Genomic DNA, 65,547 nt, shown 5'->3' with positions numbered 1-65,547 from the left:
AAGAGGTCAATTTAGAAGCAAACACTTTATTTTGGATGGCGATTTTCGGTGTTGTTCTATAAATTCTAGTACTAAGTTCTTGAAGAGATCAGCTAGTTGTGGTGGAGAGAAGAGAAGAAAAGTGATTCTTAAGTGTTCTAAGATAATAAAATCTGTGTTTAACAAGCTTGTTACCATTAGCCATAACCAAAAAAAGAACTTGGCAAGTGAACAACACAACAATGCTACAACCAAGAATACTAATATTGCAGATGATGATAAATTTTCTTCAGCAAGTAGCACTACTGTGTTCAATTCTTGTTCAGATATTAGTGATGCAGAAGAAGCAGATAATTCATCATCATCACAAGCTGCAGATGGAAACTGTCTACACGAAAAACAGGTAAAACAGCTTGGTTTTTCAGCCACTAAACATGCATATGACACTTCATAGGTGATATTCTTCAATAAAAAATTAACTTAACTGTTATAGTAGATAATGTTCAGTGACCATATGTAAAATTGAGTAGTTAATGTGACAAAAATTAGTTTTGTGACTTCACTGTTATGAATTCAGATTGGTTGTTGATAAGATTACAGGTTACTGAAGACAGAAGAAAGCTAAGATTGGATTTTCTTGAAGAAAGTAAGCAACTCAGCCCTGTGTCAGTTCTAGAAGAAACTGAATCTTCTGATGATGACTCTCCAAATGTTAAAAGTAAGTACCTTTTGTAGAATTTAGTGTACATTTACATTTTACAACTTCAACTTGAACTAATTTTTTATGAAGAAAAAAAACAGAACAAGAATGTCACAAGGCAAAGAAACAAGAGGAATTTTCAACCCCATCAGTTTCTAATTCATGGGAAAAAAGCCCTGAGTCTCAGTATATTAAAAACAAGAAAGCAATGCAACAATCAAGACAGCTACTTTTTGACTGTGTTAAGGAAGTTGTGGAGAATCAGAAAAGGAAAGAAGAATTTCAGAGAATTTTAGGAGCTGAGCAACTATGGGGGCTTCTATTACAGAATATTATGTTATGGAGTCAAGATTCTATAAATGAAACTAGTATTAACCACTTAATGCATTTTGATCTGTTGAATTCTTTTGAAGAGTCAAGTGGAATTGAGGAGAAAAGGGAAATTGGTAAGGTGGTTGGTGATTTAATTTTTGTTGATATTAGCAATGAGATTGTACTAGACATGTTGAATTATTCTTCTTCAAGATGAACTTGAAGAGTTTAGATAAAAAAAATTACAATCACACGTTGGTTTTAGTAAGAGTTTTTTTCTTGCTTTCATTAGATCTTACAATCTTAGTCATGAATGGTCTGTATATGATACTTGTTAGTAGTTTCTTTTGGTTTTCCATTGGGTGTCTGGTACATGGAAGTCTCAGTACTTAACCAAGTACCCACAAGCTTGAAGCCCAGATACAAAGCTAGATTGGTTGTTAAGGGATTTGGTCAAAGGAAAGGTATTGACTTTGACGAAATATTTTCTCCTGTCGTGAAAATGTCCTCCATTCGGACAGTTCTTGGTTTGACTGCTAGTCTTGATTTGGAGATTGAGCAGATGGATGTGAAGACTGCTTTTCTTCATGGTGACTTAGAAGAGGAGATTTATATGGAACAACCTGAAGGCTTCAAGGCAAAAGGTAAAGAAAATCTTGTATGCAAACTCAAGAAGAGTCTCTATGGATTGAAGCAAGCTCCCAGACAGTGGTACAAGAAGTTTGAGTCTGTTATGGGGGAGCAAGGCTACAAGAAGACTTCTTCAGATCACTGTGTGTTTGTACAAAGATTTTCTGATGGTGACTTTATCATCCTTCTGCTATATGTGGATGATATGTTGATTGTAGGCAAAAATGCTTCCAGGATTGACGAGTTGAAGAAACAGTTGAGTAAGTCTTTTGCAATGAAAGACTTGGGTCATGCTAAGCAGATTTTGGGCATGAGAATTACTCGTTCGAGAGATGAAAAGAAGCTTTATTTGTCGCAGAAAAAGTACATAGAACGTGTACTAGAGCGCTTCAATATGAAGAGTGCTAAGTGGGTTAGCACACCTCTTCCTGGTCATCTGAAATTGAGCAAAACGATGTGTCCTACAACAACAGAGGAAAAACAGAGAATGGCCAAGATTCCTTATTCCTCTGCCGTCGGAAGTTTAATGTATGCAATGGTATGCACTCGACCAGATATTGCTCATGCAGTCGGTGTTGTTAGCAGATTTCTCGAAAATCCAGGGAAAGAGCATTGGGAAGCTGTGAAGTGGATACTCAGGTATCTAAGAGGAAGATCAGATGAATGCTTGTGTTTTGGAGGATCAAATCCAATTTTGAAGGGCTATACAGATTCTGATATGGCAGGTGACCTTGATAACAGAAAATCCACTACTGGATATTTGTTTACTTTTTCAGGGGGAGCTATATCATGGCAGTCAAAGTTGCAGAAGTGTGTTGCACTATCTACAACGGAAGCGGAGTATATTGCGGCTACTGAAGCTGGCAAAGAGATGATATGGCTCAAGAGATTCCTTCAAGAACTTGGATTGCAGCAAATGGAGTATGTTGTCTATTGTGACAGTCAGAGTGCAATAGACTTGAGCAAGAACTCCATGTACCATGCGAGAACAAAACACATCGATGTCAGATATCATTGGATTCGTGAGCAATTGGAAAGCGAATTGTTCCAAGTCAAGAAGATTCACACGAGTGAAAATCCTGCAGATATGCTGACCAAGGTGGTATCGAGAGACAAGTTCGAACTGTGCAAAGAACTTGTCGGCATGCACTCAAACTAAAAGCCAGTGTACCCTCTTTCAAGTGAATGGGACTGGAGGGGGAGATTTGTGGGGTCCAGTCCCCTATTTTAAGGAAGAAAGTTTTTTCTTCCTTTTGACAAAATATACAATTGGCAGCTATTGTTGAAATGAGAAAATCGGCTACTGAATGTGTTCATAGTGAACATCTTGACTTTCTACATTCAAGTGATGTCACTGATGACATCAATAGCTCCATTTCATCCCTATAAATAGGGAAACTTTCTATCATTTGTTAGATCACCAAGATCATTTGCTATACACACCAAAATCTCAGACAATACATCTGAGTGAGAGCAAAGTGAGGTATTCCATAGATTGTAAGAAAATAGTCTGTGAAGAAAAATAGAGTGTGAGTGATATTGTAGTGAGGTGGGAAAAATCAAAAGAGTGTTTTTCTTTTTGAGTGTGTAGTGGTCTTTGGAGTATTTATACTCGTGACTACACAGTGTAAAATTCCTTACTATAGTGATATCAGCTGCTCCTCTTGGCCGTGGTTTTTCCCTTATTCAGAAGGGTTTCCACGTAAAATCTTGGTGTCATTATTGCTGCATTTTATTCTTGCTGATTTAACCATAACTTAGTGTTCCGCGTTTATCACTAATACCGTGAATATTATTTTTGCGGGTCTATTTTATTCCCAACAGTTAGTAGTTGCTATTCCGCAAGCTGTTAAGAAGGTTTAACAACTCTAGCATCTCTCGTTCCTAATCAACAGAATCCAATGACTTTACCATTTCCAATTATTAAGTGCTTCTTCAGCACAAATTATGATTCCCAGCTAATTAATTTAAAATCAATTCATTCTTTGAATAAACAATGAGGACTGGTGTCTGACACAATTTAGCAATCTGAATTATGAGCAATCTATATGGTAGTCATGTCAACTGAAATTTGAAATCAATTAAAAACGTCTTGGTAGGGAATATTTCACCTTTTTTAGTGGATTTATTTTACGCGAATACCAATTAGTTTGGCCGATGAATTTTTCTTATACTAGAGAAAGCAAAAAAGAAAACGAACTCAATAAAATATACAATGTTGTCTTGATGGATTACCAAGCACTTAATGTAATATAGATATGTTTAATATGAATATGAGTTTTAATTGTTATATGTTATGTCGACAATCTAAAACTCTTTTTACAGATCAATCAGGTCAAGAAAGAAATAATTACATGTAATTACTTATGATAAGTGCGGATTAGTTACCTAAAAGATAAGGTAATTAACCTGCTACAATAGATATAATATGCACTTATAGTGTTAAAAATAATTGCATTGCCAATATAAATAAACTAAATCCTAGATATGAATGAATGTGAAATAAACTGAATTTGAGCAATTCTTTGAAAGTCATCCTTTAAGAATAGGTTTTTGGAAGAAATGAAATTGGAAATAATGTTGATCTTGATGTTTGAACTGCCAAATTAAAGGATGGGGGTGCAATTGTAGGAAATATAACTAAGCTAACCTGCCTCCTAGAGCTTCTGACACACATAAAACACATTTATCTATTCAAAAAATATACTCTGGCTTGTGATTTTTTTCATACCAAATTACAAAAAGCAATCAATTTAAATATAAGCCAAACATCACTAATTGACCTCTCATGTCAAAAGACAAAAGAACCCTATTGGGGATAAATAGAGTGTGACAACTGACAAATAGATTCTGTGACTTATCAATGTTACAATGGTTACTCTGCAAGTCTGTATATCAAAATAGCACACTATCTTGTCTTGGATTCATTAACCATTCCAGACAATTTTCAATCCGTGACATATCAAGTTTTCTTATACTAATATACATGACTTTTTTTCTGGAATATTTTGTTTGGAATCCTCTTCAGGTAATAAGCTTTAATTTATTTTATTGGCATAATACATACGCAACCCGTTAAACTTGTTCAATTTTTATTTATTTTTTCATTTTGAATTGTGTATGATGATGTTAGCGGTTCACCCAGTAATGATCTACTAAGTGACCTGATTATGTATTTTTGGTTTTTACCACTATCAATACTACAATTTAAATTCTTCTCTTTAAATATTGCATATATTAGTGAGTAATAAGCTTATTGGTTAGTCGTCAATGGTAAATACAAAAGGAAAATAGAGACACATTAATCTAGCATACATATGACATCTGTATAGTCCTTTTTTTGGTTTCGGTATAACCATTTAATATCTTTTTAGTTTTCAAGTATTTTTAGAACAAAGTTCATATGCGGATCGTAGAACAGGAAATTAATAAAAATCTTGCCTCGCTGGAAGGGCAAAGATTTTATACCACGAAATCTACAACATAAGAGAAATTTTAAAAAAGTGGTCTGACAAATTGAATTGTGCTACAATATAATCAAAAGATCATAATCCCCAATGGTACCTTAAAAGAGAGCCAAACTCTAAAAGGAAAATAATGGAAAAAACAAATCATGCCCCTTTTTCTGATCTTAACGATCTTGAAATAGGAAGCTCATTGTGACACTTTAACAATACTATTTTCCATCACACTGCATGACTTCTTACATGAGAAACTTGACATGTTTTTCTTCTTCTTATTCGTCATCCTAAATTTAGAATCATCCTTACTAATTAAATCACCTAAAGGCTTATTACATTTTCTTGGGCTCTTTGTGCACTCTTTATGGGCCATGTAGAATGGATCATACTCATCTTGCTTCTTGAAAAAACTTTTAGATGGTGGCAGAGGAAATGGTAGGTGGTGAGGAGGTGCAACCGTTGATTTTTCGGTCACCGGGCATGGTGGTGGTGGTGGAAGTTTTGGTGAAAAATCACTGGTGGCACAATTTTTTGTTGTTGGAATTTTGCTAACTCCTGGCTTGTTCTCCCAAGAAAAGGGGACATTCCCTTTGGAATTAACCGTCTTGTTAGTACTCATGATCCTGTAATAAACAAAAAATAATTAATGAAGACTTTTGATAAAAATGAAGTGTAAATACAGAGAGACAATCAAAATCAGTTATGGATTTATAAAGGGGCTTTTCATATACTCGGTTGGATGATGAAGCAAATAAAACGTGAAGGATTAAAGTGACAGAATACGTAAATATTTGGCACTGGAAAATCTTTGATAACAAAAAAGAGATGATGAAGAACGGCAAAAGGCTAAGAACACGACTTGGTTATATATCTTGAATTATTTGTTCATGTCTCTTTGAAGATTAATTGAGAGTTCGAGTAGGAAATCTGAAAGGTTAGGCTTTGATATTTGATAGTTTATTTAACTAATATCTAAATAGGACTCGTGGTTAATTTGATAGTTTATTTATTTAATTTATGTCTAAATAGGACTCGTAGTAAATTTGAAAGTTTATTTAATTAATGTCTAAATAGGCTTGTAGTTAAAATTATATAGGAATAAATTTAATTTATGTCTAAATAGGACTAGTAGTTAATTTGAAAGTTTATTTAATTAATGTCTAAAAAGGTTTGTAGTTAAAATTATATAGGAATAAGTTTTCTAGTTTCTAGTCAAAGCGGTCACATACTATTATGAACAGGAATGTTGCCAATAGTCTTTGACCAAATTATTCTTTGGTATATTATTTTTAGATATTCATATCTACATCATGATAAAAAAAAAAAATAGAAAAGTATGACCAAAGAAGAACTTAGGAAAAACATGACAAATACTTGAAAAAACTTCTCAATAGGGAACGCTTTACCTTCGTTAGTGGAGCTACTTGATGCGAATCCTAACTAGTCTGGTCGATGAGTTTTTCTTTTACTAGAGAAAGCAAAAAAGAAAATATAATATACGATGTTGTCCTGATGGATTGTCAAGCACTTCCTGTAATATATATGTTTAAATGAATATGAGTTTAATTGTTATATATTGACAATCTAAATATCTTTCTATCAATCAAGTCAAAAAAGAAATAACTACACATAACTACCTATGATAACTGCAGATTAGTTACCTAAAAGATAATGTGAGTAACCTGCTAAAATAGATATAACATGAACGGATACTGTTAAAAATAATTACATTGTCAATATACATTTAAACTAATCCTGTGAATAAATGTGAAATTAAACTTTATTTGAGCAATTCCTTAAAAGTCATCCTTAGAGAGTAGGTTTTTAGAAGAGCAGAATTGGAAATAATGTTTGATCTTGATGTTTGAACTGCCAAATTGTAGGGCGTATAACTCTCTAAAACTACTAACTTGCATCCTAGAGCAGTAGAGCTTATGACACATATAAAACATATTTATATATAAAAAAATTACACTACAGTACTCTAAGTTGTTGATTTTTTTCATACCAAATTGCAAAATGCAACCAATATAAATTTCAGTCAAATATCACTAATTGCCCTATGATATCAGAGAAGAACCCCATTTGGGATAAATGGAGTGTGACAAATAGATTCTTTTGACTTGTCAATGTTGTTATCATTGGTTGCTCTGTAAGTCTGTGTATCAAAATATATTTACATTCAACCAATTATCATTTATTGCTCAATCTAAGTTTCTAAGATAGCACACTGTATATCTTGCTTGTCTTGGATTCATTAACTACTAGTAAAAAGGTCCACGCTTCGCGCGGTTGTGAAATATAGTTTCTCTTAGAATTGTAAAAAGTTGAATATAAAAATTTTATCATAAATAAGTAATTAAAGATATATACATTATGTCTGCATTTAGTTTAAAACATTTGTTTCAACCAAGAAAAATAAAAACTACAAAATAAATGGATAAAAATAAAACTAACATGCTAACAAATATAAAAGTGATAAAAAAGAACTCTATTTCTCTCTCTGAGTACAGTACTGCATTTGCCTGCTACCAATTGTCTCTCGGAGAAAATTAGTATGAACAAAAGGGATATGAATAATCCCTTGACCTCTCACGATTTATGGCTGAAGCAAATTAAATATATTAATTGCAAAATAATTGTAGAAGCCTAGACAGTTGCACTTGAATAATCCATTAGCCTTTTACATTCTATATTCATATTGTAGAATTTATAGAGATTATTTATTAATTTTTAATTGCACCGTTATGATTGTTGCGAAAGGAAGAAATGATTAACATATATTTAACAGAAAAAATGAAAAGAGATGCTAAAAGAAAAAAGACAAACCACTTTCTTGAGTCAAAGAGAGGTGTTACTTCACTTTTTCTGCACCTCTCTTTGACTCAAGAGTGATTTATCTTTCTTCTCTTTTTTTTGCCTTTTCTTTTAATTAATAGAGAATTATTGAAAGCATATATATTTATTCGAAAAATAAAAGTACAACTAAATATTTTTTGTCGTGTAAAAGAAAATAATTTGATCAAATATTTCTTCATGATTTACTATAAAACTATTACAATAGTTATAACAGGTAAAGTGGAAAATGTTTTTGCACATCAAATTTCATATACATTCTCTCTATATGCTTTTGATCATTTTCTTTAACTGATTTCAGTTCAACTCCCAACTAAACCAACACAATAATTTTTAATAGCTCAAAATCCAACCCAACAAAGACCAAAAAGTAGTAATACACTGAGAAACGTTCAAGTGCCTTTGTTTTGTTGTAAATGCATATTCGGAGCATTTGAAATTAAATTGCTTCAACCTAATTTGATGGTTCCCATCTAATCCTGAAATGAGAAAAACAACATCCTAAACTTTAAAGAAAATAACTGGTATATTGATCAATTAAGAAAACTCATACTAAATGAGTTAAGAGAACAAAGTAAGGGAAAAACCACAAAAATGAGAATAAAATCATGTACAAAGCGAAGTTCAAGGAGAAAAATAAATAAAAATATGGGTCATTTCATGATGGTGAGATGACTAAACAATTTGCTGAAAATAGATTTTGCTATGAAAAATTTGCAGAAAAATATAATTGGCTTTGTTTCTATACCTCCATCGTCTCACTGTTAACCAATTCCATTATCATTTCTCTTCAAGAGATGATCAAGAAAATTTTTTGTTAGAGTTTTCATGTTTCATACTCTGCCAAATTCCATGTAAAAAAGAAAAAGAGAAGATTTAATACATAATTACATGAAATAAAAAACCAATCAAAAGATGAAGAATCAGCACCTTAGAGCATTTCTCAAGGACACTAAACTTCTTTTCTAATATTGTTCAAAAAGTCAGCCAATGAAAGTTCGAATGCTCAACTTTCCCTATGAACGTTTTTAACGAAACCCAAATAAGGCATTAAGAATTTTCCAATCATATATGGAGAAACTATTCGATATATAATTATTGAAAATCGAAATTTCTAATGTTCGAATATAAATGATTAAAAAAATAACAACCACACATGCCATACATCTTTACACTGTATACGACACCTCCATTTTGGATTTGAGATCCAGTGTTCGCTCACGGCATTCCCTAGAAACACAGCCTGTCAACAATGAGCACTATCAACAGCCATTTACAAAGACCAAAATAAAGATATGATTTTTGAGTTCAAAAACTTCAAATTAATATATATACAACCCACTTATACGTTATAGCCTTTTAGGTAAAAGAATAATGAGAGGAATTAATGATATTAATTTGAAAGGAAATGCTGGCTGTTTTAGTTTGCTACATCACGTTCTTTCCTTCTTCATTTAGTATAGGTGAAAATGAAAAGTGAGAAGTTAAGGAAAAGAACAATGGTCTTGGTAACTTATTTTATTAAATGTCTTCCACATTAATTGAGCAATGTATTTCGAAAAAAAAATAGAGAAAAGGCCAAAAAAAAAAGAGAAAAAGGATAAATGTCAATGGAGGCCATAGAGAGGTGCCACATAGAATTGTCTATGCCTAGCTTTATATTATATATAGATTCCAGACAATATTCAATCCAGGACATCTCAAATTTTCTTATAACGTATATGATTTTTTTTGCCGGAATATTTTGTTCGAAATATTCTTCAGGTAATAAGCTTCAAAATTTAATTAGCAAAATACATATATAGTCCCTTAAACTTGTCCAATTTTTATTTTTATTTTTACACCTAAATTAGGATTAGTAAACACTTATACTGCTCAAAATGTTCGTCTATTGAACGCATTTTGGACACTAAACAAGCTAGAGTGCGTGGACATCACTCATACGCTGTGATGTGGCAAAGAAAACTAATGTTAAAATAAGGCGTTACCAAAAGAAGGGGAAGTCAAAATTGAATCTGGTACAATTCCAACGTTGTTATCACTTCTCGGATGCTCCGATATTGGATATGGTGGAGTGGTGGCGGCAGATAGGAGGTGAAAGAAAATATAAAAAGAAAACTTGGATTTTCACTTTCTTAAAAGTGGTGTAGTACACGCTTCAGGCCATGTTAGCCATTTGTGTCTAATTTGATAGTACAATTTTAGCTAACATCAGATGTTCAATATGTTAAAAGCAGAAAGAAAAACTTTGTAAAGTCATTAACTAAGATCGATGATCCTTTTGACTTGTAATTTGCAAGTGCAGGTGATCAGTTAATTGCAACTTGAGGCCGTTTAATTTTGTGTCAACTCTTGGGTTGAGCTCCTACAACTTTTCTACTTTTTCATGTGTGTTAGTATTTAACGTAATGATGGGCAGTGTCATTGATCACATCATCTTTAAAACAAACTGGATCCTACTTTAGACATCTGTACGTAGCTGTTGACAAACAATTTTTGTAATCTATTGTAGGAAGTAGAATGTAAACAATCATAGGGGACGTCACTTTTTATATTGTAACTGACGAAATTGACCAGAAATATGTAAGAGTGCCAGTCACTTTAGTTATAACAAATCGCTAACAATGATACACAACTCATGAACTGAAAATCTAAAAGTTCCACAAACTTTCTTCCTTTAGAATTTAAGTTATACAAACCGAGAATATAAAAAAAAATTACATCATTTTTCACATGTTAGTTACCATTTTCACTAGATTTCTCAGTAAAAAGATTTCTTATAATGACTTAATAAGTGACCTGATGTGTAAATTTTCTTATAATGTTAGTACATACCTTATGTTATAAAATAATAAAGCAAGAACAAGAATATTTGTAGAGAAGGAGAGAAGAGAGCAATTCTTTATTTCTCTTATTACGGATTCTATACAATGAAGAGAACATCTTTATTTATAGGAGAAAGTTAACTTGGTGCCAAAGTCACAAACCCTAAAGTCTCTCCTAAAGATAGACATCCATAATTAAATAATATTTATAACACTCCCCCTTGAATGTCTATTTGGTAGATAATGTGTCTCGTTAAAGCCTTACTAGAAAAAACCCAATGGGAAAAAATCTAGTGAAGGAAAAAGAGTACACATTTCTAGTAATACGCTATTTGGTTGCCTCATTAAAAACCTCATAAGGAAAAACCCAGTGGGACAAAAACCTTGAAAGAGAAAAAGAGTACAACGCGTATTAACTCCCCCTGATGAGAACTTCAATCCAAAAACTTGAATCTTCACATCTTCACTCGAGAGTTGCAGTTGGTATAGACTTGGTGAATAAATCAGTCATATTAACGCTTGAACAAATCTCTTGCACGTTGATATCACCATTCTTTTGGAGCTCGTGTGTGAAGAACACTTTGATGAAGCATGACTTGTGCTTTTATGAACCCTCTTTTTAGTTGGGCTATGTATATTGCTGCTTCTTCAGTCTTTGAATAGAGTTGTATTGTTGAAATCACTCCAAGTGCATTCCTGACTTGCTTTATAAACAGATGTTATCTTTATATGACTTGACTGTCACGTAGAACAACATCGTATGACTATAATCCCCCATAGTCATAGCAAAATATATAAATGCATTAATTGCATAAAGATATCGCACTTCAGGACCAAAAAATTCTGCAAGTTTCTCATTTCAACTTCTTTCAGCAGATAATCTATTTCTTTTGAAAACTCTTCAAGAGTTTCAATAATTCTCAAGTCATCAACTTGCACTAACCAATATGACAGATTTTGATTTTCACAAAGACATAAGGATAAATAGAGTCATTTGTGCCATTAGTCAGTAAATATTCATTAAGGTGATAAAATCGTGTTCACCTTGCTTAATTCATATAAGAATTATCAACAAATTTCTACAACTTGTATATGCTTCAGGAATTTAAAATGCTTCAAGAATTTTCATATAATTTTGTCAAGTAATTCATATAGGTTGTGACAACATCTATTTCTATCTAAATATGTGACATCTTCTGGTGTCCGGACAGCAGGTCCAATAAGCTTTACGCTTACCAAGATGCGTCATTTCACTTGATAATAATTTCTACGTTAGCATACTTTAATAGACGTAAAATTTAGATCCTCACAACCTTTTACAATATTGCGCTATATTGTACCAAAGATATCGTCGACGATATATTATCTTATATCGGTTTGCAATAGGACATAACTTATTGAGATCTCATCACTTCCATTATTTTTAGGTACCTAACCTCTCATAAGGTTTCATAAAGTGTTATGTCGTAGACTCTTCAAGAGCACATTGCCTCCTTATAATGATCATTGATCATTTGCTCCTCTTTCTTTTCAATGATTATTGCATTTGGAACTGATTAGTCTACCACGCTTCATGCATGCTATAGACTCTGTCCTTCAGGGACATGAATTTAATAGGAGCATTTTGCAGCTGAAATTAGAAATTAATTTTGGGTCAGCAAATGCTTCTAGCATTTGAGTTGAATTATCTTCTGAGTGAGAATCATACTAATGATAATTCATAACATATTCCTCAGCTGCTTATTCTTTCCCCCTTATGTTAGAAAAACTAACATATATTCCATCTTCTTTGGGGGAATCCATCTTTGCGCATCATGGTAGATTCATTAATCATATACCACACATAAAAAACTATTAGATGGAAACATTTGGTTCCTAACCCTGAACCAATTGTGAGGAGAGAATTTATCATAATTTATTGGTCTAAAGCATACAAGTGATGTTGTATACAATATATCATATTTCAGATCACCACATGAAGTTTTGTTCTCATAAGTAATGGTTTAACTATTTAGTAGAGGCATTTAACGCCAAACCAGCTTGGATATAACCCAGCATTAACAAGATGAATTCTCTTGATTACATAATCTGAAAATTGTGCTCTCAACTCAATTATTTTGAGCAAGTAACTTTGCATATGTCAAACTGCGGGTTGACAATAAAAGCACATGTGACCGTCTTATCGATGCATCTATTTAAGACATCACATAACAGGTGAACGGGCCCATATTCACCTTTTATATTTTTTCAGAATTTAGGGAACTCAATCCCAACTTTAGCCAGTATAATCAACTTATCATGAGAACAAGCAACAACAATAAATTATTAAAGAATCTTCTAGTTCTTCAATATATGTCAAATACTCAATCTGCACATCATATTTGAATTGGGATGATCAAATCACTCATGCCGACTAATAAAATTATTTATACTAGTAAACTTCAAGTTTACCATGTCATGTGCTATTTGTTTTAGTAAACTTCTGGTTTACTATGACATGAATTTTATATCAATATAAACTTCTGGTTTATTGTTCATGTGATTCATCATGCTTATATTTGTAGTACAAATCGGGCAACCTTTCATAAATATATTTCTTACCCGTAGTAACTTGAAGATATTCAATCTTCCAATCCTTTGTAGTATTGATCATTTTTATCAGTAAACTTCGGGTTTACTACAACTTGTATTTCGATCATAACAACTTTTTTATATTGCGATACAATAAGAATGACATAATAATAGATAAACTCTTCAGGAGCTTTCAATATGCTTTCCATAATCATATATTGTTTGGACACTAATGGGTCATGATTCTTGTGCACAAATAATTAAGCTCTTCTGGAGACCTTGGTCACTAATTTTGCACTACCAAATATTGCTTAGACACTGCTGGTGTCACGAAAGAGAATTTGATGATCTTTCTGATGTCATGTAAGAATACAATAAACAAATTTACTTTTAACGATAATAAATTCATAAATAACTAACAATAAACATTATGCTCAAAACTTCAGTATTTCAAACATCTCCTTCAGGGAGATTCGCTATCAACATCTAAATATTTTGTATCTTAGCGGTGACCACATAAAATTACATCCTTGATCAAGAAAAATATATGAATTTGTTATTTCCTTCAGGAAAATCAATAACAACTAACCAATGCTATATCAATGTGGTTATAATAGAAAATATTCTACAAAATCCCTTGGAATGATACGTTATAAAGGTATCCAAGATAATTTGACGTACGACACGTACGTGCAGCAATGACCTTCATACCACAAAATAACATCTATATCCTTTGTTATTTTATCTCTTCAGGAGGTGTGTTGTGGTATTTCTTCATTCACTTCGGGAAATGAAACTTGGTCATTTAGATGAGCTTTATACATAATTTTTAGCGGCTCATTATTTTACTCAAGCACAATAAACATATGAAAATATTACGAGCATATAATTAACACCATCGTCTATAAGCAAATTCATAATAACAATTGTGGATAAGCAAATTATAATAAACTTCAAGCATATCCATAGTAATAAAATTTCACAAGCATATTTTGATCTCATCAATAAACTTATATATATATGCTATTGTTTGTTGAAAATAAGAATTTCCGTATGTAATATCCAAATTTTTTTCAATTCTTAAAAGTCTGTTATCCATAGTAGCTGTTATCCATAGTAGCTTTAACCTATACAGTTAGTGCCACAAAACAGTAGCCTTAAGTTAATCATATGCCTCATATCAACTCAAAATTAACTAGAAATAGGCAGAAAATACGTCGCAAAAGAATTGCATCAAATTGAAACTGGTCTAACAACTTTAAAATTAGACTTTCCGTTAGTATATGAATGGCCATGTGAAGTGTTATACTTGCTATAAGAAAAAGCACATGTCATATTTATACAAGTCCAGAAACTAACAAAACGTGTTAACTAGGATTAAAATAATATGAAATTACAGAAGGCTTCGGATGGTAAGCACGTATAGGCAAACAAGAAGTCAGTAGTTAATCATACCTTGCGGATAGAAGGGATTGAAAAGTAACTTTGGCGGAGATAATATACTACTTCTGGAGTAAATTTTAGAGTTTTGCTACTTCGAGTAAATTTCAGATTTACTATGTCAAGCAAAGTTTAATGTTTTACTGCTTCAGGGGTAAAGTCCAAAATTTGCTACTTCCGGAGAAGATTTTAGAGTTTGCTATTTCGGGAGCAGATTTGTTTACTTCAGGAATAAAATATAGAATATTTAGAATATCTTTTCTAATTATTCCACCTCTTTTGGAGGTGAGGCGTGATATATTCACAGCCAAGAGCACGTCTGTATTTATAATCTTTACTAGACATCATCACATTCACTTCAGGGAATGGATCTGTATTTAAAACATTTATCAAAAGTTCTCATTCTTCAGGAATAGAACAAAATCATCTCTACGTGTTCTGAGCATATCAAATTATGATAGCTTAATACCTCTTTTAAGATGTTGCTACTTCAGGAGCAAATCAAGGTATCCACATAACGTAGAGTATTTTTCTCTAACATATCTTCAATTGTAATCACAATATGCTTATGATAATATTATCACTTCATGTGACATAGGCATAAATTAAAAATTATCATAAAAAACATGATTAAGATGATTTAAATATTACATATCTGGATCATTACAAACTAAACTTTCGTGTTGTCCAGTAGTTAAAATTCCATGATTAACAAGAATAGATACAGATAGTAGCTATATTCAAAAAGCATTTGTGCAACTTATTGTAATAAGAAATTATTGAAGTCCTTGACATATATAATAACATAATCAATAAATCTACCAGACTTATTTGAGGTATATATAGCCATAAATTTACGTGACAGAAAAATACTTACATCTCAATTACTTACCTTTGAGGTTGAGTAATAAAGCTACGAATTCAAAGTGCAAACCTTCCTCATCAAAGGTTTTCGTAGACAGAGTGTTCGGATCAGTAGCATACCCCAATCAAAAGAGCAACTAGTCAATCTATTGGAATCCAATTAATAGTGGTAGAGTCTCGTGCTGATAACGTGTTATAAAATAATAAAGCAATAACAAGAATATTTGTAGAGAAGGAGAGAAGAGAGCAATTCTTTATTTCTCTTATTAGGGATTCTATACAATGAAGAGAACATCTCTATTTATAGGAGAAAGTTAATTTGGTGCCAAAGTCACAATCCCTAAAGTCCCTTCTAAAGATAGACATCCATAATTAAATAATATTTATAACACGTTAAACTTTTTCTAAATGTCATATTAATGAGTAATAAGCTTATTGGTTAGTCGTCAATTTTAAAAGTATGAAAGGAAAACAGAGACTCATTAATCAAGCATACATACAATATCTATGTAGTCCCTGTCCTATCTTTTTCTTTTTTTTTGTATGATTCGATATCTGAAAGTCACTGACACTACTAATTTAATTATCTTTGGTTTCAAGAACATAGTTCATATTTTGATCGTAGAACAGGAAATTAATGAAAATCTTGATCGCCTCACTAGAAGGACTAAGATTTCATTCCATGAAGTCAACAACATAAGAAGAAACTGAAAAAAGTGGTGCAACTGGTACAATAAAAAGATCATGATCCTAAATATAGTACCTAAAGAAGAGCCAAACACTGGAAAAAAAATGGAAAAGGCTATAGAGCAATATATTATTATAGGGATAATAATGGACACAAAAAAAAAAAAAAAAAAAAATCATGCCTCAAAACTTGTATATTGGACTCCCTTTCTCTGATCTTAACGATCTTGAAATAGGAAGCTGATCATGTGACACTTTAATAATACTATTCTTTTCCATCACACTGCATGACTTCTTACATGAGAAAATTGACATAGTACTATTTTTCTTCTTCTTATTCTTCTTCATCCCAAATCCAAAATCATCCTTACTAATTAAACCACCTAAAAAGTTGTTACCTTTTCTTGAGCTCTTTGTGCACTCTTTACTTGCTCTCCAGAATGGATCATCATCTTGCTTCTTGAAAAACCTTTTAGATGAACTTCTCAATAGCGGCGTCGGTTGGAAAGTACACGGTGGAAGAGGAATTTGTAGGTGGTGGAGAGGTGCAACCGTTGATTTTTCCGGCACGGGGCACGGTGGTGGTGGAAGTTTTGGTGAAAAATCACCGGTGGCACAATTTTTTGTTGGTGTTATTTTGCTAACTCCTGGCTTGTTCTCCCAAGAAAAGGGCACATTCCCTTTGGAATGAACCTTGTTGTTAGTACTCATGATCTTGTAGTAAATGAAGACTTTTGATATAATTGAAGTGTATATATAGAGAGACTGAGAGAGATCCAAATTAAAATCAGTTATGGATTTATAAAGGGACTTTTCATGTACTCGGTGTTCTCTAACCGCTAAGCTTTCGTGTATGTGGATGATGAAGCAAATAAAACGTGAAGGAAAAAAGTGACAAAATACATAAATATTTGGTACTGAAAAATCTTTGATAAGAAAAGGAGATGATGAAGAATGGCAAAAGGATGTTTGGAGTAGGAAATTTAAACAGTTTAGACTTTGATATCTGATAGTTCTATTTAGTTAGTATTTAAATGGGATTTGTGGTCAAAGTTACGTAGGTTTAGATTTTCTAGTTTTTGGTCAAAGTGGATTTTGTATTATTATTATTAGTAGTTATTTTCTGCCCGGACAATTGTGGTGATCATTTAGAGGTGTTTTGAGTTTATTGAGTCTTCTAGTAAATTAATTATTGTTTGGTATTTTATTTTTACCTTTTTGTTTTTCACCCGGTAACAGCATCGGGTCCGATTAATTTGAATTTACGTTGCGTAAAGTCCATTTAAGAGGAAAGTGCTTCCTAAAGAATTTTTCATATCCAGAGCCCGAACTCGAAACCTCTAATTAAAGACGTAAAGATCATATCCATTCTACCACAATACTTATTGGTTGATATTTTATTTTTAGATCATTCATGTCTACGTCATGATTAAAAGAAACGGGTAGAAAAGTATGCCAAAGAAGTAGTTAGGAGAAACATGACAAATACTTGGAAATTCTAGCTTGACTTGGTACGTGCATTTGTTCCTAATTAATTTATGTATCATAAAGTCTTTTTGAGACTGATTTGATTAATGAGGATATAATACAATTTACGAAGATGACAATTAACTACAGAATTTTTTTGGTAGGGTTATTTTTCCACGTTTGTGCATTGGTGTTAGGCAGCTGAGCCTGTTTAAAAATATCTTTTGTTGATTAGCTTGGAATTAATTTACTAAAATTAATTGAGATTGATATAAAAGTTGTTTCATTATGAGCTTTTGCAATTGTTAAGTTAGTCATACTTTTGGGTGTGATATATAGTGGTGGAATCTTTTAATTAATATCTATATATAATGGTAACTAAGAAGTATTGGGGAGAGATGATTAGACAGGACATGACGAAGGTCCGACTTATCGAGGATATGACCTTAGATAGGAGGTTATGGTGAACACGAATTAGAGTAGAAGGTTGAGCGTTACCTTAGTTGAACATCGTCATACTAATAGTCATAGTATTATTCCTGTAGTTTCGTACCATTTATTTTCTGATACTTTTGTTGTTTCTTGTACTTTGATAATTGTATTAATGGAAAAGTCTCAAATATGTCATCGAACTATCGAAAATGGCTCATTTATGCTACTCATCAATAGTTTGGCTCATTTATGCCATCTAACTATCGAAAATGGTTCATTTATGCCACTCATCAATAGTTTGACTCATTTATGCCATCGTCTGTTACCAAAATGACTCATCCATGCCATTTTTCATTACCGCCGATTTTATAATACCAGATATGACACGTGGCCTCCAATTAGAGGTCTACGCCGTTTAATTAAACCATCCCAATTTTAAATCCCAAATTAATAAAAAATCCGACCCATACACCCTACCCACCCACAACCATAATCTAGTTGGAGGCCACGTGTCATATCACGTATTGTAAAACCGAGTTTAATGAAAAATGACATGGATGAGTCATTTTGGTAATGGGTGATAGCATAAATGAGTCAAACTATTGATGAGTGGCATAAATGAGTCACTTCTGATAGTCAATGGCATAAATGAGCCAAACTATTGACGAATGACATAAATGAGCCATTTCCGATAGTTCGATGGCATATTTGAGCCTTTTCCGTTGTATTAATTTGTGGTAGTTACGACCCCTTTCTTTCATACATCTTTATCATGTTTTTATAGTATATTTCCGTGTTCTTATGCCGAGGGTCTACCGAAACAACCTCTCTTCCTCCCAACGTAGAGGTAAGGTCTACGTACATCTACCATCCCGAGACTCCACTTTGTAGGATTTCAATGGTATGTTGTTGTTGTTGTAAAATAATTCCCTCATTAATTTCTTTAATTCTTTTTCTTTTATTCCGGTTCTGTAAGTATTTGATAAATTTAGCTATCCCTGAGACCCTGACCCTTCGGTCAACAAAAGCGTACAAAAACCGGAAATTAAAAAACAATACGTGATGTTATGACTTATGAATATTGGCAACCAATAAAAAATTATGAGCCTGATATCCCATTCTAGCAAGGATAGGTTGTATTATTTTAAATAATAGGGGGTAATGAAAATTTCTGTTTTTTTTTTTTTTTTTTTTTTTTAAATCTAGTTCACTATCATAGAATGTTAAACGTATTAAAAGTACACTTGATTAATATTTACCTTCTCTGGCCGCTTAGTTACTTGTTTGAACACGAAGAAAATTCAAGAAAACAACAAAGACAGTATAGTTGTATTGACAAAGCCTCGTATATTCTATTGACTTAGATATTGTAAGGTACAGCTAAGTTAAACAGAACTTGATCTTGGTCCAAATTAGTCCTTGTCAATGACTCAATGTCTCATATACTCTATGATTTGCTTATAGTCATGAAGCCAAATTCGATGTACTAGTAAATATCGAACTTAGACTAATGACACTAACAGTAACGCTAATTTAATTAGTTGTATGTTTGAAGTTTCAAACCGTGTGTTAGAATTTTCTAAGTTAAAAGTGATCACTCTTTCCGTGGTTATCTTTTTCCCTTCCATACTAGAGGAAAATGTAAGTAATAGCCATAACTAATCACGTTGTCGTCTTCTTCTTATTGTTGTTTATTTGTTTTGTTTTAAATTCTCTTTGTTTATGCGATGCTCATGACGCAAGTTACATCAAGGAAAGACGTTGGTTATGGAAAAGGACCGGCATGTTTCTAATTATTTGGCAAACTTCTAAAGAAAGATGCACATAATATATATATATATATATATATATATGGCGAACTCCACATCAGAATGAAAAGAAAAGTGAAGAACTTTATAAGACATGACATAAATTCACATGATACGTGTATTTTTGGGCTTAATGATGATGTAGCCAAGGGTGAACCAATACGTGTCATAATGGACTTTGGAGTGTCATAATGAAAAGATTGGACAAGTTATCAGGATTGCTTATGTATTTGGCCTGTATAATACTACTCCCTCCATTCCATAATAACTGTTTTTTTAGGCTTTTCAATTTTTTTCTTAAAAGAATTAGTGCTTTAGGATTTCAAGAAGACTTTAGATAGATTCTTCCAAGACTACCCTTATTTAAATAGTCAAGATTCATTAACTACCTTTTCTTTTTCTAGAAAGTTGAAAATTGATTAGGGGTAAGTTAATAAAAACACTCCTAATATTCTAGTAGTGAGTAATTTCTTAAGGGATATGCATGAGCCTAAAAAACCAATCATTATGGAATGGAGGGAGAAGTATGTTTTTTTCTTTTTAGAAAAATAAGTATTCAACATGTTTTACTTTGATCAAATTTATGCAAATACTTACTAAATATTTGTGTCGTTAATGAATGTCAATAGTATTTTTGCGTAGTTTTTCAATATGTAAATTTTATTTCGAAAAACTTGAGAATTCTATATCCAAATTCGTGTTGAAAAATAGTTAATTTGATCTTCATAATTCGAATTATATCACATAAAATAAAATAAAAATAGTAATTATTTAAAAAATATTTAGTGAACCTTTTTGGCGAGATGGTATCGACTGATATTCTTGTAGTAAGGTGTATCACGAGCGGTTTACAAGAATGACTTTGGAGTTGGATGGTCTTGAACTTTTGAAACAGCTTGCCTTATAGGCAAAATTTCAAACTTTGATTTTTGACCTTGAAAGTTTTCCCATGGATCAAGAGGGGATCAAAAGTTAAAGACCTACCATTTTCAAGGTTATATTTAAAATAATTTCCAAGCATATCACATTATATTGATCAAAAAGTAAATATGGGCCAAGATGAGTAATCTCTATTAGATTGCAGCCCAAAGAGGGAAAAGAACATCATTTCTTTGTGCGGTGTGCTCTTCAAATGCACTTGTCTTTAATCTTTGTCCCTCAAATTGGTGGTCTTTAATTTTCAGCCCTATCGCTTAATACCATGAGGTTTGGGGTTTGAACCACGGCTCAGTAAAAAAAAAAATCGCAAGACAGAATTTTGTAGTAAAGTTAGGCTTGTTCGGGCCAAAGTTAGGATTGTGTAAGTATAAACTGGAAATTCATTTGGTTAAAGAATTGTTCATCTTCTTCTTCGTGGGGTTTGCTTCTTTTATTAAATTAAATAAATATAGAAAAATGAAGTAAGTATAAACTGGAAATTTTATTGGTTGAAGTAGTGAGTTGGCAAAGTTTACTTTTATCAATTATCACCTACGTATATTGTTCTTTGCGTAACATGACTCTTTGAATTATTTTTAGTTGAGTTAAATACATCCTAAAGGGGAGCCTTGGCGTAACTGGTAAAGTTGCTGCCATGTGACCAGGAGGTCACGTGTTCGAGCCGTGGAAACAGCCTCTTGCAGAAATGCAAGGTAAGGCTGCGTAAAATAGAACCTTATGGTCCGACCCTTCCCCGGATCCCGCGCATAGCAGGAGCTTAGTGCACCGGACTGCTCTTTTTTTAAATACACCCTAAAATTGTTCAGTGGATCGAACAGAAATGTAAACTAAATTGAAGGGTAAAGTTAATTTGGGAAAGTTTAGGAAAAACTCTGCCTTATAGGAGAGTTTACCTCAAAAACTCTCCTTAATCAGGCAGAGTTTGACTCAAATTTTTGCCTGATTAGGTAGAGTTTGACTGCAAACTCTGCATTAAGGTACCTGACTCAAATCTTTGCCTTGCGAATCCAAAATCTACCCTGCGATTTTTATTTTATTTTTGGTTGAGCGGGATTCGAACTCGAAACCAAAGGGTTCTCACGAAGGACATAAATTAAAGATCACCAATTTAATAGGCCGAAATTGCTCATTCCTGCGAATTGTCCAAAGAACATAAACTTACTTACCGGGCCTAAAAAGCCCAATATCAGACGGCCCAATGATACAATATCTCTAGGGTTTTACAGGGTCTTTGGTAAAGCCGTTACTTCACCACTCTATAAAATCCAATAAATCGCCGCTTACTCTGTAAGATCTCATTTTTTCCATTGAATTTGTGATTTTTATGATACTTTTTTTTTGTTTTTGTTTAATTTGCTTTCATTGCTAAATTGTGAGAAAATAAGGTTGGGGTTGCTATGATTATAAACAATTCCTCGTACTGAATGCTAACGGCATGACAGACCCTTTTATACACCCATAGAATATGAGCACCCATAACTACATTTTCTAGTTTTTGCCTTTATTTTTCGTATTTATCAATACCCATTTGCTTTATTGGTTGAAATTCATCTGCAATTAGGTTCTTGTGTGTAATTTTTGGAGTTTAATTTTGGGTGCATCAGTGTTGATCTTGTTCGTAAATGCTTTATTTTGTATGTCATCTTTGGCACTAATTTGATCATAGCTTAGGTTGTATTTTAGTTTAGAAATTACATCTCGTTAGAAGACTTTAATGTGACTCTATCTCCTTAATACTTTTGGATTATCTGTTGATTCTCTTAGGGTTAGAAAGCTACATTTGGAACAAAAACGTACACATTTTGTTTTTTTCGTTTATTGGTTTTCAATGTTTTTTCGTTGCAAATAAGGTTGCGGTTGCGATGATTATAAAATAATTCCTCGTACTGAATGCTAACAGCATGACAGACCCTTTTACACCCATAGAATATGAGCAACCACCTACTTTTTTATGTTATTTGTCTATATTTTGTCATATGTATTGACCCATTTTGATGCACAATGTCTTACTGTGTGTTAATTTAGTTTGAACATCTTTTTATGAGGTTTTAAATGAATGTGGAATGTGTGGATCAACGTTGATGAGCTCTACAGACCTGTAATGATTTGCGAAAATGATCGCAACAATTAACGAACATCTAAGGGACTGAGTTGTTCCACACATTTCCAACACACATTTCCAATTACTCCTTTTTTTTGCATTCCTTAATAATTTTCTTATACCTTTATATGATATGGTCCCTATAATTTTAACATGCGTGTCCACAGTTTTTATACTCTTAAGGCTATGCTTTGCTTAATTAATTATATTTTGGGTCACACTTTGTGGTGTGTCACTTTACAAGTGAAGCTAGAAAGATTGCTCCTCTCGCTATCCTTTGCTCCTTTCGTGGTGTATTCCTTTGCTCCTTTCGTGGTGTATTTGGACGTTGGGGAACTACATTATTATCCATAAAATTAGGTGGAATCAATTTTTCTGATAAAAGATAATTTTTAGGTACTAGTCTCAGAGCTATAATATTATAGTTTTGATGATTTGTAATAGAAACTTGATAACGAAAATTGTTTAGGAAATTGATACATTGCATGTGCTTGTATGGGTATATTTGGCCAATGGCCGTGGTAATGTTGGAAGTTGACTTGAGTTTATTTAAATAATTTAAACTAGTTGCAAAGCAGTAGGTAAATTTCCATCGAAATTGATTTTCTTCTCCATATTATGTTCTGATTTAGATTTTCGAAAGATGTGGTTGTATAAGTTAAGAAAATGTGTTTTTTTGGTGTAATAAAATTGCCTCTTCTTTCAGCTACAAGGGTAGAGATCTACGGATCGATTTCTTGTGGCTTTGTTCTGGGGGCATATATTTATTTCAATTTGAGGGTTTACTTCTGCCCAGATTTTGTTTCCTTTCTTTGTCTGGGTTCCCTCGTCTTGGTACATAACTCTTTTAGTTATACTATATATCTTGATAAAACAAAAAGGACAAGCATTATGTCGAGACATCGTTGATTAGAAACGTTTAAGGCCAGTGTGCGTACAAAGAATACAGCAAATCTTCTAAAATATATGTATGTTTTCCTTATAAAAAATTAGTACAGGAAATTTCAATAGAACAAATGGATAATTCCCTTGCCATTACCGGTAGAGCCATGTCTTTTTCTTTTTATCCCCATTGTTAATTTACTTTTTCAATTTTTCTATATTTTGTTATGTTTTCTGAGAGGGAAAATGATGGTTTTTTATTGTCATCTGACTTGCATCCTATATTTGGATGCAATAGTAGTGATTGACTCATTATATCTGATTCTCTCAACAATTAATGTTAAAATTCCTATGGATGGGTATATTTTTTAGATTCTTGTTCAAATTTCTTTGTGTTTTATTAAAATCCTCTGTGATGATACTTGTCCACCTATTCTGTAGGAAACAGTGATGAATTCAAAAACATGCACTGCTATCTGATCTTATTGCATATCACAATTTTTCCTCCTTCAGATTCTTTTTCTTTTCAGAAGAAACAACGTTGGGTTAACTTCTATCTGTAATTGATTTTTATTCTGTGATGCAATCAGTGATGAAACTTTCCCAATATAGCTGATTTTACAGTGATTAGCATTAAATATATTCACCATCTTTCAGCTGAGATTGCTTCTTTTTGCTCATTAGTTAAAAAAAAACTCTGCTATAAAATGATTGATTTGCCCGTGGTATCTAATTCCCAGACTCTCCATTGTGGCTGGTTGTCTCATTTTGAGGGCACAAAACAAACTTTTAGAACAGGTCTTGCGACACAGTTGGCTTCACTATCTAATAAGCTCTCTTTCCAATTGGTAATTCAGCATAAGACTTTGTAGTCAACAAATATCATGGTCGGTCTGTATTCAGCAGTGCCCATCAGTTCCTTGGAGAATAAAATTTTAACATCAACAAAGATAGGACAATAGATATCAGTGTTTTAGAGCAGTCAAATTGAGTTGCTAAATTCAAAGGATATACTCATTATCAAGGTGTTTTGAAGTTGTTATTCGAAAGCTTCTTAATCTGGTTGGCAAGAAATAATCCCATTTTTGACCAACTCGTTCCCTTGAAGCAATATTAAACAGTGGTTCTTCGTTGCCCGGTAGTTCATTTGGTGACTATTTGAGCTACATCAGAACCTCATATTTTTATTTGAGACCTTGCTCTCATTGCTGATCTTGTCCGTAAATACTCCATTTTGTTGCTAATGTCAGCGCTAATGATAATTTAGTTTAGAAATACGTCGCCTTGCTTTGACATCTTAGGCTTGATGATCTACAACACGTATCAGATTCTACGTTTACTTGTGTTGTTCAAGTGCTATCATAGTAATAAAAAAACACTCTTGAGTAGCCTTTAATCGTAAAAAATTGATAGGTAGGCTAGAGACATTTAGTAAAAGTTCGCTTGTGAAATTGTTTTCTCCATTAAGCAAACTACCGGACAATGTTGTATTAACAAGTCGTCTGTATAAGCCAATAACTTCCCTCATAACTCAATTTGTGATTCTTGTGATGCTTTTTCAAAATTTGTTTTCAGTATATTTTCTTTGCTAAATTGTGAAAATATAAGGTTGGGGTTTGCGCTGAGTATAAAACAATTCCTCGTTCTGAATGCTGTTGCCATGGCATGATAGACTCTTTTACATCCATAGAATATGAGCAACCACCTACATTTCTGTCTTTTGTCTTTCCTTTGTCATTTTTATCTATACCGAGTTGCTTAAGCAATAGCAACTGATATACAATGGGTTACTGTGTTAATTTTGTTTGAACATCCTTTTCTGATTTGCGAAAATGATCGCAACTCTTAATGAACATCTAAGGGACTAAGTTCTTCCACACAATTCCTATTACTCCATTTTTGTTTTATTCCGTAAATATTTTATATTGTTCGGTTTTAGATCACGTTTTGATACTTTATGTGATTGTCGCTATAATTTTAACATCTGTATCGACAGGTCTCTATTAAGGTTACGCTTTGCTTAATTATCCTTTGGGTCACACATTGTGGTGTGTCACTTTACAAGTGAAGCTAGAAGATTATTCCTCTCGCTGTCCTTTGTTGTTCCTTTCGTGGTGTATTTGGACGTTGGGAAACTACATTATTATCCATAAGATTAGTTTAAGAACAAACCTTTAACATCAATAAAGACAGGACAATAGATCTCAGTGTTCTAGTGCAATCAAATTCAATTTCTAATTTAAAAGGAAATATTTAGTATCAACATGTCTGAAGATGTCATTTGGAAGCTTCTTAATCTGGTTGTCAAGAAATAATCCCATTTTTGACCTACTCGTTCCCTTGAAGCAATAGTAAGTGTGTTGCTCTTTTGTATTTCTCCTTCGTAACCCTTCTGTCATTGTGTTTGGAGTACATTGGAGCAGCTATATTTATCTTGTAATCAATTTCTAAAAAGTATTGATGGGTTGATTAACCGTTATGAGTTCTACAGACCTGTATTGATCTGCGGGTATGATGCAACATTGTTAAATGATATCTCCGTAGGGGACTTTAATGCCTCACAGTTAAGGCAGTATATTTCAATTGTGGAAGGAAACATGAACATACGTCGTATTATTGAGAGTTTCTAGCCGTACCTCCATAAAATAATGCATGTGACTCCATATGTTTTAAAGGTTAGCCATAGATTTTAATTATAACTGTTGGATTCTGTGTTAGTTCTTTTGTCGTTTGGTGCATGGTATAGGTTGGGATATCCCAACATTAAATTTTTACATTGTGTTTGGTAGGAGGTATAAATTTATACTGGGATAAACTTGTACTTCCTACCAAACACGGTACAAAATGAAGCATTATCCCAAGGGTGGGATATCTCACCTTATCCTGCTTATCTCGGGATTATTTTATAAATAATCCCAAAAGGTGTGATAAATTAGTCCCGGGATTATAAACTCGGGATAATTTTGGCTACCTACCAAACGACCACTTAGGGTTTGGAAGCTGCACTTTGACCTTAAGCACCCACTAAACGACAATAGCAGAACATTACAATTATGTATGATTTATGACGTGCAGTATCAGAGTCTTTAGGTATCTAAATGAGTGCATAACGATAGGGAAACAGGTTGGATAAGCTATCACAGCGGGAAAAAAAATTAAGAACATAGTTGTAAGCTTGTAGCAATTGTTGTCAAAGAGTCTTATAGCTTTTCGTTATTGGTCTAACCCGAAATATGCACAGCCTTACTACATTCATCTGGTAAAGTTAAGTTAACATTTGAATTTGTCATGTATATGTTACTATAAGATGATCACTGGACTAGATCTTGTGTGCATTTAACGAATTTAAATCCTACTAACCTAATTTGGTGTACTCTTCCGAAATAGAGTGGTAGTTTTTGGGCTAGCTAATGACTATGCATCTACTTGCATTACTTTGGGATTGCATCTAGGAACTGTCTTCTTGTTTCATCCAAGTTATGCAATTTATCTAGACTCTAGAGTACTAATTGACATGGTAATCGAGACATTTGTTTGAAGGCTTACCAAGGTCGATAATAGCTTTACATAACTTATCCATACTTAAGGCACGTGTCTACCACAGTCATTGTTGTGCTGACCTTTGATTGTCTGGAATAGTAAACAGTGGTTCTTCGTTGCCCGATAGTTTATTTGGTGACTATTCTAGCTACATCAGAACCTCATGTTTTATCTGAGACTTTGTTCTCTGTTTAGACATTTTTCCTCCCCTTTAGTTATGGTCGAGATAAATACATGACTCCATTTGTTTGTTTTTCTTTTAACGGTAGACATATGTTAATACTTTTGGATTCTCTGTTGGTTCTTTTAGGGTCAGAAGCTACACTTAGAACAAAAACTGATTTGAAGCACCCACTTGTACAACAATGATTAAAGGTATTAGTTCATTTTTTGCTGCTGTAGCGGTCTGTGATCTACAATGTGGTATCAGATTCTACTTTTATTTGTGTTGAAGTACCGTAGTAAAAAGCTTGGTTGTGAAGTTGTTTCCTTCCATTAAACAAACTACCCGACAATGTTGTATTAATATAAAAGCCAAAAAGTAGCTGCATATTTGTAAGCTTTAAAATTTGTCCGGTGAATCACCTCTATTTCTCTCGTTTTTTCCGATTGAATGTGTGATTTTTCTGATGCTTTTTTTAGCTTTGAATTTATTTTCATTGCTAAATTTTGAAAAATAAGGTTGGGGTTGCTATGGTTATAAAACATTTCCTCGTTCTACTTTTGGACTTTCTTTTTCCTAGGTTGGAAGTTAAACCAACATACAAGGTTTTATTGAGCCTGGGTCTTACCTATATGTAATGCATGTGATTAAGTCAGTTTGGTTTATTTTTAAGGATAAGCATAGGTTGAGAGTACTTTTCAACTCTCTGTTAGTTCTTTTAAGGTTAGAAGCTACAAATGGAACAAAAAATGATTTTAAACACGCACTCGAACAACAATGACTGATGATATGTTATTAGTTTGTTTTTTTTGCTGTAATTGCTCTGTCTAAGAGTTTACTTTTAGTTGTGCTATTCACTATTTAGTTGAGTCCATAATGATAGAGAAATAGGGTGGTTTAAGAGCTGTCACAGTGAAAGACAAATTAAGCATATACCTTAGCCATTGTTGTTCAAGTACCTGCCAAAAATCTAGCAAGTATTTAACCTTAAGAAAACTGACAAAAAACCGTGGAGTTTGTCTTATCGTTAAATATATAACAGATTGAGTCAGAAGTGTTACATACTAGAGACTCTTAGTAGAGATCAAGTGTGATTGTTTCTTTACATTAAGGAGGTTGCTGGATAAAGTTGTATTAACAACTTAAAACTTGTTATCTTAAAGATTACTATATAAATATTATATGACTAAATTATAATCTAGGAGATCAATTTGAAACCTTTTTTCCTTTTGATAATGAAGCCAACTCTTGAATATGACCATATTTTGCCTTGTGACTTTGTTTTGTCTTGTTTTTTGCATCTCCCAAGATGGATTGGGTGTTAAACCCCTAATTGTCACTGAAATTTTTACTTGCGACTCCGAACTTTTGGGAAACAATAGCTTTATCTTTGTGTCTTAATTATACTAGCATTAGCTATTATGCATAGATCAGGAGGTCACGGGTTCGAGCTGTGGAAACAGCCTCTTGCAGAAATGCAAGGTAAGACTGTGTACAATAGATCCTTGTGGTCCGGCCCTTCCCCGGACCCCGCGCATAGTAGGAGCTTAGTGCACCGGGCTGCCCTTTTTTTTAGCTATTATGCATAGATGCATTGAAAAGCATTACATCTATATATTGAGTTTCTAACTATAGTATTCACTCTTATGGGATCTAAGTTTTGCAGATGCTTAGAAATATGTTTCTTGATTGAGTGAAATATTGATCACTCCTGATAGAATTTGTCGTGAATTTGTTGTCATCTAAGAAGAAATATGACTTCATCCTGGCAGATCAACATTTGAATTTCATAATTTCTTTGTGATTTATATGTTACAATAAGGTGATTTTTGTACTAGATCTTGTGTGCCAACCCGCTAGCCATGAGATCGCAATTTAAACCGCATTTAACGAGTTCAAATCCTGCTGACCTAATTTCGCCTTCTCTCTTCCCATAAAGAGTAGTGGTTTTGGACTGCTAATGTCAATGCGTCTACTTTTTGATTGCATCTAGGGACTCTTGTTTCTTGTTTCATCCAAGTACCGCAATTAATGTGGGATTTTAAGGAAACTTCTTGCATTATTTACCTAAATGAGTAATTTTTTTCATGCAAAGGTTCAGAATATTGAAACCTTCCTTGTTATATTTCACTAATTTCCAAGGTAATCAAGGCAATTGTTTGGATAGCGTACGAAGGTCAGTAATAGCTATTTACATGGCCTATCCAGACTTAAGGCAGGTGTCTACCACAGTCAATGTTGTGTAGACCGTTGAAAGTCTGGAATAGTAAACAAAGGTTCTTCGTAGCCCGATAGTTCAATTGGTGACTATTTGAGCTACATCAGAACCTCATATTTTTATCTGAGACCTTGCTCTCTGTTTAGGCATTTTTTTCTCCCCTTTCATTAAGGTGTGAGATAAATAGAAACTATATTTTCAAGACAAATACAAGACTATAATTGTCTCTTTTCGAGACAAATACTCGACTAAGTGATTTTTATCCCCAATGCATTATTAAATAACGTAATATCCATTGCCAGATTATTGCCATGGTAATGGGGACATTTGTTTTGCTAGCTTACCAAGGTCAGTAATAGCTATTTACATTGCTTACCCAAACTTAAGGCAGGTGTCTACCACTTTCATTGCGGTGCTGATCGTTGAATGTCTGGAATGGTAAACAATTGTTCTTCGTTGCCCGATAGTTCATTTGGTGACTATACGAGCTACATCGGGACCTCATATTTTTATCTGAGACTTTGCGCCCTCTTTAGACATTTTTTCTCCCCTTTCCTTAAAATTTCACATAATATTTTTCCCTAACTATATCTGCTTTTTCTTTTCGTGGCAAATGCTGAACCAATAAGGATGATACTGTATGAAATTCACCATATGTTCTTACCAAAAGATGATGATGAGTGAGTTGCACTTCTAACAGATGCATTTCCGTGATTTTTTTCCCAAGGCATTTTTAATTAACTTTATGTTCATTGTCAAGTTGATACCTAGCAATATTTTATCAACATTTCTAGACAAGTGAGGTTGATGTTGTCTTAATGCAAGATTTTGCTGCTGATGGTGCACAGATAACAATGTTTTAATTGGTTTAGTGAAATAATTTCATCTATGCAGATCTCTATGAACCTTTGTTTACCTGGAACATTTTCATCTAAGATGACGTGGACGATTACTTCTTTGCCAGAGGCGATTTTTCCTAGTGTTTCAAATCATTATTGTTGCAGACTAGCCAAAAGAGTAAAAGTTATTGATGCTGCTGCGTTTCTCTTTTATCATCATATTTTTAGAAAATGGCCCATCAATGTTGAATTGTTGTAAAGCTTTTTGTTTATACATTGTTATTATGCTTTCATATCAGAAGGCTATGCACTGTTTGAGCATTCTAGATACTTATTTTATGAGGCTACGTACTGTTTGTGGTATTTCAAATAATTGCTGAAAAGATAACGTGTATTTGTTTTGTCCAGTTGGGGGGGTCCGGCACCTTTGTAATCTAAAAAAAAAAAATTTGGACTAAACTAAACCATTAAAAAAAATAAAAAAATCAAACTAGGTTTCACGCACAGATTCTGTTCGTGAAAGGGCCAAAGTGTACATTTACATTATGGCTCTTTCACGCACAGAATATGTGCGTGAAACCCGTCCCTAAACCCCTGCCTCAACCTTTATTCTTTGAAAATTAAACTCAAAATTAAGATTTTTTGCGTACTTTGACCGAAGATTAGTCACGTTTTAAAACACCGGAATATAAATATTTTATATAGAATTTAATATTTTTTTTAGTGTACAATAATATCGGCTCATTTCATCAAGTATACATATACATTTGGATCGTCGTTTTAGGGGTTGTAAAGTGCTCTGAAGTACGTTTGAAAACTTGTTATATTTAGGTTTAAGTGTCATATTTCATATGGTTTTTATTAATCTCTTTTGTTTTACTCCCAAAGCTATGAAAGTACTTTTTTGGTTCAAGACGAAAGGTTCATAATAATTGAAAATTATTTCATTTCATTAGCAACGAAATATATCACTAAATTACAATAGACTTAAAAAAAAAAAAAATCAAGTTCTAGACACTCTTTTACTTCCAGATGTGCTGCCACCATGGGAGTTTTGCCCACATGAACCCTTATCATGCCCAAATTGCTTACATGTCGAGCACTTGCCTCGCTAACATCCATTTGATTGTGATAACAGGTTAGCTTGTTTTTTCCCAATTTACGGATATGGTTCTTGTTCGCAATCATAGAAAACGGCGCGACTGGCCAATAAGCTTGTCAACCAAGGGAACGGAATTGGCCGGAATATGCTTTAAGGTATTTTACGACCATATATTCCTCCGCCACATAATCAGTTACATTTCTAGCCATTCTCTCAAAGCACTCGACTGCATGGGAACATGGCATGTGGTACGTTTGCCATTTACCACAAGTGCATGATTGTGTACGCTCTATAACGATATGTTTGTTTCCTCCTTTGCCGTCGTAATAACCTGTTCTAACTTCATACACTCGTTGAACGACGTCATACTCGGTCATTTGGTGACCCTATGCCTTTCTTCTATGGTGCTCCATCTTTTTATAGGGCTTTGGCATCCATGTTCTCTCGTCGGCTAATATAGCTCTTGCCTGTCATGTCCTATCCGCAAATCACTCCACGACCTGCCTGAAAGTTAGTCTTACCATTGCGGTGATAGGTAGTCCTCGAGTAGATTTGAGGAGTCCATTGAAAGACTCTGAGCTGTTCGTTGTGAGCATGTCTCATCTCCTTCCTCCATTAGCATAAAGTGTCCATTTTTCAACTTCTAATTTCATCAACTAAACATATGCCTCTTCACTCACTTCCTTTAGCAGCTCCATTTTTGCAGCCCATTTTCTTTGTTGATGCTGCAGCGCAGCCCCTCGCATCAATTTGTTTACAGTGCCATTTCCAAACTTTGTTTGCAAATTAGCCTTTAAGTGCCTTAAGCAATATCGATGGTAAGCATGTGGAGGCTGCCACCCTTCCAGAGTACGCATATTGTGCAATATGCCTTTATGACGATCCGATAGGACACATATGCCCTGACGACCCTTAATAACATGAGTTTGTAGATGAGTCCAGAACATCCCCCATGTCTCGTTGCTCTCGTTGGCGACAAGAGGGAATATTGACCCATTGGCATCCATACCTACTGCAATTAGGAGCTTAATGTCATATCGGCCATATACATGGGTCCCATCTATCGATATCACATTCCGGCAGTAAGCAAAACCATCAATACTTGGTTTGAATGCCCAAAAGACGAAGTCAAAAATTCTGCCCTCTAAAAGCCTCCACTGTACAACAGTGCCAAGATTAGCATGTTGTAGAGCCGCCATATACCCCGACAACGCCTAAAAAGAGGATTCCCAAGTTCCAATGATCATTTCAAAAGCACTTCTACGCCCGAGAAATCCCTTTGTCTTACTTATGATTTTACCATATTTTGAGTGGAGCATGCTAATATAAGTTTTGATAGGCATCCTGAATAAGTTTAAACAAACAACATTTAACAATGATATTTTAATTGCTATAAGATATATAATGTAAACAGTCAGATAAATTACCTTGGAGTTTCCTCAATGTGTTTAAGTAACACATGAGCAATCAGGTTTATATATCTAGATTAAAATGATCTGCTCGACTTTGTCCCATATCATAAGTGTGCTTAGGGTGAAATTTTGTGATTTCCCACAGACCATCCGACTTAGCAATTCCCCGAAGCAATCACCGACAGCCTTGGGTGTGTCGCTTACAAATCGGCCTCCTTACCGATTTGTTTGAGTCATCAACCTTAAACTCCCTCATATCCTTTATACAATACATTCTGACAACCCGTTGGAACATTTTTTTTTATGTGAACTGCATTCCCTTTGCAATGACGCATTCATCAGTCATGGAATTTTTTTGTTCAATTCACGTTTTTTGGTGACTTTGATAATCATCTCTTGTGAAGACAAATGCATCCTCATGACCTTGGAGACTGTCAAGATATGGAATATAGTCATAATGCCATTGCATTGAGCTGTCAGGAATTGGGTTTTTGGTCATCGGAGGTGGTACGTGGTGGTGAGTTGGTTCTGGATGCTTTTGGGGACTACAATGCGTATCTTCTTCACCCCCTTCACTATCTTCATCATCGTTTACCTCTGCATTATTAGTTGGTTCATCGCTATCACCCTCTAATGTATCCACATAACTTGGACAATCAGCTCCATCTAAGAAAGGCCTCCTCCTATACGATAAAAAGCATATGTTAAATTCCAAATTCACAAATATATATATATTAATTATTTAGCATCTAGGTGATGAACCTACGCATATTGATTATGAGCATGGCGTGGAGAATGATCAACTCCATCAAACTGAGAGGACTGCCTTTCATCCACAGTTGGTACCACTGGCTAGTTTTGATAATAATCAGCTGCACCGAACTGGGAATTATTATAATAATCAGCTCCACTGAAATGAGAATTATTGTAATAATCAGCTCCACTAAACTGAGAATTATTGTAATAATCATTTCCATTGAACTAAGAGTTCTGATAATAATTAGTTGCTCCACTAAATTGAGATGACTGTCCAATATTACTCGTATCAGATCTATAACCCCTACAAAGATTTAAAAATGGTTATTTACCAATACATACAATAAACACGTGCTACTCGACAAAATAATAATATAAGAATGCATATTTACCAAGTTTGATTTAATTGTTGGGTAAGATTTTCCAGTGGCACCTGGCCACTCAAAATACCCCCGTAAAAACTAAAATCTCCATACGTGTTAGCTTGACTGGGCTGTTCTTGCGGGACCCCTCTGTGTATCTTTTCAACATACATCTCCAGAACATTAAGAGCGACTAAATATTTTAATTCTTCTGGCGTATTCAAATAATCCCTTAAAGAATCATCATCATTGATATAATGCCTACCATAAAGCACTATACCATTGGAAACTAATTGTGAATATCTGTCTGTTATAGAGATTTTATACTCATCTGTACTAACCTTCATTTTTTCATATATGTAGTGACTAGTGATTCATAAGACATTTCAAGTGGACATTTAACATGAACGTTTGGTCTTTTATTGTAACGAACTGTACTATTGTCATTAAGGATAATACCATCCCAATGTATTGAAACCTTAACTGGTGGAATATCTTGAGCCATTTTTTGTATGACTTAAGATAGGTTTTTTTGAATGACTCAAGAGACTTAAACTTATGAAATGGATGAGTTTTTACCTCGTCCAACATTTTTCTTAAATAGATTCATATTCACCCCTATTGCGCACAAGAACATTGCGTAATATGAATTTAATTCAAATAAACGGTCAAAAATGCAACATTGTGTTGTCAAATCGGTCCTTTAGGTGTCATAAAAAAGCTGAAATTGGCATGCATGTGTTGTCAAATCATGTCCTAATGCGCACAAGAACATTGCGTACTATGAATTTAATTCAAATAAACGGTAAAAAATGCAGCATTGTATTGTCAAATCTGTCCTTTAGGTGTCATAAAAAAGCTGAAATTGGCATGCATGATGTGTTGTCAAATCATGTCTTATTGCGCACAAGAACATTGCGTAATATGAATTTAATTCAAATAAACGGTAAAAAATGCAGCATTGTATTGTCAAATCGGTCCTTTAGGTGTCATAAAAAAGATGAAATTGGCATGCATGATGTGTTGTCAAATTATGAATTTAATTCAAATAAACGGTCAAAAATGCAGCATTGTGTTGTCAAATCGGTCCTTTACGTGTCATAAAAAGGCTGAAATTGGCATGCATGATGTGTTGTCAAATCATGTCCTATTTCGCATAAGAACATTGCGTAATATGAATTTAATTCAAATAAACGGTCAAAAAATGCAGTACTGTATATAACATGATTGACAAAAAACTAGTATTCACTTTAAAACGAATTATCATGACATTCTACAACCAATTTGGAAATCTTGATTCTATTACATGTTTTACCCCAGCAAAAATATTTGAAGCAATGGGTAGGACATGGGAACTAGATGATGATGATTTTCATTATTCAAATAACCCTAACAAGATTCAATCAAGAATACAATAAAACAATGAGAGAGGAGTGGAATTGGCGTGTTAGGGAGGCTGAAGCACTGGAGCAAAAGTTAGCTTCAACAGGGCTTAAACGCCCAAAAAAACGTGCTATGTGAATGCCTCGCGGAACTCCACAAGAGTTTAATTTTGCTCTTAATCGTTTTTGCGAAGAGAACAATCGGATGCAAATACGTTACCATAGGGTAGAATATGGTATATATGGTAGCACAAGATTTAGATCCAAGTGGGATTCGGACTGTGAAATGTCCGATGAAGATTAATATTTTTCTTATAATAAGGTAAGTAGGTAGGGTCATAACCCCCCCCCACTCCCACCCCTCACCCCCCGAGGGTACTTGGGAGCTTTCAACTATATAAGTAGTCCTTTCTTTTGTTATTAGACTACACCATATTCAATGTCGAGTAGTAGAAACTCAGCTTGGTCTTTACTCCTTCCAAAAGAACCAAATAGCAGTGATGATGAGAGTTCAAATCATAGCAGTTTTTCGAGTGATATCAGTGATTTCAAACTAGACGAGCTAAATCCGCACCTTCGTGTACAACGTAATGATGATTTCTACAGTGTGAAATATTCAGATTCGCGAGAATATTATTGCGGTTTACGCCGAGAATGGTCACATCGGATTGCCGAATCAGCACGTCTTGTTCGTGACTTTGAAAATCTAAACGCTCCAATCCCAACAAGGTACTCAATAATCATGCCTCGAGTAGGTCCAGCAACTTGGGAGCTTGCCGTACAAAGGATTAGAAAAGAAAACAACAGAATGATGGCAAGACATTGTAGATTTTACATGCTAAAGTTGGCCGAAGAACAAGCATCATCAACCGGTAGAGAACTAACATCTCCTGGAAAAAAAAATGTGTGTTAAGAGACCGCCAATATCGTTCTGAGGAATTCTATTCTGATGACGCTTAGGGTCTATTTAGGCTCATTGTCTTAGATTATGGGTCATTTAAGTTTCGAATTAAGGCTGTTAATTTGTATTTTTATTTTATGATGAAGTCATAAATTTGAATTAGTTTGACATGTTTTTAATTTTTCAAAGTTTATTGTTAAAGTCTATTATTAATTGAAAATTTCACAAAGAAACACAAATAAATTAGTACATAAAAAGTGCGGATTACATTATAGGGGAAAAGGTACAACTAGTAAAAAACATAATCCATAGAAATATTAAACTTAATAAACAAAATACATATAAATAATGAACAACAATAAGATAGCATAAATAATCTTCCACAATTTAAATTTTTCTTTCAAAGCTATTTTCTCGTGTTGAGCCTCTCTAAGTTTAGCCTTCCGCAAAATTCATTTTTTTCAGAATCGGTGAGTAAGACCTCCAAACGTTCAATTTTTTCTTCAGCTTCCACAAGCTTAAATTGCGAGTCCAACTTAGCGGTATCTCTAGAGATACGTGAAGTCGCGGTATCGCTATCAAAAAGTGGATTTTTAAACTTCGCTGCCACCGTTTTATCCACGTGAATGCTATCTTCCCACCGAAAGTGTTTGCAACCGCCCATATCCTATAAACATTACAAGAAAATCAGTTTTTTAAAGTAAAATATATGGATAACGTGAAGAAAAAAAACACTAAAAAAAATGTAAAAACACTTACTTCGGACACTTTACAACGCCAAAAACAGCGACCCGGATTATCTTGGGTCTTTGATGTTTTTAGTTTACAGTAATAACTGCATTCGCAAATATCGGATTGTATAGCAAACATTGAAGTTTCAAAACTTTGAGACATGTTTTTGGAAGTGCAAAAGTGTGTTGAAAGGGTGAAGATGGAGGAAATGAAAGAGAAGAGAATGCATGTGTTGGGTCGGGGGTTTTTAGGGAAGGGTTTCACGCACAAATTCTATGCGTGAAAGGGCCAAAATATAAATGCACACTTTGGCCCTTTCATGCACATAATCTGTGCGTGAAGCCTAGTTTGATTCTTTTTTTTTTAATGGATTAGTTTGGTTCTAAAAAAAATTTTTGGGTTACAAAAGTGCCTGGCTCCTAGTTGGGACTTTGTCCTTGTGACTAGCAGAGCATAGCCGGTGTCAACTGTCAAGTACGAGAAATAGTTTTTGGATACATAGGATTCATGTTATATGAGTTTAAGTAACTTGCATCTGAGGCACGGTTTTAAGCCCAGTAAATTGTAGAAATGCCCTGAGAATTCCTAAATTATTTATCTATAATAGGATACTTGTTTTGGTACAGAATTTCTATGATAAAGCTGTTCATGTCTGAGAGGGAAAGACAACCCTGATAAAGTAAAATATTACTCCTACTTAATAGCAATAACAATAGTAATAATGCAGATCAAACAATAACTATAGTACACAATAATAAAAAGTAAATATGTAACAAACAAATGAAGTATAGACTGCTAACGGTTAGCGGTTGACAACTCTATTGGTGCTAGCTTGATAAAGAAATGGATATTGGTACTTAATTCTGAGAGCTAGCTCATGTAGTGAGCATTGTTCTAGACGATATAAGGTGGTCTAATTTAATTCCCAACGGATGTAGCAACTAACACCCACGCAAATGGGGCAATATCGGGTAAACCAAAAATTGGAATAAACATGAGCTTGACCCTGCATACCTTGTAGGTATGGCTGATGGCTGAACTAGTAACTTTGGGATAAATCTTTGTTTGCCTCGAGACTTTCGTTGTGTTCTAGTAATTAATGTAGAACAAAAGCATTAAAAGACTAAAAAGTTAGAACCCATAAATTTCAAATCTTAGCTAACAAGGAGATTCATTTTTAATTTCCTTATCTAACTGAGCTCTTGAAAAAGAGGAGAAATGACAATAATAGAAACTAACCTAAAAATATCTACACTATTCCGAATGCCAATCTTTTTGGAAACATTTCTTGGCTATCATCAAAAAGGCATGAAACTTCAAATGCACTAATAATAATTCATGGAGGCAACCCACTCGAAATTCAATTTGGAGGCCGTACCATGGGCCACAAAGTACCAAAAGCAAGAAAAAGAAGCTCAAACGTAAAGAAAAATTATTTAAACCAGGCTGGAATAAGTGTAAGTTGGTCCAACAGAAAGTGATTGAAACTGATGTATCATCCATGAAATAAATACTCTAGATTCTGTCTCAACCAAATGGACATCTTCATTTGTTTGTAATAGGCAAAAGAAAACTCAAGCTAAGGAAAAGTGAAAATTAAAAATAAAGGAAGATCCGTTAAAAGCCCACCATGAAGCTGGATATCTTATCAATTGCAACAATTCACCGACCAACATGCTTCCTACCAACTTGTAAGAAAAAAAATGCTTTGGTTGATTGACAAAACTTGATCAGCCAGACAACAGCACATGTTGATAAAAGCCAATTTCTTGAAAATCATTAGCCACTTGTGTTGATTTATAGAACTGAAAATTGAGCATTGGCTGAAAATATTACACAAGTAAACAAATGAACAAATCTTAACAGGCACACTTGGTCATTTAATATCTTCAGTACACTAAGATTTGGCAAGGGGGTGCGAGCATAAGGGGGAAAAAGGGAAGGAGCTCACTTGTAGAATTACACAAAATAGCATATCCTAGTTTAATACATATTACATGGCAGGCAGGGTTGGATTCATAAGAGTTGTTCCAAGAAGGCCATTACAAAGACTGGAGCCTTCGTTCGTTGTCTTACTGTTTTCTGCTCTAGGACTACTTCCAGCACTGCTGTTGGAAAGGGAACGGAACGAGTTCTTTTGTAAGACCCCGGTCGGGCTCCTATCCCAACCGTAAGTCATGAGATTAAGAGCTGATGACTTGTTCTTGCAATCACCCGAGCTGCTGCTATGCAAGACCTCCCCAAGGGGTCCACCCATTGAAGATTCCCAACTTATAGGAATCCAACTTCTGGTACCAATGCCTAGTCCCATTTGAGTTGCTTCGTGCTCACGTGTGGGCCCGTGTGGTGAGGCCGTGAGTTTGTCATTTGTAGGAGAGGAAGTGGAAGACATGAAGTCTGAAGTGTTGACTACAGGGATAGAAATGGAGAGCTGAGTAGGATCTGACTGCAAATCAATGCCGGGCCATGAAACATTGGATTGATCAGATTGGTTTTTAGGCCAATCGTCCATGAACTGTCGGAGTGGATGATGCTGTGATTTATTTTTTTCTTGATCACTTATATCATCTGAATTGCCATAGCTACGGCAGTTCACTATTGAAGAGATTTTATTCAGTGGATTGATCAAAGAGTCAGCACAAACTAATCCGAAACTGGAGGTTACTCCATAAAGATTCTGCTCCTTCTGAATTGAATATTGACTCTCTTTTACACTTGGTGAAACAATTATAGGGCCTTTTGTATCCGAGTACCTTTCACCAAAATTTCCCTTAGCCGTATAACTCCTGCCAGTGAAGATTGGAATTAGATAATGAAATTTCTTGAAAGAACAGTAGTCATAAATAAAGCATCGAAAGAACAAACTCACACTCTTTCTTGGCTCTAAAAATCAATAAATCTTACTAGCATTTAGACCCAAAAAGGGGGGGGGGGGGGGGGGGGGTCATTTTTGGCCAGTTGGCCAAAATTAATTATTGTCACTAGCCAAAATATACAAACGCTATACAGTAATGTATATTATAAAACTACAGTTTGGTGTTAAATTCATCTTGATAATCAGAAAATGATACAGATGACAGCTTGAGCTTTGACAGAGACTCTTGTAATGTACCTCTCTAGATAAGTGGATGTCGAGGAGGGATTAGTTGCAGCAGGCTGCAAGTTGCAGAGTTGGTTGTGATGTGAGAGACTGTTGGATGCAGCAGCGCTTCCGGAAGCCAAAGCTGCTGATGCTGAGGAAGACATCGGCTTGGCGGAAGTAGTAGCACCGGAGGCGGAATTGGCAGTTTGTCCTTCCACAGGCTTTCTTGAACGATGGCGGCCTCTGTTCATGTGTCGCTCACAGTACTTTTGATCGGCAACTGCATCTCTTGAGCACCGCCATTTCTTCCCATCTGTTCTCCTACACCTTCCTGGTTCGGGATCATTGCTGTGGGAGAATCCTAGATGGAAACCACCCCATCCCACTGCCAAAAGATAATACCACAACACAGATCATCTACTACTCTAAAAGAGATACAAAAACAACATACCCAGTGAAATCCCACAATGTGACCTTATCCCTATCTCGGAAGATAGGGAGGCTGTTTCCGAAAGACCCTCGGCTCAAGAGAAAACATGACGAGAAAAGGTCAGATAATTACAAATAGCACAAAGCAACATGAAAATGCAACTAACGAAAGCGAAAAAGCCCGGATAAAGCAGTCTGAGAAAAAGAAGAGATAAATAAGATAGTCGCAGTACAAAAAACAACATATAGTAGCAAGAATCAAAGGACGCTACTCTAAAAGAGATATACTCAAATATACCAAAAAACAATTAAGCTCTCCAAGTGTTACTCCCTCTGGTCCACATTTAAGTGGTGTTTTTAGCTTAAAACATCCGTAAGCAATTTACTCACTCATACAAAGTAAGAAGTGTTTTTACTAACTTACCCTATAGTACCTATTCAATATAGTTTTCCAGTTACATATAACTCACTTATCTAAATAGGGGTAAATTTGGAAGAAAACAATTAATACCTTCTTAATTACGTAAAACACCACTTATTTTGAAACAAAATGAAAAGGAAAAACACCACTTAATTTCCTGCAGATAGGCAGAAAATTTCCTCAAGGGGCAGCATATATATGAACAATACTTTTATTCCATCACTTCACAATAAGGAACAAAAAATAATGACTATGGTAGGTATGATCACTTGGGATACTTCCTGAGCCATAGATTTACCAAATTTAGGTACATCTCTTCAATTTTTTGTGTAGATCTCACATTTCAGGTACAAATAGGGAAAAGTTGCATCCTAATTATTTTTTAAAATTTATACAGCAAGATGGTAAGAAGTAAAAACAAAGACTTACAAACATTGGGTCTAAGGCCAGCAAAAGTTGAGAAGCCAGCAGATTCAAGAGCTTTTCTGATGGGGTTAAGGAGATAAGGAGGTATTGGTACATTTGCAACTATGTACTTGTAGATCAAGGCCTGGTGTTCCAACTCCATCCATTGTGATGGAGTAAATGGCCCTTTTACCCCTGCTATTAGCCCATGCATGTTTCCAGCATTCAAAGCTCCACTGCCACAACCTGAGCAAGAAAAGATCACAACTTTAAGGCTAAAAATTGGTTAAAAGAATAAAGAATTTCAATATGGCTATCTTGTCTGCTCAACAAATGTGAAAGAAGAAAAATAGTCTGTTGAAAGATGCATGACAGGATACCTAAGAACATTTAAGGGGGGTACACAACATTTGCAATACCAAGGAAACACATCAATGAAATACGGAAATATCCCCAACTCTTTAAGGCCTTACATCTGATTATGCCTTTGAAAAAATCAACATTGCCACAAACTTATTACCAGAAATGGTAAAGATAGGAACCAAGAAACAAAAAGATGCCATCTTTTTTCTCTTTTCAATTGGTGGGTGGCAACAAAATGAAAAAATGGAGAAAAAAAAAAGAACAGTAGCACATGCTTACATAAAAAGACTCCCTTAACTGTGCTTGGAAACAAAAAACTATGCATTGCTACTTAAAATCCAGCAGTTTATAAAAGACCAACAAGCAGATAAAGATAAACATAGAATAATTCCAGCACCCAAAAACTAATCTTGATTTCAAAACAAGAAACTTAGTCATAGACACATCCACAAGCAAAAACAAAGTTGGGACCTTTATTATCTTTTCTTCAAGTAAAACAATTTAGTGTTGTACCTGCAGAGTTCCTACCAAAAGCATTTGAAGGGTGTTGATAATAATAAGGCATTGTCACATTCTGAGAATTTGGTGTAGAAAAGCTAAGCATTTGGTGGCTGTCATTAGATCTCATGAGCAAATTAGGACTAGTTGTTCTAGCTAATTTAGTGTCCTTGTTCCATTCATCTTCAGACCTTTCATGTTTGTGAAATCCACTAGATCCGTACAACTTTTGCTTTGTCTCGACAAACATATAACTAGTATTGTCTGAACAAATATTCACCCCACCACCACTATCCATGACACCAAAATCCATCCAACAACAAGATAAACCAAACTAATAGTTACACAAATGTGAGGAAAAAATGGAGTGTTTGTGGGGTGTCACTTGATAGAAAGAAACTCAAAGAAACAGACAGAGGGAACTTGATTTGTTGTTGTTGGAGGACAAAGGGTCATCTTTTAAAAGAGTTGGTGTTTTTTTTTTTTTTTATTTACTTTATTTTAAAATATGTTAGTGTGTTTTTTGGGGAGTTGTGGCAAGTGTTGGGAATTTGTATAGCAGAATAGGGGAGCTATATAGGATGAGCTATATGTGTAGTTAAGCAGACCTCAAAAAAGAAATATCCACTGGTTTTCTAGTTTAGGAGTTAATGTTTTTGTGAAAGGAAAACATAATTGGAGAGAGAGAGAGAGAAGGGTAAGGGCAAAGGTAAAGGTATAGGCAAAGGCAGAAGAAAAATACCTGTAGGAGAAGTGCCTAAATACCGTTTATATCTTGGACATAAAACCGCCTAATCCCTTGGGGTGGTTCTTTATTTCAAGGTTTTGTTTTCTTAGAAGATAAAAAGAGGGGGAAAAGAAAGAGTAATGACATTGCTTCTTTCTTTTTTTCCAATTTTTAATCATTTGCTATTTAAAATTCACTGATTCACTTATTTAGATTTAAAAAAAAAAACAATTCAATACACGAAGCATCTCGCGTTAGCAGAATTCGAGAAGGACCGCACTTTAAGAGTGTGATGTAGACAATCTATTCTAATACAAACATTAGTGGCTGCTCCCACGACTTGAACTTGTAACTTAAAGGTCTCGCCATATAGTGGCTTATTTAAGCGGAATATCATCTTAACACAAATAGCAACCTAAATTTTAATTCGTAACCTCTAATTAAAGGTTACAAAAATCTAATTTATTTCACCATATTCTTGATGATAATAATCATATACTGTACTCACTTTATTCGTAGGGTTGTAAAATGATTCATCTACACTTATACCCGTTATGAACTATTGTTAGACTGGTTTTGGGCATATGACTTATCAAGATATTTCTAGGGGAAGTGGCCTAAGGCAGGAAAGAGCTCTTTCTTTTTCTTTTTTCTTCCTTTTTATTTAATGAAAGCAACTCCGGGTATGTGAATAATTGGTAGACAAAAATATTTTTTATATCAAAGAAAATCACTCATTTCTTACCATTTCACTCACCAAGTTACTCAAACCGAAAAATAATATATCCAGACACTTTTTAATGTCGTGGCACTTAGTTTTTTCAACCAAAAAAATAGAAGTCATAAAAATTTGGTTGGCGTCTAAAGTTTTTTTTTTTAACCCCAGGTAAATCTGTAACCGCTATTCTACGAGTACGTACTGGGTAATCAACTCACTGTGTAATAACTCACAAATCACACAGGAGTGTAAACTGCCCTAGGCAATCCTAGAGCGACGAGATCTGATTGAGAAGGTTGCTCGGTGAGGAGAATCAATTTCGGGTCTCCTAGAAATCACTCACCTAATTAATTCAGTCAATCCTTGAGATTTATGTTTAAAGTGTAAGTGATATATATATTTATGTTTTAATTTTTAGTTAAATATTTAATATAATATAAATACGAAACACTAATTATTTTGGTAAGTGCTTGGTTGGGGTGGGTTCCTTGCAAAGTCGGCTGGTGGTTTCATAGTGTGGTACTCTTTTCTCTCTCTATAATACAAAATCTATATTAAGTATAGAAAGCGAAGCCATTGGGGTGGTGGGCTGCATGAACAAAAGATGCACTACCACGTGACGACATCACTATATATATCTATACAATAAATCTCTCTATATATTTACTTTCTTTACTTTGTCCTACTCTCAACCCCTCTCGTTTCTTTCTTTCTTTCCTACGCACCTATACCCCACGCGTGCCCTCTCACTATATGCTAAAATTATTGGGAAAGAAAATAATTTTGTTGTCAATCAATTTTTTTAGAAACGGCATTGTCTTACTAGTAAAACCAAAATGTAATTTTGAAATTTAAGAAAGATTCTCTTCTCTTTTCTTCTTCCTAGTTTCTGTTTTGACTCTTCACATTTGTTTTTGTTTTGCCATCTCTAAAACTATAATCTTTAAGAAGAAAAAGAATAGAAACTGCTACCACAATCAACTCACTGCCACATATAACAATGCATTTTGAAAGAAAAAAAGATTATTCCTTATGGTAATAAATGTTCCTCCTTTGTAGGTAATGTTAATAAATAACCGTCAATTACAAGAGCGTCGTGTTGAAGAAGAGTAACATAGTCTTAATACACATTGTCTATTCTTTTGTTCATTTGTAATTTAAGAAATGTACCATCTGGGCCATCTTTTTCATACTTGGAACAATTAATCAAGCACCTACTTGCAGGAAAAAGGTTTACGTAGGAATTTATTGCAACTGTGTTATGAATGTCGTTTAGTGAATTGTACTCTTTTAAAGCCTTACAAAATATAAACTATATTGAATGAGTAGCTTAATTCACTTTCAATTTGCCCCCTTTGTTGTTTATAAAATGGTGTAATTTTAGAATTTAAATTATATATATCGTCGGTATAAGAAATTTTTACACGGCTATATGTTGTAGCAGGTAACATATTTTATTTTCAATACTTCAAATCACATATTTTAAGGAGGTTTACTTGTAAATATCATTTGGTTGTCCTGATAATATAAAAAAATTCTTTACACATACAATGTAAATAACTTATATAAACTCTTAATTATATTGGACTAAATTTTGAGAAAATTACAATTTTGGTTCTTAAACTATCAATTACTTCTAGTTTTTCCTATAATCTTTTCTTTATTTTTATTTGGTGAGGACTTAAGCATTTTTACTACATTTCTTTAGACTTTTTTGCCTTTTAATCTACATGTTAGCTAGTCAAAGAATGAAAGTTGTAACGTGATGATTTCTCAATCTAGAGGACCTTGTAGTAGAATAAAATAATTGCTTTAGGCTAGTTGCGAACATTTTAATATTAGATGTATATTTCTATATCATCCTACAATTTGTATGAAAGCATCTTGGATTATAATATACCAAGCTAAGTCTAATAATCTTAAATTACTAGAATAATTTATAATTAAAACTCCCAAAGCACATGACATCCCTAGACACCATTATGCACCCTTCTCTCCTTCCCTTATGTATCTTTTTTCCTCTCCAGCCCCTAAATACGAAATCGGGATTCGTTGTTTATGGGTTCTGAACTTGCGATCAAAGCTATACCTCGTTTAATTATTGGGTTCGCTATTAATATTACAGTATATAATTTAATAATCATTTAATATAAATGTAGAATCTAAGTAAAATTTACTACAGTAAATGAATACATAATACCCAACTCCGCCCTTGTGCCTAAACAACAACAAACCCTGCTTATCCTCCAAAGCCCAAGAAGAAGAAAAAGGAGAAATACCCAAAAATTATATAAGTATGTTATATGCTCATTTCCTACTTCAAGTTGAGTGTCCAACTTGCCAAAATGTTCGATCCACATGGAAAAAGATGTTCAGGGTTTAGGTTACATTTATGATATATTTATTTTATAGTTGGTTCAACTAAATCAGATTGTTGAATATAGTATGAGATTTTCATGTAAATTGCAAGATTGACCAAATGACTTATCACATTCTCACATTCTCTATCAAATAGTGGTCCCTCTAACGAATTTTGTTAAGAAATATTCTTTGCTAGCTAGCAAAACAAGATCCTAGCTACAATGACCCTAGATTTACCTATGAAACTAAAATATTTTACCATTCGATATATGTGGTTGATATTCAATAGTAGTTATGATGCATCACTTATTTGCTCCCTCATTGTCAAAAAAGATAGGCGGAGATCTTTTCTATATTATATCATGCATTTATGTAGAAAGACAGAAGAAAATAAAATAATCGAAAGAATATGGATTATTGTTATAATATTTGAGTACAGCTTGGCTATTTTGTTAAAAAGTATGATCAAGTAAATAAACATGTTTCAGCATTTACAGTTTAATTTTTAGATGAAACAATTCATACAACTCTCTATAAGAATGGCAAGCGTATACATGCATGTGTAAAATTACATGCTTGATTTTTTAAAAATAAACTATGAGGAATTTTTGATCTCCAAGAACGGAGGAAATTATGGGTAAAAAAATTTCCACTCTAGATATTTACATCAAACTATATCGTTTATCAAGTGATTTCATGAGGTAAATATATGTATCTATTAACCATAGTTAAGGACGAGAAATCTATCGGTTACGGATAATTTTTTTAACCAGAAATTAAAGGATGAATAGGCACTGCGTACTTGGAAGACCACTTGCTGGTTGCAGTACTAATGGTTTAATACATACATATCTCAAACATGTACAGTAAGTACAATACAATAAATCAACAATTTATCACTTCTCAAGTCTGAAGCTTTAATTCAATTTTTTCTTCTATAAATTTGAAAGAGACACAATGGATTAACATAAAAGACTTAGAGAAGGAGATGTTATCAAGCTTTATAAATTTTGGGTTGCATATACATTGTGCTTGGGAGTTGGGACAAATACTCATTAAAAAAGTACTGGAAGGTGCCCATAAATGTTTTGGACTTGTATACCGTATCTTGAATAACATATAGTCCAAAAAATACTTTTATGTACCCCCATGAAATTTGAAGACATATTGATGAAATGTTGGTAAGTTGATGATGCGTTAATAAAATTGAGGGTTTAAGTTTGATTGTCGTTAAAAGTAGGGTCCCATGTATAATAAATCTTTAAAACGTACTAGCACTCATTCAAAGAGAATAGTATACTATTAAATCCACTTTTTAAATTAAATTCTTATCTATTCAACAATTTATACAAAAAATATTGATTTCTCGAAGAAAAATACAATTCCACCAGTGATATGTAATTAATCAACAATTTGAAATACGGAAAAGAAGGTCTTCAAGCTTCACGCTTTTGCGTGTTTAATATATTTTGAGATCTGCGAGAAAGGTTATTATCCTTTTCAATTTCTATATTAATCATGAGGAGACCATCTAAATCAATAATGCGCAAAGCCTTCTTTTCTATGATTAACTTCATCACAAACAATCGAATAATACATTGATCGCCATCGTAATTTATGTTTACTATCAGAAAAAATTAAAAGTATATAAATTTTGAAAAATGAAATTCAAGGTGGCTGTTAGTGCCTGTTTTTACATCTTAAACATTATTTTGTATGGTTTTGTTTTTACAAAGTCGAGTACTCCTAAGGTCCTAACTTTGTTTCAATCTTTTCAAGACAAGTCAAATGTAATAGAAATTAAAGAATTTCAAAAGAAAAAGGTCGCAAACGTCATTCCTCCATCACTTTTTTCCGATTTTAAAATTCTATATTTTATTTGGCAGTTCTCCCTGACCACAAATAATCAAAGATTATTTAAATAATTGCAGTGCCTTACGAATACTGTTTTTTAGGTCGACCAAGTAATTAAGAAATTAGAAAAAATAAAGAACGTAAGATCGAGTCACGTGCACCTCGCGTGGCATTTGGATTCTCCGTGTTGCGTAACTGAAGCGCGTGAAACAAAAAAGATGATAGTGAAGTACGGACGCGCGTGAGTAGGCAAAGGGTGCGACTTTTGGTAGGCTATAAAACCTTTAGGTAGGCGTAGGACAGCTCTACCGAGAAGACAACTCGAGCTATTCAAAAGCAGGACAAAACTCCAAAAAGGGAATTCCAAATTAAATTCAACATCAAAATTATGTGTAGAAATTAAGGGGTGCTTTTTTTTTTTTTTTTTATTCAAACCCATTAATAGACATTTGTGGTCTTTCGATTCTCTCACTTGAACATTTTAATTAAATTTGGTTTTATTTAGACACCAAAAATAGGGTACGATTGTGCCATTTAGATATTTTTCGCTGACTTAATAACTTGCGTGATTTCCATACTAAACTGGCCCGTGCAGAGCCCAAAAAACATTTTTTTTAATTCTTTTTGTTTCCTTCTTCTTATTTTTTTTTCTCTTTCTTCTCCATTTAACAAACCTTCCCCCATTGCTATCTTATTCACCGGAAAAAATCAAGACTGCCGCCACACTTTCTCTCCCTAAGCGTTTACAGTACAAGAAAGGTGATTTTTCTTTGAATAAATCTATATATAATATAAAGCTAGGTATAGATAAGGTGATGTGGCACCTCTCTATGACCTTCATTCATATTTATCTTTTTTCTTCTTTTTTTTTATTTTTTTTTATTTTTTTTTATTTTTCTCCTTCAATTTAATTGACACAAAATGGAGTAATAAAGAAAAAAAATGTTTCATCCGTTTAATTTGCCTAATAAAGCCCAAGTAGCCTAATAAAGGATGATATCCATTTTCTTAAACAGAGCCCACATAGTTATAGCACTTAATACCATTTGTAGTTATCTTTTTCTCTTCTTTATTTGTTTTTTTTCTTCTTTATTTGCTTTAAATTTTGAACCCAAAAGACACTACTTAAATTTTCTTAATTACCACTTTCCTCCTTTATCTTCTTTCTTGGATTTATATTTCACAAATCTATGGTTTCTTTCATCCAAATTCTGCTCCATCCTAAAATGTAACTATTTCTTGCAGTGTGGTAGAATCTGGAGCATCTATTTTGATATTTTTCTTGTATATTTTATGGTTAAATTTGTTAGAATGATGTGTTTGTAGTTTTATTTTCTTCTTAATTTATTCTTTGTATGTTCTCTATAATACCTCTTTAGTTTAATTTTTTAATGACTTGTGATTGTTGTTACTAACAAATAACAACGAAATGCATAGGGTGGTTAAGTTTATATTCAAGTGAAACTTTCCACCATCCTGAACATTTATAGAATTAAAAAAAACTCATGCGGCGTACTCCTTTGTTGGGCTAAACTTTATCTTAATTTTTCATGTTGGCCATCTTCTTTCAGAATTGAAAGTGCTGAAATATATTTTGCTAGCTGAAATATATTTTGCTAGAAGCTTCTCAAATTTTGTTACATTTAAACTTTTTTATTGACAGTCTGATAAAAAAAGTTCATTTCATGCATGGAATCTTATTGTTTAGACAGGTACAGGTGCATGCCTCGTGTTGAAGTTTGAACTGAATGTATACTCATGAATTTTGACAACAAAAAGAGGGGGAATATGTTGCATTTCAGCCAGTTTCCAAAAAAATAAAACTCTTTCAAATGTTGAGAGAGTGAGTGAATGGCTGGTTTTCTCAAGTTTCAAAATTTATAATTGATTTTTTAAAAGGAAGAAATTTAAACATTGAAAAAGATGGTGTTTGTTATTTTTAAGTTTGTAGAATCAGTAAGAAATATACAGAGCTTGAAAATTGATGAATGTAAACTATATAGGGGAGGAAGAATAAGGTAATTTAGAGCCCGTTTGGATTGGCTTATAAGTTACTTGTAAGCTGTTTTCAGCTTTTTTGAGTGTTTGACTGGCTAGCTTAAAGTCATTTTGTGCTTAAAATAAGCTCAAAAAAAAATAATTGGCCCATTTGACTTAGCTTTCTCAAAAGCAGCTTATAAACTGTTTTCAGCTTATAAGCCAAAAAAAATAAGTTAGACTACCCCAACTTATTTTTTTTAGCTTATAAGCTGTTTGCAGCTTATAGGCATAAGCCCATCCAAACAGGCTCTTAAATTGTTTTATATGCATGATGAAGAATTATTTATGTTTTATTTAAAGATTTATTTATTTCTTCTTTTTTCATTTACTTTAGAAATTGAAATTGTGTACTTATGTGATTTATTTTAAAGTGTAAATTGTAAGAATATAAAGTATGTTCTTTCACTCATAAAAGAGTAATGACATATGAATTCTAAACCTTTTTATGGAATCCAATGGTACTTATGGGATTTATATAGAAATGGCTAGGTGGGTGATATATATAAAATTGTATTTATTTATTTTACATTCTTTTTTATGTAAGGAGGAACTATTGGAAAATATTTAAAAACCTTGACTTAGATATGCATATATTAAATATATATTGCACATTATTATTTATATAGAAAAAGATACAAATTTACTTTAAACATCAGCATCCATAGAGTTTAACTGATTAAGAAATACCTATCAACTATACAAATATAGTCCATTTATAAAAGTCGAGCCATCTGACTTATATATGCATATATTAAATACTACATATTAGACAAACACATTATTATTTATATAAAAATGATACAAATTTACTTCAAACGTCAACATTTTAAGACACCAAAGAGTTAATTGATTAAGAAAATACATACCAACTATACAAATATAGTCAATTTATAAAAGTCGGGTCGTATGTATACTTTCATGAATAACTTCTAAAATATAATATTGCTCGAAGTATGAAAATGGTCATCATATCATTGAAAGTGCTTTATATTACTGATTTCATCAATTTACACAAATAATATATATATATACACACTTATTATTGTTTTTCATGATCGCGCGAAGCGCAGACAAATTCACTAGTCTATTTAATAAACAAAAGAAAAATAAAACTTCTAAAAAGATTAAAAAAATAAAAAAAAAAACCTTGTCATTAATGGTATCTTTGGAAAGCTTTAAGGTTTAAAATGGGTTAATTGATTTGATGAAAATTAAAAAATTAATGTTGGGTTGTCTTTGGGTCTTTGTGGGAAATCTTTAGCTAGTTATAACAAATTTGAAAGAGTTTCTCTTGAAAATTTGGGTTAAAATCTTGGTTGTAACAAGAACAACATGAAGAACAACTATTCATTTCAGAATTTTCAATGTGTCCTTTTTTTCTTTTTCTTTTTGTTAATAATAATGTATCTTTTTCTGATTTGGTGGAAAACAATTTATTTTTTAGAGTATTACATTTAATTTGTTATTAAATATTTTAAAATATTTTTTTTAATTAAAAAAGACACATATCCTCATTGTATTCATCATTTGCCACGTCAGCAGCGAGTGTATTGCACACACTTTACAAATTTGGCTGATTGAGCGAAAAATGTCTAAATTGCACAGTCGGACCCTACCTCCGGTGTCTAAATGAAACATGGTATAGTTGAGGTGTCCAAGTGAAAGAATCGAACGATCACAGGTATCTATCGATGAGTTTGACTTTTTTTTTTTTTTGATAGCCGATTAAGAAGTGAATTATTCATACGAAAATTAATATTATAATTAGTATTTATATTTGATACTTTAGTTTCTACGTATAAAATTCAGCAATTCAAATACGTTGCTTGGTTACCGGTTACAATCTCGTTTAACTAATACTACCTCTATCACAATATATATTATACACTTTCTTTTTTAGTATGTTCTCAAAAGAATGAAACAATGCTATATTTAGAAATAATTGAACTTCAAACTTTCCCTTAATGAAATGATTTACAGCCAGACATATACTTATGGCTTGTTTTAGATCATAAATTTAAAAAACTTAATTCTTTCTTAAACTTTATGCCTGGTCAAACTATCTCACATAAATTGTGATGAATAAAGTACATGTATAAGTTATGCAGAAATCTAGGTATAAGTTTTGTCACACACGAGCAACTCTTCATCAAGGATCTTTCATACTGTGTAACCAACAATGGCGGAGCCAGGATTTTCAGTAAGGAGGTTCAAAGGGGCGCGTGCGGGCGTGTGGGAGAGCGCGCGATGGCCCCGCTTCGCGGACAGATCGCGCAATTCTGAGTTTTTAGCTGCAGAATGTTGCGCGATGCACCCGCATCGCGGCACCATCGCGAAACAGGTCGATTTCGGGTCAAAAGTCGGGATTACGCGTTTTTTTGTTATATTTGGGGTTTGGGGTTTATTTCCCCAACACCCCTTTCACGAAAATTCTCTCTAAACTCATAGAGAACAAGTCCCAAACCTCAAGATCTTCCAAGGTAAGCTTTTATCATGATTCTAAGTTGAATTTAAATCCCTAATCTCTTTCTAACTTGAGTAAACTCTTCTAATCCATAGAGTTAGGATTGGAACATTTTTGTTGGATGTGGAAACCCTAGAACCCGAATTTAAGAGGATTGGACTTCAAAAAGGTAATGTTTCTACTCTCTAATCATTTATAGTTGTGAATTGATGAGTTCTTTGGAGAGTAGTAAATGGGTTTGATGAAGAGAATTATATGAACTATGCTAGAGTTGTTGGATTGTTGACTTGGGATTGTTGTATTCATATGGGTGATGAAGAATGATGTTAATTACATCTAACTGAGATTGTAGAATTAGCTAGAAGTAATAGAATGGGGATTTGGTGAAGAAAACACCATTAATGAGGGTTGTGGAGCTTCATGCCCACCAAGTGTTTGATAAAATGCTTAGATGAACAAAGCATGGATATTGTTGCTAATATAGAATCCCTATGGCCTGTATTGCTATAGATTAAAGTTGAAGGGATTGGAGGACATTGTGATACGCTCAAAAGCAGAAAGTTAAGGTATGTAGAACTTCCATCCACATGTGGGAATCTCTACGTTCTTCCCCATGATCCGTTTCGTAAAATCTATAAAGTTCAAATCCTAGGGCATTAAACTCAACATATTGGTAGCCCGTAATTATGTATGTATGTACATGAATTTTGTATCTATGTTCGTTATTGTATTCCTAATCTTCCATTACGGATATTAGGAATCCTAGCTTAATCCATGAATCATGAATTCTTTCTCATGTGTTCTCATTATGTTCATATGAAACTGTATGATTTTATTTTGCAAGTTACAAGCATGTTTTCAAGTCAATTACAAATATATGATTATGAACTATTGTATTACTCATAAATCAAGAACATGTTTACAAGCTATTTCATGAAACCATGTTTATAAGTTATTTCGTGAAATCATGATTACAAGACAAGTACAAGTTAATTCACGAAAGTCATGGGCTTCTTAGCCAACTATATTATGTTCATGTTTTGGGAGTTGCACGAATTACCGAGAAGGCTCAGATAGCCTGAAACTATGTAGCCACCATAGGACAAGGATCGCTCCGCCCAGTTAGGACGATACCTTAATTTTACACTGAATGGATCCATCAGGTACGTTACCACCTTATACCCTGGCAAAGTATAGGGGCTCTGGTGGTCCGGCGAGGTACCAGACTCCACGTACCCACGTGGTGATATCACATGTCGGTTTATGAAATGCTCTCCGTACTTATCATGTTTTTACTTATGTTATATATATATATATGTACTCATGCTCATGATCATGTCCAGGTTTTCAGTTTCAATTCTTATCATGTTATTCCATGTCCCATGTTGTTTCTTTCGGTTGCTTTACATACCAGTACATTCAATGTGCTGACGTCCCCTTTTATTGCCCGGGGGCCTGCATTTCACGATGCAGGTACGGATTTACAGGACGACGCTTCTGATCATTAGGATTTGCACGTGCCAGCTTATTAATGAGCCCCATCTCATTCGGGGTTTAGACATTGTATTTCCTTATTTAGTTTTGCATCTAAAGGTATGCTGGGGGCCTTGTCCCAGTAAGTATGTTTTCCAGTCAGGCTCATGATAGAGGTTTCATAGACTAGACAAGTCAGTTATGTCATGTCAGACATTTGGAGTCGTATAGCCATTTTGGCTCACTCGTGTTTAAACAAGTATTCTATTAAGTATTATGACTTATCATGTTTTATAAAGGCTCATCATGCATTCACATTATATTCCGCTTATGTTATGTATCATGATGATTCAGCAAGCCATGTGGTTCGCTCGGTCACATGCAGTCAGGCACCGAGTGCCGTGTTACGTCTAGGCCATGGTTCGGGGCGTGACACAAACCTTCTATAGAAACTTGCCAACCCATGGAAACTTCTCACATCGGTTGCATTTTTAGGAGTTGGCCAAGTTCTAATAGACTCCACCTTTTCTTCGTCAACCTCCACACCATTTGCACTCACCACAAAACCCAAGAACACCACTTTATCAACACAAAAAGCACATTTCTTGACGTTAGCAAACAACCTCTCACGCAACAAGACATTAAATACTTGCCTCAAATGGCCTACATGCTCCTCGATTGATTTGCTATACACACGGATATCATCAAAATAAACAACCACAAACTTGTTGATAAAGTGTTTCAAGACATGGTTCATCAACCGCAAAAATGTGCTAGATGCATTGGTTAGTCCGAATGGCATGACAATCCACTCATAGAGTCCAAAATTGGTTTTGAAGGCCGTTTTCCACTCATCACTGGGGCTCATTCGAATTTGGTGATAGCTGATGACTTAAGGCAAGCAATTAATTGGAATGACAAAGCTATTCACACCTTGGAGGATCAAATGAAATTATTGGTTCAGACTCATAATGCTCAACAACTTGAGGGTGTTGAAAGTAGACAAGAAAGTGGCCAAAGCATGAATGTCTCCAAGGGTGGATTTTTATAAGCTTTGAATGACCCTCAACTTGAAGAAAGCCTTGACAAAGTGGAAATTGTGAGCCAAGATTGACTTATGACTCAAGCTCAACAACTTCGAGCCTATAGAGATCATCGTGAAGGCATTTCAAGGATGATGGAAGAATTTTTAAAAATCCATATTGAGCAAAGTCAAGAGTTGAAGGAACTTGAAATTGCTATCCGTGACTTGAAAGCCGAATTGAATGCAAAAGTTGAGGTATGCAATATTCAACATCAAATAGTCATGGATAGTAGTTTTAAGTTAGTTTCCAATGAAAAAGTGGTCAACATTGATTTTCAAGAGCTAATGATGAACTGCCAACCGACCAATCCAAAAATAATGCAAGATGCCAAGATTGAAGAAATGATACTAGAGTTGCATAAAAAAGTCCATGAAATGGTTTTTGAAGACTCTAGTTCATTTTTGGGTGAGGATGTCAAAAATGAAGTGAATTTGAAATTGAAGCGCATTGGACCACATTCCAACCATTTTTCAACATTGTGCTTGGTTGATGATATGGAAGTTGAACTAACCGAGCCTATGGAGAATTTTGGAGATAAAGAAGAAAGCGTATTCATTTTGAAGTTTGCTATGCCAAGAAGACAAAATGGCATGCCTCACTTACGGGCCAAGAAGTGCAAAATGCGACACCTGAGAGTTGGCCTCCTTGTTTTTCTACCACTGCCCCATGAGCGTCATCATAATCTTGATTCAAAGTTGGGGCGCAAATTCATATCTTCCAAATGGAAGGAAAAGTGGTAAAGGTAACTGTCGTGCCGCGACGTTAAATCAAGCGCTTGGTGGGAGGTAACCCATCGTTTTAAAAAATTTAAATCATTCTTGAATTTTTATTTTTTAGAATAAGTTAGTTTATGGTTTTTGACTAATCCGCAAAGTTTCAGAATTTTTGGAGTTGTTTTAAGTATATCGGATTTCTGGACAGCCCCCAAACTAGTAAAAGCTGCTAAATTTTTTTTTCCAGCTGTCATAACCTGCGAATCGCAGGTCAGACCTGCGAGTCGCAGGTCAGACCTGCGAGTCGCAGGTCATGAGAGAGAACAAAAAAAAATCAGGTGACATCACCTGCGACTCGCAGGTCATACCTGCGAATCGCAGGTCGGGTCGCAGGTCGTGACGGAGAATAAAAAAAATAAAAAATTATTTCTATTTTTATGTTTTGTTTTGATTATGTGCAACGAGGACGCTGCAATGTTTACAGTTGGGGGTGGCACGTGGTAGCACATTATATTGTGAAACTTGCTCAAAATTTTTGAAATTTTGTTCTTTTGACATGTTGTGGATTAGTCACTTTTATTATTTTATTTTCTTTGAGGAAAAATGTGAAAACTCTTGGCTTGTTTAGTACTAATAAAGTTAGTCTCTTGCATGTGAAATTGAAATGTGAATACCCCTCCAAATTGTTTTGTGAAAGTTAAAAAGCAAGGTGCATAGGAAAAAATGATCTTTATGACAACTTTTTGGCTCATTTGGTGATTCTTTACATACTAGTTGTGTTTACTGTGGATTATGAGATATTGCACTAGTTGTTCTTGCTTAGGAAGTGAAACTGATCCATCTTAACTAGTTCATATGCCATGTGTGGTGAGTGTTTGTTGAATAATTCTTGTGTTTACTTTTATCATCTAGAACTTGCTCGGTTAGTCGTTCAATGCTTATTTTGATTATGTTGGTTGGAGAGATGACCTTAGGCTATCTTTGTGATTTTTGAAAAAGCTAAAAGTGGTTGCCTCAAGTCCTTAACCGCTAAGTCCTGTTTTTTCACTTTTTCAAGGATGGTCTCCAACATGAGCATTATCCTCTCATTTTGAGTATTTGAAGCTTCTTCCACTTCCATATCCCTATTATCATCAAAATCAAAACTAGAATAGTCATAGTAGGGGTTCGGGGAAGGGAAGGACAAATAAGCACAATTATCCCAATGACCATTTTGACCACCACACCTATCACAAATACTCCACTCATAGGTTTGGGATTGTGCGCACAATCCGCCCCCGGGAGAATTCAAACAATTTTGCCATGAGTGTGGTCCTCCACAATAAAGACAAGGGTCATCAAAGTATGAACAACTACCATCCGACCAATTTTCATTATATGATGCCATATTTTTATTTTTTTGTTTAATTTATTTTAGCAAAAGCAAAAACTGGACAGTTTTGCAAAAACTGGACAGTTTTGCAGAGGCAAAAACTGGACAGTTTTGCAGAGGCAAAAACTGGACAGTTTTGCAGAAACAAAAACTGATCAGTTTTTTTTTTTTTTTTTTAAACATAAAATAAAGCAAAGAAAGTTTGGACCAAAGCAAGTTAGCTTAAATCCCAAACTAAACCAAATACGCCAAATTGTTCCCCGGCAACGGCGTCATTTTTTATAACGTCCAAATCCACTCCTTAAAGAGAAAGTGTACACGGTCGTATGCAATATAATTTACCCAACTATGAGTCGGGGTCGATCCCACAGAGAACAATATGCTAGGCGATTAAGAAAGTAAGGAACTTTCACCAACTAAGCTAAAGCCAAACGATAGATAATATTTTGAGTTTTTGGAGAAAATTATAACTAATGCAGAAATGTAAACTAACCTAGAAAGCGAGTAAAATGATCAATGGCCACAAGTTTGGATACAAAGGAAATTACACTCAAGTAACGATCCAATGTATTTCACGATTTTACAACTAAGAATTGGTTTATGTTAATAGATAATGATTTCTAAAATCTCATTGAAAGTCATCCAACCAAATCAATGAATTTCACTCTAAGCTTTTCCAAGCCTTAGAGTGTGATATTAGGCACAATCAATTTAACCTCAAGTAACTATCCTCTTCCGAGCTCAAGTTATTAGATGGATTTAATGACCCAAATTCTTGTTAACTAATCTTTCCCAACCTAGATTTCCTCTTCCGAGCTCAATTAAAGTAAATGGGTGAGTCCTAGGGTTATCTAATCCCTTTGGAAACATTCAAGAACAAGATTAATTAAAGAAACAATAACCCACTTCATTAGGAATAAAAATCATTCAACACATAAGCATAACAAGAGTTTCTAACCAAACATTAATCAAGAATATTTTCATAAACAAGATTCAAGTCATGGAATAGAAAGCTACACACTTAGATATACAATACAAAACAAGTAATTGAAGAAAGGATTAAGAAATATCTCATTGAAGTGCTTCCAATCTTCTTCTCCAATGGTGTAGAAAAACCCTAGCCTCCAAGCTTGTAAGAAAAATGGCCAAAGATGAAAATGTTTTTGCCCTAAGCCTCTCTTTTATAGCTCCTCCAATTTCCCAAGTCAAAATATGACAAAATAAACCCCAAAGTTTCAGTTTTGCAAATCTGTCCCGTTTTTGCAAAACTGTACAGTTTTGCAAAAATGTCCAGTTTGGCCTCTTTTTGACTTTGTTTTCACTTTGTTTCTTCCAATCACTTCTAAATCACATAAAACTGGATAGAGCAACAATATCTCATAAATCAGCCGAGGTGCAGCATCTGCGACACAGGATGCGAGTCGCAGGTTCCATATGCGAGTCGCATGTGGTGTCGCATGTGTTGCATCATTGTCTTATTTTATTTGGCCATTCTCTGTCAACAAATGTTTCACCACCTACGACTCGCATGCAGTACTTGCGATTCGCAGATGGTGCTCTGGTTCATTTCAGCTATCTTGGCTTGTTTTGCTCTATTTTGTTCCATTTTTGTCCATTTTGCTCTGTTATGCTCTTCGGGCATCTTATCCTACAAAACAACATAAAAACACAAAAAGTAACAACAAAAGTACTTAAAGAGTCACAAAAACTTAAGGAATTAGCATCGAATATCGCGTAATTTCACGACTCATCAATAGCCACTTCTAAGATCAATCTTCGAAAATACACTTGAGCCGCAAAGCTTATCCAACATATCATCAAGCCTCGGAATGGGATGGAGATACTTTACCGTGATTTTATTGAAGGCTCTACAATCAATGCACATCCTCCAAGTGCCATCTTTCTTTGGAACAAGAATCACCGGAACGCCACACGGGCTAAGACTCTCCTTCACTAGCCCCTTTTTAAGAAGCTCATCCACTTGCCTTTGCAATTCTTTTGTTTCTTCCGGATTGCTCCTATAACCCGGTTTGTTGGGAATTTGGGAACCCGGTACAAAGTCGATTTGGTGCTCAATACCTCTCAAAGAAGGTAAGCCATCGGGCATTTCCTCCGGAAACAAGGCTTCATATTCCTGCAAAAGAGAAGACATACTACTAGGCAAAGTGCTAGTAGCTTGGTTAGCATTTAGGAGAAGATCTTTGTTGACAAGACACACCATGAAGTGTCTCTCGTCAACCCCTTTTAAGCAATTACTTGGTTTGGCCAACAAACATTTCTTGGAACCATCTTGAGATGTCCCCTCTCCACTCATGACCAACAAAGTCTCTTTCTCACCCTTCTCCTTTTCTTCCATTTGATACTTCTCCCGAAGCTCCCTCATCACTCTATAATCCTCACTCACTTGGTAAGGGGTTAGTGGGTTAAGAATGTACTTCTTCTCCTTGACCACAAATGAGTACTTGTTAGTTCTCCCACTATGTTGGGCATCAACATCAAATTGCCAAGGTCTTCCAAGTAATAGATGACAAGCTTGCATGGGTACCACATCACACAAAATCTCATCTTGGTACTTGCCAATGTTAAATTTGATAATGGCTTGCTTGTTGACCCTCATTTCGCCACATTCATTAAACCACTGGAGTTTGTAGGGATTAGTGTGCATGCAGGTGGGGAATTTCATACTTTCAACTAAAAATTGGCTAACGGCATCCGTACAACTTCCACCGTCAATGATTAAGGGGAACACCTTATCCACAAGTTTGCAACGTGCATGAAACAAGTTCTCCCTTTGGTCTCTCTCTTCCCTAGCTAAAGCCCTCATGGCTCTTCTAGCCATAATAGCATGATTCAAGGCTTCCTCATACCTTATCTCAACTTCTTCATCGGAATCACTCACTTCTTTCTCCCTCCTTTTCAAGACCATCCCCGCCCTCATGTTCATCATCGGTTCGATGCCCATCCCTCACTATTGTGATAGTTCTCCGGTTGGGACACTCACTCGCAATGTGCCATCTCCCTTGGCACTTAAAGCATTGGATGGTAGAAGGTCAGTTATAGTTAGGGTTAGAATTGTTACCTCCTTTAGCCTTGTCATCACCTTTGGCTTTGTAATCGAATTTGACTTGAGGTGCTTGAGTGTTGCTCTTGGGCTTATCCCAAGTGGAAGTTTTCCACTTCTCGTTGCCTTTGTTCCAAGTTGACGACGATTTGCTTTTGTCTTTGTACGACCTCTCTTCTTTTAGATCCGCCTCAACCTTGGATGCATCATGAAATGCCTCTTCAAGACTATTATAGGTTTTGAGCCTTATCGATTTAGAGATGTCTCGATTCAAGTTGGCTACAAACCTTATAATAGTGTACTCTTCATGCTCTTCTATCTTGGACTTCATCCTCAAATCCTCAAACTCATAAAAGTATGCTTCCACACTTTTCAACCCTTGTTTCAACATGTACAACCTTTTGAGTGCATCTTGGTGGTGTGTAGGTGGAAGCCACCTTGTCTCCATGAGCTCAATCAAATCGTTCCTAGTTGGGAGATCATAGATGTGTTGTTGAGCTCTTTGTAACTTCTTGGATTCCCACCAAGTAGAGTGTACCCCTCAAATTGAGTGAGGGCATACTTTGCCTTTAAGGCCTCGGACACATTGTTCGTGAAGAAGATGCGCTCACTTTGTAATTTCCATTCAAGGAACTCTTCCGGATTGCTACCCCCTTGGAACGTAGGAAGGTTCACCTTAATGGTGTTCAAATTCCGCTCATTATCTTGCCATATTCCTTGGTCTTCATAGCCTTGGGCCCTCCCTAGGTCTACATGACCTTGGAATCTAGGGTCATGGCCCGAAAGCCTCTCAAAACCTCCTCTTCCTCCCCTCCCCCTGTTATTCATTCCTCCACGCCTCCCTCCTTGCTGGTTATCATCCCACCACCGTCCTTGTGGATAGTCATCATTCTCCTCTTCATTCATGGGGTATTGGTAGTGGCGTTGGTATTGGTTTTAGTTGGGAAAGGGATCTTGTGTTTAGACTTGGGGTGGAGCTTGGGGTGTTTGTTGTAAGGTTACTTGAGGGATTGCCTCATTCGGGTTGTGTTGGTAAACGTGGGGATAGGTTTGTCGATTGGTGTTTTGGAAAGTGGGGTTTTGGAATGGAAGGTTGGTTGTTTGGGGTAGTGGAGCTCTTTGGGTGGAGGTGGTTGTGGTGTTGGGATTGCACAAGGCATGGGCTTGTCCCAGGGTAATGGTTGGTGTAGTGTCTTGTGTTTTATCCCCATCACCTTCATTCCGAGAATGGGGAGTGCCCACTCTACTCGAACTCTCCATTTGAACTTTCTCAATACTCACCATCCGTTCATCCATACCCTTCAACTTCCCACTCACACCATTCATCTCTCCCCTCATCTCTACCATACCCGCTTGCATGCCCGAGATTTGATTCATGATCATAGCCAATGAACTTGCTATGGATGACATATCTACTACCTCTTGCGTCCTATCACCTTGGTTAGACATGATGACCTGCAAAACTAGCAAACAAGATTAGCAATAAAAGCCTCACCTCACTCGTATTGAACTCTCAACCTTACCACACGTCGTGCTCTTTCGAAGTTGTTGATGAATCACTTGTCCAATCGAATTCACACGTTGCTTATCCTTTGTGGTAGAATGGATTCTTGTTTAGATGAATGACGGACGACTCAAAAGCAAAACGGACGAGAGCCAATAAAGTTTCAACGAAATAAAACGAAGAAAAGCTTGAAAGAAATTAGCACGAACGAAATGCGGACACAAGAACTAGCAAACATAAGTAGGAACAACTACTATGTGGCTACTAGTTGAGAGACACAAGAAATTGAAATGCTAAAATCGAAAAATAAATGAAATTTCGGGCCCGGGTAAGTGATAATTTGAAAATGGGGTCTTGAAGCCTCAATTGATCCAATGCATCAATTTGAAATAACGAAAAATTTTAAAATTCTATACTCTTTTTTTTTTGTTCCCTACTTAAGGAATAGGAAAACAATCACTTACAATCAAGGCTTAAGAAGTTTTTGAGAAATGAATTGAGATGAAATGAAAATTTGGAATTGAAAATGTACCTCAAATTTACGGATTAGGTTGTGGACTTTATACGGTCCGTGTTGACACCCAATTTTGTCCCGCCTCTCTGCCAAAATACCTATTTTTAAGCTTCCAATATTTTTTTGGAAAAAATAAAAATATATATATATATTATGTGTTTACTATAATTATTAGCCTCTTATCAATACCGCTATTGCATTATTCTATTAATTATTCTTATTACTATTACCGCATTTTATTATTATTATTATTATTATTATTATTATTATTATCATTATTATCATTATTATATATTACTATTATTATAATTCATAATTTTTTATCATTTCGGCATTTTACCAGCTTACGCACACGCATCGCATTTATCTTTGCATAATTAAATAATAGTATTTATTTTACTGTGGATTTTTCGCAATATTATTGCACTGCTATTACAACGCCATTTTTATCTAAGCATTAATGACGACATATTCCATATTGAGCAATATTTTAACAGAAGTTATTTAAACAAGTCTTTTATTTAAATTTAGAAGCCAAACTATTTCTTGCATTCAGTCCGTATTTTTGATTTATCGGACCCCAAATCAAAGTCCAATCAACTCATAAATATTTTTGGACCATCCCATATTTTTGACCCCAATTTTTAGGACCAGTCCATGCTTTAATTCACTAGCCCATTTTTTTTAATACCGGTCCAAAAGAAATTGACCCAGTCCACAAGGGACCGGGTCCGGCCCATTCCTTTTCAGTGATAAGAGAAACCCTAAAGGTTTCCCCTTCATTTTTTCCTCCTCTCTTTTCCGCCTCTCTTTCCCTTCCTCTCATCTTCTCCGCTCCCCCCCACTTTCTCTCCCCCACGTTACTTCCACCACGCTCTCTGTCACCCACTACACTCTGTCTCCCCGCTCCTCTCTCTCTCTTCGTCACAAGAAACCCTAAAATTCACCCTATATATAATCGTTTTCCAAGTCAAGAAATGGGGGATTTTTTGGGGGGGGATTCAGGAAATTCCCTCTAGAAATTAAAGTTTGAACACCCCAAAGTCTTTTTTTTTTCAAAAACATCAAATTCGCAGTTTGTTGTGATAGTTCGAATATCGGATCAAAAAAATACTCAAACAATTTTTATCTGTTCTGTTGATTGCCGTAAATCCGAGTCTCGCAACATCAAATTTGAAGTGTTTCGAGTTTGAATCGAAGACCCGTACCCACTTCGCTGCACCCGAAGAAGGTAAATCCCCTCTCTTAGCTATTCTTGTTTGTTTAAATCGTCGTTTATACTGTTTATGATATGTGTTTAATTTTAGTGCTAATGATAGGCTTGATTAGGATAGTTATATTGTTTGTTAGTTAAACCAGAATTGTATACATTAAAATTAGTTGGGTCTAATCGTATTTTATCATTTGTAAAGTTTAGTCATGTTTAAGGGCATTTAATTCCTGCTTATTTGTTAGCTGGGGTCCATGTTTAGCCTGGATTCAATATGTTGAGTAATCAGTTCGATCGATGTTACACCTATTTCAACTTCTGACAACATGTTTAATTAGTCTAGGATCATGTATCTTTACGCATTAGTTTGGAGGTGATGCTCCTTTGTATATGAATAAATTTAAGAAACCGTTAAACCTTCGATCCACTTGTCGGAATGGGTCTTCATTTAACTGAAGTGCAGAACTGTAGAACGTTGTTGATGCTGAGTAAAATGTTGTTTTTCATTTCTTTTAATAAATACTCTCATGCTGTTTCTCTGCGTTATTGGATTGGCTCATGGCCTACAATACAATAGAGGTACTTTAAAGGGGCTTAGCTCATTTTTATGTATTGATTGAGATTACTGCTATACGTGTCTGGATGATTCAGGGTATATTTGAAAATAAAATATGTCTTCATATATGAAGAATGGTCATTTATGCCTTTGTATGCCTCTTTGTCTGCGCAATACTGGTTGGTATGCCAACATGCATAAGTATGCGATTCAGCTTGCTTATTTTAAAGCAAATGGCACTGTTGGTTTGAGCATTTGTTTGAAAGCCCATAATGGCATGAATCCTTTTTTCTGTAAAGTAGGCATAGTATGCTTTAGCCCTGTTTTCTCACCATTGTGTGAATTGAACATATATGGAGCTTAGATGTAACTTTAGATTGCAACATTATCATGAGTATATCAAGAGTGTATGTATGTTTGATTAAATGTTCAATCCTATACTTAGCATAATTTGATGAACATGTTAGTTCTTTTCCTACTAGGTCGTGAAATGTTTACTCCCTGCTTAAGTGAGCCCAATGAGATGTCTAGAACAAATTGTTTATGGTGTGCGTAAGCATTTCCTGGTCTGGCTGTCTTTAAGCCAACTGTAGAATAGGAAATGTTTTTAACTAAGTCATTCTTGTAAGCTATTTGATGAAGTTGAGATGGCTCATTGCCCCCGCGGAAGGTAAATGCAACGTCATTTCTGCTCTCTTTCTTGGATGAAATTGTTGAGATTGTTTTCAAGAAAATCATGTTTTAGATATTTTATTTTCTGTCTGAGATTTAACTTGTGAACATGTAACGTTCGTTGCAGTATTTTCAGGTATTATAAGGAATCACGTTTTATAAAATTAGCTTTGTTAATAAAATCTAGCATTAAGTTAATATCTGGAGTGTCATTTTTTTAATTCTTTAAAACGTTAAAAATCTGACTTTATCTTAGCATTTTGTCTCTGAGCAGTTGACATAACTTCATTGGTTGAGGTTCCAAAGCAATGTTAAACCTCATAAGTCCCAAGTCAGACAAACCATTTTGGGACATTTCATTAATTAACTGTCCATAGACAACATGGAGATATTCCCAGCCCTGGTGTTGGAAACTGAACTGAAAGGATCATATATTTGAGGCTTCAGATAAACTTTTGGCTTATTAGTACATAAAAGTTATACTTCTGATGTTTGTTTCATGTTTCCTACTTATTACATCAATTCATATGGTGGAATTTACTGCTTGTTTTCCTGGGTATAATGGGTAGTGGGCCAATCTATTTTGTTGCCATGTATCCCTTAATATTATTTCAATGTTTTTTCGTTTATGCATATTTTTTACAACATATATATATATATATAT

At 34.4% G+C, this 65,547-nt stretch overlaps 2 protein-coding genes and 7 non-coding genes across 9 annotated transcripts; 7 read left to right on the top strand and 2 right to left on the bottom strand.

Annotated features, from left to right (window-relative positions):
• The first annotated feature begins 22,359 nt into the window (after positions 1-22,359).
• Positions 22,360-22,445, top strand: LOC132629669 (small nucleolar RNA snoR8a). Its single transcript, XR_009578428.1, has one exon. It is a non-coding gene; the product is annotated as a small nucleolar RNA snoR8a (small nucleolar RNA).
• Positions 22,446-22,824: 379 nt separating this feature from the next.
• Positions 22,825-22,910, top strand: LOC132629668 (small nucleolar RNA snoR8a). Its single transcript, XR_009578427.1, has one exon. It is a non-coding gene; the product is annotated as a small nucleolar RNA snoR8a (small nucleolar RNA).
• Positions 22,911-23,042: 132 nt separating this feature from the next.
• Positions 23,043-23,127, top strand: LOC132629511 (small nucleolar RNA SNORD25). Its single transcript, XR_009578283.1, has one exon. It is a non-coding gene; the product is annotated as a small nucleolar RNA SNORD25 (small nucleolar RNA).
• Positions 23,128-23,258: 131 nt separating this feature from the next.
• On the top strand, positions 23,259-23,416 carry LOC132629674 (small nucleolar RNA snoR136). Its single transcript, XR_009578432.1, has one exon. It is a non-coding gene; the product is annotated as a small nucleolar RNA snoR136 (small nucleolar RNA).
• A 780-nt stretch (positions 23,417-24,196) lies between these two features.
• LOC132629670 (small nucleolar RNA U31b) lies at positions 24,197-24,279 on the top strand. Its single transcript, XR_009578429.1, has one exon. It is a non-coding gene; the product is annotated as a small nucleolar RNA U31b (small nucleolar RNA).
• Positions 24,280-24,535: 256 nt separating this feature from the next.
• Positions 24,536-24,622, top strand: LOC132629632 (small nucleolar RNA Z196/R39/R59 family). Its single transcript, XR_009578393.1, has one exon. It is a non-coding gene; the product is annotated as a small nucleolar RNA Z196/R39/R59 family (small nucleolar RNA).
• A 944-nt stretch (positions 24,623-25,566) lies between these two features.
• Positions 25,567-25,656, top strand: LOC132629667 (small nucleolar RNA snoR8a). Its single transcript, XR_009578426.1, has one exon. It is a non-coding gene; the product is annotated as a small nucleolar RNA snoR8a (small nucleolar RNA).
• A 13,546-nt stretch (positions 25,657-39,202) lies between these two features.
• On the bottom strand, positions 39,203-43,287 carry LOC132627746 (growth-regulating factor 1-like). Its single transcript, XM_060343309.1, has 4 exons — positions 42,575-43,287; positions 41,723-41,944; positions 40,474-40,828; positions 39,203-40,147 (listed from the first exon to the last, which is right to left on the bottom strand). Exons 1-4 carry the CDS (start codon positions 42,870-42,872, stop codon positions 39,355-39,357), a joined length of 1,668 nt encoding a protein of 555 aa, XP_060199292.1. The 5' UTR covers positions 42,873-43,287; the 3' UTR covers positions 39,203-39,354.
• Positions 43,288-59,116: 15,829 nt separating this feature from the next.
• Positions 59,117-60,328, bottom strand: LOC132629067 (uncharacterized). Its single transcript, XM_060344807.1, has one exon. The coding sequence runs from the start codon at positions 60,326-60,328 to the stop codon at positions 59,117-59,119; it is 1,212 nt and encodes a 403-aa protein (XP_060200790.1).
• Between the last annotated feature and the right edge of the window lie 5,219 nt (positions 60,329-65,547).

Source organism: Lycium barbarum, chromosome 2, assembly GCF_019175385.1.
Source record: "Lycium barbarum isolate Lr01 chromosome 2, ASM1917538v2, whole genome shotgun sequence".
Classification (NCBI taxonomy): Eukaryota; Viridiplantae; Streptophyta; class Magnoliopsida; order Solanales; family Solanaceae; genus Lycium; species Lycium barbarum.
This window is presented reverse-complemented; position numbering and strand designations above follow the sequence as displayed.

Bases quoted from the DNA above. Each gene is read 5' to 3' on its own strand.
- LOC132629067 (XM_060344807.1), bottom strand. From the start codon at position 60,328: ATGGGCATCGAACCGATGATGAACATGAGGGCGGGGATGGTCTTGAAA.
- LOC132627746 (XM_060343309.1), bottom strand. From the start codon at position 42,872: ATGGATTTTGGTGTCATGGATAGTGGTGGTGGGGTGAATATTTGTTCA. The intron at 41,945-42,574 runs GTACAACACTAA...TTTCTTGCTCAG, and splicing joins TTTTGGTAGGAACTCTGCAG to GTTGTGGCAGTGGAGCTTTG. The intron at 40,829-41,722 runs GTAAGTCTTTGT...ATCTTTTGGCAG, and splicing joins TGGCCTTAGACCCAATGTTT to TGGGATGGGGTGGTTTCCAT.